Source organism: Fundulus heteroclitus, chromosome 6 (assembly GCF_011125445.2).
Source record: "Fundulus heteroclitus isolate FHET01 chromosome 6, MU-UCD_Fhet_4.1, whole genome shotgun sequence".
Lineage (NCBI taxonomy): Eukaryota > Metazoa > Chordata > Actinopteri > Cyprinodontiformes > Fundulidae > Fundulus > Fundulus heteroclitus.
Window position 1 is genome coordinate 29684498 of NC_046366.1, and position 70759 is coordinate 29755256.

The 70759-nt window shown below is 40.0% G+C and overlaps 5 protein-coding genes and 3 non-coding genes across 14 annotated transcripts in view; all 8 read right to left on the bottom strand.

Annotated features, from left to right (window-relative positions):
• Positions 1–1735: 1735 nt before the first annotated feature.
• On the bottom strand, positions 1736–10493 carry acadm (acyl-CoA dehydrogenase medium chain). The gene is made up of 12 exons (XM_036138534.1): positions 10354–10493; positions 9116–9221; positions 8085–8182; positions 7661–7730; positions 6029–6129; positions 5433–5513; positions 4786–4916; positions 4588–4696; positions 4342–4482; positions 2973–3068; positions 2600–2848; positions 1736–2524 (listed from the first exon to the last, which is right to left on the bottom strand). The coding sequence occupies exons 1-12, from the start codon at positions 10366–10368 to the stop codon at positions 2453–2455; spliced, it is 1269 nt and encodes a 422-aa protein (XP_035994427.1). The 5' UTR covers positions 10369–10493; the 3' UTR covers positions 1736–2452.
• Positions 10494–15369: 4876 nt separating this feature from the next.
• rps8a (ribosomal protein S8a) lies at positions 15370–18552 on the bottom strand. Its single transcript, XM_012851869.3, has 6 exons — positions 18451–18552; positions 17562–17668; positions 17241–17340; positions 16875–17050; positions 15775–15904; positions 15370–15524 (listed from the first exon to the last, which is right to left on the bottom strand). The coding sequence occupies exons 1-6, from the start codon at positions 18452–18454 to the stop codon at positions 15415–15417; spliced, it is 627 nt and encodes a 208-aa protein (XP_012707323.1). The 5' UTR covers positions 18455–18552; the 3' UTR covers positions 15370–15414.
• Positions 15988–16056, bottom strand: LOC118563500. Its single transcript, XR_004931258.1, has one exon. It is a non-coding gene; the product is annotated as a small nucleolar RNA SNORD38 (small nucleolar RNA).
• LOC118563501 lies at positions 17135–17203 on the bottom strand. The gene has a single exon (XR_004931259.1). It is a non-coding gene; the product is annotated as a small nucleolar RNA SNORD38 (small nucleolar RNA).
• LOC118563502 lies at positions 17413–17521 on the bottom strand. Its single transcript, XR_004931260.1, has one exon. It is a non-coding gene; the product is annotated as a small nucleolar RNA SNORD46 (small nucleolar RNA).
• Positions 18553–25552: 7000 nt separating the features above from the next.
• On the bottom strand, positions 25553–42795 carry hectd3 (HECT domain containing 3). Of its 4 annotated transcripts, none has more exons than XM_036138538.1 (20): positions 42703–42795; positions 41922–42373; positions 40013–40266; positions 39792–39927; positions 39541–39662; positions 37844–37957; positions 37578–37660; positions 35900–36065; positions 35725–35806; positions 33763–33945; positions 33627–33679; positions 33377–33545; positions 33182–33295; positions 29893–29982; positions 28768–28974; positions 28546–28675; positions 27050–27124; positions 26834–26915; positions 26674–26745; positions 25775–25859 (listed from the first exon to the last, which is right to left on the bottom strand). In XM_036138538.1, exons 2-20 carry the CDS (start codon positions 42273–42275, stop codon positions 25775–25777), a joined length of 2571 nt encoding a protein of 856 aa, XP_035994431.1. In that variant the 5' UTR covers positions 42276–42373; positions 42703–42795. The 4 variants fall into 4 exon arrangements, with proteins under 4 accessions (XP_035994428.1, XP_035994431.1, XP_035994429.1 ...); XM_036138536.1 differs by having other exon boundaries at positions 41922–42376; XM_036138537.1 differs by lacking the exon at positions 42703–42795 and adding an exon at positions 42461–42681 and having other exon boundaries at positions 41922–42376.
• A 2788-nt stretch (positions 42796–45583) lies between these two features.
• best4 (bestrophin 4) lies at positions 45584–57251 on the bottom strand. Its single transcript, XM_012851870.3, has 9 exons — positions 57093–57251; positions 56923–57023; positions 56590–56823; positions 54751–54905; positions 54411–54488; positions 53293–53445; positions 52435–52515; positions 52205–52359; positions 45584–45871 (listed from the first exon to the last, which is right to left on the bottom strand). The coding sequence occupies exons 1-9, from the start codon at positions 57242–57244 to the stop codon at positions 45619–45621; spliced, it is 1362 nt and encodes a 453-aa protein (XP_012707324.2). The 5' UTR covers positions 57245–57251; the 3' UTR covers positions 45584–45618.
• Positions 57252–66683: 9432 nt separating this feature from the next.
• The window catches only part of si:ch211-106k21.5, a 10703-nt gene continuing 6627 nt past the window's right edge, over positions 66684–70759 (bottom strand). For all 4 annotated transcript variants that reach the window (XM_021310228.2, XM_021310230.2, XM_021310229.2 and 1 more), the window contains exons 2-3: positions 70710–70759; positions 66684–70618 (exon numbers count right to left, since the gene is read on the bottom strand). The exon at positions 70710–70759 is cut by the window's right edge. In XM_021310228.2, coding sequence (XP_021165903.2) covers positions 69393–70616 — 1224 coding nt within the window. In that variant the 5' untranslated portion in view covers positions 70617–70618; positions 70710–70759 and the 3' untranslated portion in view covers positions 66684–69392. The remainder of the gene's footprint in view (positions 70619–70709) is intronic.

The following is a 70759-nucleotide window of genomic DNA, read 5'->3' on the forward strand; positions in this document are numbered from 1 at the left end:
ATATGAAAGAGAAATCTGGTGATCATTGATCGTTGATTAGGTGCATTAAACCACATTAAGCCTTTTTCTCGCCATAGGCGCCAATGAAGAAGAAAACGTTAATGTGAGATATCTTCTATAATCGTTGGATTTTGGTTTATTTTTTTTTTGACAGGCTTAAGTCTTCATGACAAGATATGGCCATGCGAAATTTGGTGATGATTCCTCGTTGTTTTCCTACCTTAAGCCACGTTAAGCTTTTTCACGTTAAGCGTTTTAGAACGTCCCCTTATCCAATCCGTCAGCTATACCAGCTTCTCCGTGGAGGTTTGCCGGGATTTCCAGAGATCATCAAAGCGCAGTTATTTTGTATTAAATTATTTTGGGGTTACCTTGGCGTATATTATTTTGTCTAAAGCAGCAGCTGTGAGCAGTTTGTGGAGGTAAATCCAGCTGTTTGGAGATGAATGACGCTCCCAGACTCAGAGGGGGGTCGGAGAGGAGCTGGCAGGGTCAGTTTTTCCAGGATTTATGTTTGATATGTAAATTTTTTCATTGCGGTAGCTGAGCAGTTACTATATGACAGACAGAAACTTCTCTGTGTTCAAACTCGTCGTTGTCCTACAAGTTTACCGCTTTACCGATTCACGTTATCCTCCCTTACATGATATCGTGAGATTTGTCCAAAGTCAAAAAACATAAGGAGTTAATTAATGACTGTGTTGAGCAATCTTTATATTTGAAATTAAAATGAACCCATTAATAAATTTCTACGGTGTATTTTCGGTTTCCATAACAAACATCTTGGGTTGCTTAGCAGTTGCTGGTCCAAAGCTACCCCTGGCAAATTTTCTTAAAATGAATGTACTTGCCCTTGATTTGAGCAGGTAAATAAGATTATTTGCCAATGGAATGAGTATTTTTACCCCTAAAGTAAGATTATTAGATATAATGCATTTGAAATAAGATGATGGAAATGAACTGTTCCTATTTTAAGTGCAAAAATCTTATTCCATTGGCAAATAGTCCTATTTACCTGCTCAAATAGAGGAAAAATACTTTCATTTCAAGAAGAATTTTCTTATTTTTAGATTTATTTTTGCAGTGAGGGTTTTCAGTCCACAGCGGCTGAAAGCTGTTGCTTTTGGCATGGCCTAGAATAATGATAAACGGTGGCATATCTGAACTGACAACCGTAATATTTCGTTATTAAACTCAGACATAAAGATTTTTTTCTTTTTTGCAGGAATTCTGCTGACAAAACAACTTTTTCCTTCTCTATTGATAAAAAAAAAAAAAGGGCTTTGTGCGTCCTGGGTGTCTGGAGAGTGTATGTGAAGGATTAGATCCTCGTCTTTCTTTTACAGCAGATCCCAAACAGCCAGTAGTGGACGTAATTTACTCATTTAAAATCTGCTTTGCTCGTCTTATCCACCTGATACGCAGTCTTTAAAGATTAGGCGCACCACGCCCACCGCACAATTTGGAGCTCCTTATTTGAAATCTTTGAAGATCGGGACCTATGTGTCCATTTTAATACTAATTATGTGCAATGAAACAAAGTGAGCTAAATAAGTCATGTGAAGAAGGAAAACAATCCAAGATACAATATTAAAAAGCAGAAAAACTTTCCTTGACCTACCAAAAAATCATATTAACCCACTAAATAATTTAGTTTTAGTTAGAATAAAAAATGGATTTAAGTTTAAACATGTATTGGTCTAAATATGGAAAGCATCAGCGCAGACAAAAGAACCTCTGAGCAGAAGTGAAATAATTTAATGAAATGACGGCATTCAGGCTGTGAATAAACCCTTAAATTACAGTATTACATCCAACATTACTGAAGTCTTACTGTAAAACAGTTTTAATCTCATTTCAAATGTAAAAACAGGCAGAATGTTACTGATCAGATAGAAAAACCGCATTATCAGACATTCTTAACATCTTTCTACACATTCTGTTCAAGTTTAAAGTTATTTTTACACGTTTGATCTTTTTGAGACGTGAACAGTCAGACGGATGCAGGCAAAATAAGGCAAGAAGATGAGCAAGACTGTTATTAAAAGGCTGAAAGTGTGACACAATAAAACCTTACAGAAAAGATGGACAAGATTAACAGAAGAGCTACTTTAGTTCAATTTTACAACCAACGGCTGATTAATGCTTAAAGATGTATTTCTGATGCTATAAGAACAGACAATAAGCAGTCTGTGTGATATTCCTCACAGCAAAGCTCTGAAACATTGCGCAATGCTGTCGATATTTTCAAAGTGAGCTTCCTTTTCATGATCTGAACCGGACTATTAGAATCAGGACCCCGTGGTTCAGATTGATGATCTGAATCGTTTAAGGCAGGAAGGATCGGCGCTGCATCCTGAACAAGAATCCATCTTACAGAAACACGTTATGAACAGAGCTGCAGAGGCTAACAGGAAGTTGCTCTAAATGAGGACGGCGGCAGGCAAACGCTTCATTTCTTGAATTTTCCCAGGTGTTCCCTGGCGATAATGAGCCTTTGGATTTGAGCCGTGCCTTCGTAGATCTACAAGAAAGAAATCAGATTTAGGGAAGTCTGCGTGTCTGGATGTTGACGAGGGATGTAGAGATTGCTCCTCACCTGGTAGATCTTTGCGTCCCTCATCAGCTTCTCCACCGGGTAGTCGCTGTTGAAGCCGTTGCCTCCGAAGACCTGAACGGCGTCGGTGGCCACCTGATTGGCGATGTCCCCGGCGAAGGCCTTGGCGATGGAGGCGTAGTAGGTGTTCCTGCGGCCTTGGTCCACTTCCCAAGCGGACCGCTGGTACGCCATGCGGGCCAGCTCCACCTTCATGGCCATCTCAGCCAGGAGGAACGACACGGCCTGATGCTGCCAAACAACAAACAGAGAGAACAGACTCTGTGATCACCTTCAGCCAGTCATAGACGGACAGCAGCGTAGCTGAAAAAGGATGTAAAATAAATCAACTCTGTCCTGAATGTTCAAAACAAACCTCAGCGATGACTTTGCCGAAGGTCTTCCTCTCCAGGGCGTAGTTGGTGGCTTCATCAAGAGCCCGCTGGGCCAGGCCTGTTGCTCCCGCTGCCACCTGGAATAAATTCACCACATTAGTTATTGCAAAAGTTAAATCCACTAAAAGCTGGAACCTGATTTAAAAATGAAAACAGTGAATTGCTTTTCTTCCATCTCTCCATTTACTGACATTATTGTGTTGGTTTAGCAGCTAAAATCCAAATACGACCCATTTACCGTATTTTTCGGAGCATATGGCGCACTAAATATTCTTCCCAAGAGTGTAATATTACACCTTCACGTCCACAGCTCTCTATCCGTCTCTGTCAGGAGGACAGAGTAGTTGGACCACACTGCCCTGTTTCTAACATAAAGCCAAAATAAACAAAACTTTTATATTGAATTAACTTACTAGGTTTACTGTTGCTAACACTTACTCCGGACGTGGGCTGCCAAAAGGATTCCACATAATCTTGCATCCTGTGAGCTTGGCCGACTCTCCACGGACATTTACCTTCATAGTCCAGCATACTGTTGCCTACATTTCCTGTGTCAAATTCCTACTATTCCCACACTTTCTGTCAGTGGGACGAAGCGACAGAACGGATGGTAAAACGTGTGATTAGCTAGCTGAGCACCTAGAGCCGTTTCTTTTCCAGCAGACTCCCACCTGTCAGTGAGAACAGAGAGGGATGTGATGCTGTGTCCTGGAGACTGCCTGCTTGGAGCAGTTCAGTGTCACATATAAAACAGTTTAATGTGAAGACTTCCTGCCTCTGAGTAGTTTATAGTGTGACATGTACCTGTATGCGAGGACCTCTGTGGAGTGAACTACATCCGAGTTTGTGGGGGCCTTTACATGAATGCACTTCTAGTTTAGACATTACAGTCAGGCAGTCTTATAGACAGCTCAGGGGTCCTATCAGGTAGTGACCCAGTATACCGTAATGCTCTGAATATCCATTGAGCGGAGCGGCTTCTCTGCTAACCAGAGTCCTACTTACACATTTTAACACACTTTTTAGCGCAATGTACCACAGAAAATCAGTCAGTAATCTTAACTTTAATCATATATAAGGCGCACCATCAATTTGTGAGAACATTTAAGGATTTTACGTGCTCTTAATAGTCTGAAAAATACGGTAAGTTCTATCTCTTTCTAACCTTCTAAGTCTTACCGCCCGTGAACGCTTAAAACAAGCTTGGATTTTTTCGCCTAACTTTCAAAAAACCCTTCTGAAAATAACAACTAAAGCCCATTTCTGCCTCCTGCTCATTTCAAACATGGTGAGAAACATTTAAATCATTTATTCCTGACTGGTTCCTCCAGGTCAAGCTGGAGCACTCACTGGTGGCCGGGTGTTGTCAAAGGCACCCATGGCGATTTTGAACCCGGCTCCCTCTGCGATCAGGACGTTCTCCTTCGGTATCCTGACGTCTTCGAATGTGATGCCTCTGGTGTCGGAGCACCTCTGGCCCATATTCATCTCCTGAAAGCACAGAGCAGATCAGAACGTGCCACACACACAACAACACGGTCCACTCCTTAGCGGACGGATGACATTGTCTGTTTATTGTGGTAAAGTTCACTTCACCTTCCTTCCGATCTGAATCCCTGGAGTGTCGGCATCCACAATGAAGCCAGTGAACGCTTTGCTAGTTGGACATTTGGGATCAGGATTGGTGCGAGCGAGGAGGAAGTACCTAAGGAAATACACAAAAAACAGACATCTATGAATGACGCAGCCTCAGAACCACCCCCCCCCCACCGGCAGCCAGCCGTAAACACACACCAGTTAGCTTTCCCTCCGTTGGTGATCCACATCTTCTGTCCGTTGACGACGTACTCGTCTCCCATCTTCACGGCCCGGGTCCTCAGGCCGGCCACGTCGGAGCCCGCCCCGGGTTCAGTGACGCAGTACGCCTGTGGGGAACAAAGAAATCAGGGCTTCTTGTCATTTCTGACTTAGACTTAAGACTTAGACAACTTTATTTGTCATTTTGTATGCACAGAGTGCGTACAGAACGAAATTTCGTTGCATCCAGCTTGTAAATTGCAGTTAAAATTACAGTATAAGGTGCAGCAGTGATTTAAAAGTAAACAATTTAAATGTAGACAATGCAGGATAGGTCACAGTGTACAGGTGAGTATTTTTTAAAACCATTTGTATGTGCAGAATTGATTGTGCAAAGGGCATTTGTGCAAGAATATTGCATGAGATTGAGATTGCATGACCAAGAAAAAAATGTCAATGAGGAATAAACTATATAAAATTACATCCCAATCTAAATTCTTTAATGTTGCCTGTGTTTAAAAATGGTTTGATTTAATGAGATATTAATAAACAATAACCCCAACGTCAATGCGTTTGTAGTTTCAGGAAATAAAAACATAAAGACATAAATTAAAAACTAGCAGCTTGTCCGACTCCAAACTTACACACATCAGCGGCTCCTCCGTCATCCTTCCCAGGTATTTCTTCTTCTGCGCTTCATTCCCAGCAATGATAACCGGCATTTGCTGCGAGACGGAAACAATATGTTCAGTGATGCGGAGCTACAGTACGGATCGCAATGATTGATGAGGCGTAAAATCTGTCTGGGAGGAGGACGTCAAGAGCCGTAACATCGGTCTGGAAGCAATAAGGGAGTCTCTTAGGACGCATTTCAAACTTGGAAGATGAAATTATTTTGGGCAGACGAGATTTGTTTTGAGCCAAATCGATGCTGCAACATTTTAAGGCACAGGAGGGGGAAGGCTGGGGAAACTAAACTAGAGAAAAATTAAACAGAACAGGGACGTAATATTCACCTGTGGCTCCTGGTTTCATTTTATAATCCTACGACTGTTTGATCAAACTAGAAAGCCTTAAAACCTGAAATAAATCTCAAAACAGCCTTTTCTGGAAGTTTAGACGGAACATTTTAATAAAACGTAATAAAAAAAAGCCTGCTCCATCAGTATCTCCTCTCCTGCCCTGATGATGTCCTTCCACGTTGGTTCCAGGCCGGCCGCCTGGTTCCCGTTGCACTTACCCCCAGAGAGTTCGCCTCAATGGCGGTCTGCATTCCTGTGCAGGCGTAGGCCAGCTCCTCTGTGATGAGGCAGGCGTCAAAGATGGACAGACCCATCCCACCTAGGAGGAAAGACGGCAGCACAACATGAGGAGCAGGAAGAGCGTCCTGTTCAGGTTAGTCTGAGTATCACCATGTGGTAAATGTGGCCGTTGTTCAGCTTGTTGTATCTTCTGACTGATTTGATACGGAATTTAAAAAGATGCATTTAATACCATTACTGAATTAATTAAACAAAATGCAGGATCCCCCAACGAAGTCTCACGTGATTATTAATTACTAAAAGACAACCTCTTATTCATCTAATTTCAGAACAATTATCTGAAACAAGGAGATTTAACTACAGGTCTTTCATTCAGGACATCAACTATTTTTTTCATTTACAAACTAAATGAGCTTTTCCACAGACAAACTTTTGCATTTTTTATATCAAGATTGAGAACATTTACCTTGTTGCATTTTCTAACCAATTTTTTTGACAAATCATGAGTCAAACATAATAAAATTGGCTCCTAACTAGGGCTGGATGATAATTCAATAACAAAATATATATTAATCGATAGACGTATATTTATAGATAGATAGAAAAAAAAGGGTCAACAAAAAAATTTCAACAGAACAACTGTTTTCCTTCCTTTTACATTCTAGCCTATCATGTACGTTAATATTACAGTCACTACATCCTCTCAACCAATCAGAAACACAGACACACGAACGCTCCGTCACCAAGCTCCGCCCCCTTCAGGAATTTCAGAGAGCATGTGTTCTTTTTATTTTTTATTTTTTAGAAACTTTTGGTAAAAACTTGGTTGAATAAAGGGTTTAGTTTGAAATCAGCGTTTGTGTGTTCTGTATCTAAAAATAAGTTACTAAGCAAAAGCATAAAATGTCCAGGGCTGCACTTAAAATATATGCTTTGAATTTGTTAATAATTATCGATATCGATCATTATGATTTCTATTTTATCAATATGCTTTTTTTTCTATATCATCCAGCCCTACTCCTAACTGGGATTTCCCATAGGGGGTTTTCTGGCACATGGACTAGTTTAAAATCAACTCAGATTTAATATCTACAAAGATCAGACTTTGGAAAAGTCCAACTCAAAATTCAGATTCTTTAAAGTAGAGTTTTGTCTTCGATATCAATAAATTATTTTGTAAAACAAAAATGCCAACACTTTGTTTGGCACCTACACCAAACTCAGTTTTGGAAGTGGCCCAGTTTAAAGCCACGATCTAAAAGGGTCTCGAGGCCACAAGATGCCTTAGATTTGACTTGTTTTATAAAAACGTTTACATTTATCTGCTGGTGTTCTACTAGTAACTCCAAAAACCCAAACAATAAACAAGTAGGCCAATAAAAAATATATATATAAAAAAAAAGTTGGACAAAAATCTAAGTTGTGCTTTGGCAAACCAAAGACTGTCTCCATCTGTTAGCTAATTTTCCTAACTTTTTATAAACCCCATTGAACTGTTACTGAACATCTAGTTAGAATTTGGGTAGTAAAATATAAATGTGAGCAAAGTCAGCAGAAAGAGGAGAAATGCTGAATTTTCTTGGTGTAAAATGAATGAGAGAGCAGCGTACCGTACTCCTGAGGGATGTGACCGTTCACCAGACCCAGCTCCCATGCCTTCTTGATGATGGGGAACGGATACTGGGAGAGGAAGGGTTAAAGGTCGACAGCTCACGTTAACGCAGCAACGTGATTAGAAACATTAAATAAACACGCAGTGAGACAAAACAGCAGCTGGGCTGAATCCTTTACGTTTCTAAATACATATCATCACATTATTCTGATATATTATCCTGCATCTCTCTTTAATCCGTTTCCAAATAACAGAACAACATTTAATAAATACCAAACCAACAGCATTGCTGCTACAGCGTTGGTATTTAAACTTTAGACCTTTAAAGAAAACAATACAAAACTGAACAGTGTAAGGATTAAAGTTTTGTTCATTTTTAGCTTAAAAACAAATAAATTCAGCCTCTCTTTCTGCAAACGTACTTCAGCACTCCTGTCGTAAGCGGCAGCCTCAGGGAGCATCTCTTCACGAGCGAACCTCCTCGCCAGCTGCTGGAACTCCTTCTGCTGATCCGTCAGTTCTGTGCATCCAAACAACAGCAGTAGAAATAAATCATTTATTCTTGATAAACATATATACTTTCATTTTGAGTTTTCCAAAGACACGAGTGCAGACCCAACTCATCAAACAAAACTCTTCTTTTATAAATAGTTAGTTCAAGCAGGGACCATCTTGACCCAAACATGTGGAGCCTGGGAGGCTCAGGCCTTAACGCCGAGATAATGTCAGCAGCTTTTAAACATTTTAAAGTTGTATGCAGCTTTTACACAAACCTACCCTCTGCAAGTGTGTTTATGGAATCATTAAAATAAATAATGGCAGATCCTTCCTCCCAGCACCGGTTAGACTTCAAAACCATCACAACTCCCAACAAACTCCATAAGTTTTTGACATCTCTGCTGTTTTTGCAGGGTTTTTTTATACAATTATTGTAAATAGTTTGTTTTTGTGCATGTTTTGACATTTTTGAATGACTTTCACATTTCTTTTACTCAGAATGTGCCATTTTTAATAATTGTATTATTTCCCGATGTTGTAAGGTTAGTCTCTTATTCTTTTTCATTTGTTTTCACTTCACTGCTGGTACACCTACAATTTCCCACTGAGGGACAATTAAGGATATTTTCTATATTTCTATTCTGAATGCATGTTGCTGCATGGCTATGTGAAATGGTTTGGGAGGAAATAAATTCTGGTAAAAAAAAGTAAATAAAACCTGCTGACTGGACAAAACTATAAAAGAGAAAGGCGGCAGTTTGTTTAGGAAGAAAATTAGTTTTTATCAACAAAGAAACAATCAGTTAGCGAAGTTATGTTTTTAGCATTGGGGTGTGTGTGGTTATCTGAATGCGTTGGAAAGGCGGGGGAGCATCGGAAGAGGTCAGAAACAACGGGTCTGGAGGACCAACAGCCCTTCAGACGCCGTTTAGTGTTACGTTTTCCTCCCACTCACCGAAGGAGAAGCCAGAGGATCCTGCATGACCGCTGGAAGCTGCTTTAGCTGCAGTGGCACTGGAGCTCTGCAGGCGAATCCCAGACCGAAGGCTGGCTCTGAACACCTGCGTGAAGGACAAAAAAGCAGCATTAAAGTAAATGTTACGCTGCAGTTATGCTACATATAATAAACAGGGTCCCTGGGGCCATGGCTGGATTTGCTCCGGCGTAGCTGGCTGACGGCAGAGCAGCGTTGTGGCTGTTGGTAACTGATTGTTTCTTTGGCAACTTTGCTCTGGGGATCCCTTCGGGCATCTGGGGTCCTGGTTCTTTTGGCGTCTGCCTCGGTGCTCTGGGATGCGGGTCTTTGGTTCCTCACAACCATTATTGAGCATTCTTCTCATGGATAAACCTTTCATACACAATCACTGCTTGGATTCTGGAATTTAGATCCACTTCTATAGAGAAAACCTCTATTATTATCTTCAGCTGTCACTCTATACATGTATTAAATAATACTGTATATTCTTCAGTGATCTTATCAAGGCATTGGTTGATTGTTGCTGTAATACTTTATCTGCTTGGTTTGTATATATATATATATATATATATATATATATATATATATATATATATATATATATATATATATATATATATATGCAGGTGTAGAAGCAGACTCAGATGATGTTATATTGCTCTCTCCCTTTCCAATTTTTCACCTTTTCTCCCTTTTAGCATTTTTGTCTCATCTGTTTCTCTCCTTTTTTCCTCTCCTACCTCTCCGTTTCTAACATGAAATAGTCCCAGCATGAAATCTAATAAAGCTTCTTGCATATATAAATCTAGCTGAGTACTATGGCTAAAGCAGTAAGGCCCCACTAGTGAAAGTAAAATCTGGCCCTTTTTGGCATTAAGACAATTCTTATTGACACATTGCCAGACAGGACACAAAAACAGAAATAAACAGGCACAGATACGGAAGAGCCAGGAGATGCGGAAGATAATTCAAACTGTGTCTAAATAATTGAGCAGAATATACTTGCTGATAACTCGTAGACATTTGTTTTTATTTTTCAATGTTGTAGCCGTTTTAGAGCAATCTGATAGCTAACGTTAGCCTGTGACGTAACAGTTAAAACTCACCTTGCTTCGGATGAAAATAAAATAAATTTAAGGCGTAGACATACACGTTAACGGGCTAAATACACATCACTGCGTCTGTTAATAGTATTTAAGCCGTGGAGGAAACCGTACCTTGTTGAGAAGCATTGTTGAACCTTTAGCATAAACACAACCGACTGGTCGTCAGCTCGCTCTGTTCCAGCTCTACGTTGACACCCGCTCAACCAATCACAGCAGCGGACAGCGGTCACGTGTCGCTGCTTCGGCATCTTCGCTGTGACTTTTGTCCCAGTTTTTATCTAACGAGGTTCACCTCTGCTGTTTATAGCAGACTTCATTTAACGCAATGGAAAATTAAAACTGTCCCACAATGAGGGTCTCAACGCCAGGTTATTCTGCAGATTAGAGTTATAAAAATAGTGATTAGTGTTATAAAATAACGCAAATAAAATTCACCTGTAGCTCAGTATGGATAATGTGTGAATTAGTTTGTGATCAACACGGTATTACAGGATGGACAACATTTAGAACAATCACACACACACACACATATATATATATATATATATATATATATATATATATATATATATATATATATATATATATATATATATATATATATATATACCCTGCTGGGGATAATAAATTGGCCAATGGAGGAAATTCAGACCATTGATGTTTAGACTCAAAAGCTAGATTTGGCCAAAGATTTTGCCAAAAGATTTGGGGTGGATTCCACCCCAAATCTACTATCCACAGGCTATACACTAAGTACAAAGGATGCAGAGGCCTAATGAGCATCAGAGCCACCATTGAAGACAAGACATCCAAGCTCCATAAATATATTCAATTCAATTCAATTCAATTTTATTTATATAGCGCCAAATCATGAAACATGTCATCTCAAGGCACTTTACAAAGTCAATATATATCAGGAAGATGGCCCCAAAGGAGCAAGCGCTCAGTGAATGTCTCAGACAATGGAAGCTGGATGACAAGGAACTATCGTGGGAGGAAAATCCCTGCATGAGAGGTACCATGGACAGAAAGCTGAAGTGGCTGATATGACCAAATCCTACCAACGTTTAGAGGACTGGACTAAAGGACAGCACTGAAGCACTAATCATGGCAGCACAGGAACAGGCCTTGAGCATCAGAGCAATAGAGGCCCAGATCTACCGTACCAGGTAAGATCCCAGGTGCAGGCTGTGCAAAGAGGCCCCAGAAACCACCCAGCATCTCACAGCAGGATGTAGGATTCTAGCAGGGAAGGAATACATGGAACGCCATAACCAAGTGGCTGGTATAGTGCACAGAAACCTCTGATCAGAATACCAACTGGAGAGACCCAGGTCAAAATGGGAGTCACCTCCCAAGGTGTGGAGAACGACAGAGCTAAGATCTGGGACCTCCAAATACAAACAGATTTCTGCAAAAACCTGGAGAAACATCAGACATCTCAGTCCAGAAGATCTTAGGAACAGCTAAGATCTTAAGAACTCCCAAGTTCCCAGGCCTCTGGCAGAGGACCTGAGGTTGAGAGATGGAGAGCCTCCCACCTGCTCAGGAGTACGAGGGATGGGTGAGAGTATATATATATATAGATATATATATATCTATATATATATAGATATATATATACACACAAACAAAATAGGGGGAGAAATGAGCTCTTATATTATTCCATAGAGGGATGACTGACTAACCTAGAGTGCAAAAAAAATATATGATCCAACTACTCAGGATATAAATTAAATATACAAGACACAAATTTTGACTATTAACTATAAACCCACAAATCATCTTAGAGACAAATACCATTTTAATTGGGATCAAAAATCATTGAAATATCTCGGAATAAACTTGCCAAAAATAATTCGAACATCAGCAGAGATAAATTATGGCCCGCTCTTGGCGAAAATTAAAGACGACATGCACAGATGGAACTCAATTTCTTTTCTTAGTCTTAGTCACAGAATTGATTCCGTAAGAATGAATATTCTCCCACGATATCTCTACCTATTTCAGGCACTCCCTGTGGAAATTCCCTCAAAACAATTCTCTGAACTAAATAAGCTTATTTCTAGATTTATCTGGCAGGGTAAAAAACCAAGGATTAGATTTAAGACTTTACAACTTCCAAAAGAGCAAGGGGGAATGTCACTACCTAATTTTAGAGATTATTTTTATGCAGCCCAGATTAGACCTTTAGTTAATCTGTGTAATCCATCATTCAAAGCTAGATGGAAAATATAGAACTCTTAAGCCAAACTGACCCCCCAATACAAGCAGTATTAGCTCACAAACACCTGGGAGGACTAATAGATAAGGTACAGAATCCATGGATCAAAGCGCAGTTAAAAATCTGGAACATGATAAAGGATGAGTATAAACTAAATGACAGGTTACAAATGATTCAATGGTGTGCTTATGATCCGGAACTTAGGGCTAATGCAACAGATAAAGGCAAGGCAAGGCAAGGCAAGGCAAATTTATTTATATAGCACAATTCAGTACAAAGACAATGCAAAGTGCTTTACATGATTAAAATATAGCAAAATAAAACAGAATAAAAGCAAGTAGGAATAAAATATAGATAGAAAATAGAACAAAAAAGTGGTGATTCAGTTAACTAGGACAGTTGAAGGCAATTTTAAACAAATGTGTTTTTAATCTTGATTTAAAGGAACTAAGGTTTTCCACATCTTTACAGTTTTCTGGAAGTTTGTTCCAGATAATTGGAGCATAGGAACTGAATGCTGCTTCTCTGTGTTTAGTTCTGGTTCTAGGTATGCAGAGTAGGCTGGAGCCAGAAGACCTTAGTGGTCTGGAGGGTTTATACGCTGATAACAAGTCTGTGATGTATTTAGGTGCTAAGCCATTTAGGGATTTATAGACTAACAGAAGTATTTTAAAGTCTATTCTCTGAGATACAGGGAGCCAGTGTAAGGACTTTAGAACTGGGGTTATGTGCTCTACTTTCTTAGTCTTAGTGAGGACGCGGGCAGCAGCGTTCTGGATCAGCTGCAGCTGTCTGATCCACTTTTTAGGCAGACCTGTGAAGACACCGTTGCAGTAATCAATTCGACTAAAAATAAACGCATGGATTAGTTTTTCTAGATCCTGCTGAGACATCAGTCCTTTAATCCTGGAAATGTTCCTCAGGTGATAGAAAGCCGACCTTGTAACTGTCTTTAGATGCTTTTGAAGGTTCAGGTCTGAGTCCATCACTACACCCAGATTTCAGGCCTGATTAGTGGTTTTTAGCTGAAGCGACTGAAGCTGTGTGTTAACTTTTGATCTCTCCTCTATTGGTCCAAATATTATTACTTCTGTTTTGTTTTTATTCAATTGAAGAAAATTTTGGCAAAATAAAGGATTTAAATCGTGGATTTCAAAAGGGATAACAACATACTGTTCACTTACAGAAAAGGGACAATTTAAAAGCTTTGATAGATTAAAGAAAGACCATAATCTGGACCAAACTGAATTTTTTAGGTTCCTCCAGGTGCGTAGTCGCTTTGCACATATCAGCAAGGAAACCGACCTTAGTGGCCCTATATCAAAAATCTTTATTGATGCTTACCAAGGAAAATCAAACAAGGGTGTCATCTCCAGAATTCATAAAGGTCTATTGTCTAAAAAGCCCCACAATGCAGATTGTTAGGAAAAATTGGGAGAGGGAGGGTAACCTGTCAATATCTAAGGAGGATTGGCTTGACATCTGCCAATCCCAGTGGAAATGCACCAGCTCCCATTCATGGCGAGAGTTTGGATGGAAGTGTGTGATCCGTTTTTTTCTTACACCAAAACAAAAGAAACATATTACCAGAGTGGAAGCTGTGTGCGGACACCTGGAAGCCAATCATTGGCATTTCTTTTGGGAATGCCCAGTGATCAAACCTTTTTGGGCAGAGCTTCATAAAGTACTAAGTGGTCTATTTAACACCAATCTACCAATGCAGTTTCCTACATTATTTTTAGGAAATTTTGATTTACAGGTCAGGATGGCTGATGAATACTCGTTTGATATTTTGATAACGGCTGATAAAAAAAGCAATCACAAGACGTTGGTCCACCCCCGACCCACCCACAATACTGGAGTGGATAAGCATTGTAAATGACATTTACCTTATGGAAAGAATTACCTCCTCCCTTCGACTTCAAAGAACCATATTCACTAAGAGGTGAACCAAGTGGGTTAAGTATGCTGGTCTTAAACAGAAGTACGGAATGGGTGATCACGTAATGCTGTTATTTTACTTGAATGCTTTGTATGTAAGGATTAATGTATCTTTCACACATTACTTCAAAACTGCTTGGTAGACATTTTACTTCAATTTTTTTTTTCTCAGCTTTTTTATGTAGGCCTATCCTTCCCAGTTTGCTCAAATTTCCCAGTTTTGTCAAAAAAAAAAAAAAAAAAAAGATCCACAACGCAAAGCAGGATAATAGTGAATGCTTTATAAACCTCGACCTAAAAGGGATACTTTTTAATTAAATATGTAGTAATTTTTATTAGCACAGGGACACAAGACCACTTTATTAGGTAAACATTGCTAGAACTGTTTGGAGCCTCTTTTTTCTTCAGGCATAGATCAAACAAGGTGCAGAGCAGGTCCTTGGCATTAGCGGATTAAGCTGCAGCTTGGGGTCCCATAGCTGCGTGAATTTGAACACACTATAGATCTAAAATTGTCTTATTGAGAATGACAATATGGTTAAATTTGAGTTGAAAGGTTTCAGCTGATTAAACTATTTTGTTTAGTAATCAAATAGACTTTAATATATACCATATTTTTCAGACCACAAGGTACACCAGATTATAAGTCGCACTGAGAATCAACATGTCTGTATTTGTCCACAAAGTGCACTGGATTACTAGAAGCATCTGATTGTAGCTTCCTTTGCTGAAAAACTTTGGCCAAACTTAAAATCAAACTTTTAGTCACCAATTCATCCTTTCCTTTAACCAGCAGCAATGTTATAGTGCCAAGCTCTGGCTGCTTAATCAGAAAACTCTTACTGTGTGTAAAACACTGACACCAATAGTACAGAATTAGCCAATAATAAAAAAATGCCGTCCAGATCTAACAGAAACCACTCCTCTCTGAAAAGAGCAATGATCTCAGAACAAACAACTCTGTGTGGGACACATGAATTTTATTGGCGTATCAAACAGCTGTACATCTATTTGCCCTTCTTGGCCTTGATCTTCCTCAGGTAGAACTCCAGCTCCTTTCCCTCCAGGAGATAGCCGTCTGCCCTGCCACACTGGCCGGGTCTGGAGGCGATGCAAGCTGCAGGGGGAAAAAAAAAAAGAGCAAAAACCAAACTTAGAGGAGCTTAGAAACAAAAGCATTAATCAGGTTCCAAAAATATGCTTTAATACAATTATTAAAATGTGTTTTTTGGGGTCTATAAAAGAGTAAATTCCACATTGGAACTTTATTTGCTAACCCCTACTAATGCCTTGCTGCAGGAATCAATTTACTAGTTTGAAGCCCGACAGTGAATTACTTCCTGGTTCAGACCAACAGTTTGACTCACCGAGCAGTTTTCCCTGCAGGAACTGCTCCTCCAGGAGACTGCTGATCTTGGCCGTCTTTTTACGCTCGTCGTACTTCTTCTGGGTCTTCTTGGACCTCTTCTTGTTCAGGATCTCCTCCTCTTCAGGAGTCTGCAGCAGGAGGGGAAACAACTCATTAGGCTAAGAACATCAAAAAGAGATTTCCTCAGGTATTTGGGTGCTGCGAGCTCGTCTTTCTCAGAGACACTAATGTCATCACTTTCATTCAGTAGCAGAACTGGTCAAAGTTATCATCACGGAAAGACGTGTTCAGAATTTACTTGTATCAAAATGAGGGTCGTGTGATCGATCTTCACCAGGTAAGACCTGAAGCTTCAACAGGTAAGTTTGCACAACCTTTAATATTCACTTCTAAACATCTCAAATTAGATCTTAGACCAGAGGTCATCAACTACTGTAGGCCACTAGGGGGCAAAGGTGTTAGGTACTGCTGCTACCTTTAGCTATTCCTGAAATCAGAAATAGTTTGAACATTTTATGTCCTGTTGGTCTAAGTTTAAAAATCCCTTTCCAGACATAAAGTTCACAAATCTAGCAGTTTTTAAGCTATATCACGAAAGGGCACAGGCTAAAGTTGGCTTTTTGATCCAGCCATGTGGTAAAAGATCATTTCACAAAAAAAATCTGGACTGTTATTAAAATAAAAGCCAATTCTTTTATTATACACATTCTGTCGGTGGTTATCTGCATTTTGTTTGCCATATGAAAAATAAGGAGCATTAATGCTGTGCTTGGCCTCTAAACCACCTGATATAAGAACTACAGATCCTGATTTAAAACTCTAGAGGCAAAAGAACTGTTTATAACTAAAGCTAATGACCTAAAAACTAAAAATATACAAAGAATCTCAATATCAGTTTTTTGTTTCAGGTAAATGAATAAGGTCTGGAATCCCAAATTTTATATTTTCTTTAAAATACCTGTTCAAACTAAGTAAAATTGCCTAAAAAGCTTAATTCCAGGATTTTTTTAAACCTGAAAGGAAGCCCATCACACAACCCAATGTTGATAAAGATCATATAAAAATAAATAAAGGATAAAAGTTTTAATTCAAACCCACCAGCTTGGCTCCCTTCTTGCGTCCCAGCGGAGTGGCGTAGTGCGCCTCATACCACTGCCTGAAGGGAAGGCTGTCAACGAGGACGATGCAGTTCTTCACCAGGGTCTTGGTTCGGACCAGCTCGTTGTTGGAGGCGTTGTAGACCACGTCGATGATCCTGGTCTTACGTGTGCAGGCTGAGGACACACGGCGAAGGACGGTCAGAGCAAGAAAATGGGACACTTGGGAATAAACAAAACCTTTAGCTCTACAGAGATGTTCTTCCTCAGAGTCTTTGAAGTCACCACTTGCACTCAGTAGCAGAACTGACAAAGTTCTCATCATGGAAAGTGACGTCGCACCAGGCTTAAAAGACAGGAGACTCACCCTCAGAGCCCCACGAGAAGTTGCCAACGTCCAACCTCAGAGCACGATACTTCTTGTTCCCGCCGCGGACCCTCACTGTGTGGATGCGACGGGGTCCAAGCTACGAGAAATAAGCCCTCCGTTAAAGAGACCAAATGATGCAGCCGCAGTAAAAGCAGCCGACTGGCACTGCTGCGTGTCAGTGTAACTATGACAAGTCCTACCATCGGTAGGCCCTACGCTTTGAACCAAAACGGAACAAAAAGGAGCCTACCTAAGGGCAAGTTTTCATCACCCACGCCGCTCCACGCGTTACCTGCACCAACCAGACCTTTCGCTCACCTTTGTGTTTGCAGGTGGACGCCCGAGCTCATACTTCCTCTTCTTGTGGTAGGGCTTGCGTTTGCCGCCGGTCTTGCGGCGTTTGTGCCAGTTGTCCCTTGAGATACCTGGAAATGGGGAAACAAAACATGGTCACATCACAGCAGCTTCCACACACGGGGTTCACTGCAGTGGCTCCTGGGCTTGAGTGATCAGTTCTCCAAGGTAAGGTTTGTCCGCATTTTGGACTTGGATTCCGCTTAATAGAGCTTCATCACATCACTCAAGCTTTCTCTTTTAACGTGGACAGAAATGGACTTTTTGGCACACAAAAACCACTTAAGTCCTAATCCAAGTACTTCAAGGCCTCTGCTGTTTTCAGTAAGACAACATACCGCTTAAGCTATCACAACAGATGTCGGCTACAATTTAAAATCACGTCCACACACAAATAAACACATCATAACCGAGGATAATAAGCATTAGTTTGCCTTTAAGTGCATCAAAAGCAGCATGACATGAGCCCTGTTAGCATGCTAGCAGGCTAACAGGGCTCACTACGCTCCGGCTTCCTAGTGTTAAACCTTTTCAGACTGACTCCCACAAACGCAACACATTGTATCTCCTACATTAGTTCACAATAAACTAAATTAAAACCAAAAAAAAGGTAGTACCAATGTAAACCGTCTACGGCCACACTTCAGCTGCAACGGCGAGGCCATCTTGGGATAACTCCCACAACATTTACGTCAAAAAACCCAAATCTGTTAACTTTGGAAATCAAAGTTCGAGATAAATAGACTTTGAAATCAATAAGCTGTAACTTGGCAAACCAGCGATGAAATATCCATCTGTTAAAACGCGGGATGGACAACGATTCAACCTCCGAACGCAGCAGAAAAGCACGTACCCATTCTCAGGCGCTGGCTAGAAAGAGGACTCGCAAAGGCTCATGGGGAGGTTTGAGACATCGAACTATCGCGATGATTTGCGTTGCTGTCAAAATTGTCATTGCCTGCAAGCTGAATTCTCGTGGTATTTGCGAGTTCAATTTACATTGAGAATTTCATTGAATAGAAACCGCGATTGGCTAAAAACAAGCAGGGAGGATATCCAAATACCGAGGAATAGTTTAAGAGAGATTTAGAAATCGCTGATTCTCAATATTCAAATAATCCGAAAGAGGGAGGTGACTAGTTTAAAGTCATATTTAAATTCAATAAAGGTAATAATTCCGCCCAATACGTCTTTGACTTCAGCTTTGAGAAATGTCAAAGGGGGAGAAATTACCAAAGTTTTGTGGGACTGGTGTCTCCTTGTAAAGTGTAGGAATATTAAAGCGGCGCGATAAAGGAAGATAGCAAGGAAGAAAGTGGTGGCTGAGCAGAAAGTAGTTTCCAGGATACCCAATGGAGGATTTGATCTATTTATTTGAAAGGAGACAGTGCAATTTAATAAAACACATGACAATTCTTGAGTTTAAAAAAGCCAGGATTAATCAAAGGCTATTTTTCATCTGGTGCTCCCTGGCCGTGACGTTAAAAAAGTAATAAAATACAGGAATATAAGTACAACATCGACACACAGTTAGTAAGGACATGAGACTGAACTAGACGGATCCTGGCCTGATCCTCGATGAACGCAAGCTGCAGTTGAAAGGTGGCAACATTGTAGAGATTAGACGACTTCAAGCCCTGCGTGACGGAGTAAGAGTTGATAGTAAATCTGTTCTGTTGACATTTAATGAAGAGCCCGTGATGGTAATATATTTGAGCTTTAATGTACGTGGGTTTGTTCCTCCACCTATCACGGGTTTCAAGTGTCAACGCTATGGACAGACTGCCAGAGGCAAACAGAGATGTGGGGAGCAATGCTTATGGTCAGTGTGAGATTGTTCATATTCTAAGATGTTTTAGAGGTAAAGATTGGGGTGCAGATAGGTGTGCAATGAAGATACAGCTCAACTAGATCCTCTAGCTATCAGGCTCCTCTCCTGTGGAACCAACACTCCCAGTTTTGGTCCGTGAGGCAGACACCCCGTCTACTTTTAAGACCAGTGTAAAGGGCTTTAGGGTTGTCAGACTTGGTAAAGCACTATACAAGTATCAACCATTTATATTCATATATATATATATATATATATATATATATAAGGCACACATGCACAGAACTGAACTTTATGGCCATTTTGCATCATTATTTTGCACTGCCAACATTGCTGAACTTTTATAATCCAGTTAAATTTAAAAGTACACAACTGGACGTTTCCTGCATTTTTGCACCATTATCATTTTGCGCTGCCAACATTGAACAACATCCTTTAGCGCACTTTTTTCCAAAAAAACATTTTTTTTTATCCTGCACTGTTACATTCTTATCACCGCTGCACTTTATATTGTAATGTTATTTTATTGCAATTAGATTAGATTAGATTAGATTCAACTTTATTGTCATTACACAGGCACAGGTACAAGGCAACGAAATGCAGTTTAGGTCTAACCAGAAGTGCAAAAGCAGCAAGTGCAGGATAAACAATGGTTCCATAAGTACAGGACATGGGTTATTACTGAATAAATATAGAGATGAATACTATTATAAACAGAATTTTACTGATAGATTTGTCCTATGAATATAATATATAGGTAACTAGTATTGTGAACTAAATTTACAGCTGGATATGTACCGAATATAATATACAGGTGGATACTACTATAAATAGAGTTTTTACAATCTCACTACACTGTTGTAAGCCGTATGCAACAAAATTTCATTTTGTATACACTCTGTACATACAAATGACAATAAAGTTAGTCTAAGTCTAAGCTTTTCAAAAAACGGAGTTAGAACAAGAAAGCTGGTCAGAAAGCAGCAGAAGGCTTGTACTGCAAAGGACTCTGAATGCAGCTGATAAAATAAAAGTGCTAAAATAAAGTCGCGAGAAAGAAAAATGCCAGCTTAGGAGTTTTGGATGGACCATTACAAAATTAGTAAGCAAGGTTAAAATTGGTCACTTATAAGTCCCACAGTTCCCTTTCCTGTAGGATCCACTGATACTCATCTATTACAGATAAAGCAGGAAATATTGTGGTAAACTTGATGTTAAAAGTCATTTACAATCTAAATACTCAGAGTTTCTTAAGATTTTTCACTGTTGCTTTAGAACTTTGTCATAAAGTAGGAGCTGCTTTTAATGAATTGGATTTGGGTTACATGTCAAATCATAGAATTAGTGATGAGGCTTCTGTTTATACTGGGGAAATCAGTCGCCATCACGTTGACAATAATGTGGATTAAATCAAGTAAACCTCAATGTGTAGTTATAGGCACAGATTCCCGGAGTGCGATTTTCAGCATAAGGTTTGGTCAGTCACAGTCGAAGTAGGGTATTATAATAGAAATTTTACAGCTAGTATACAGAATTGAAAAATCAGGAATTGTAGTTAGTTTTGTTTTGGTATCTTCTCATATAGGAGTTGGTGGTAATGAACTTGTGGCTAGGTATGCTAAAGATGCTACAAAGAAATCAGAAATCACTCTGCCAGTCTCGTACAGTTAAACAGAAATAAAATCTTTTGTGAAGGAAGAAATTAAAAAGAAATGTCAGGAATAAAGAGCATAAAGGTAGACATTTTTCATGCTATTGAAAAAAACAGTAGGAAAGAGGATGGAAACATCAAAAAGGAGGAGGAAAGAGGATATTCTAGACTTAGATCTGGTCATACACAGTTGAATAGAATAGGAAAGCATCCTACAGAACTATGTGTGTGTGTGGTCAGTCACAAGAGACAGCTGAACAGGCATTTATTGACTGTATAAGGTATCACAGAGAAAGAAATATTCTTCAATGTAAGTTAAGTGAGCAAAAAGTACAGTTTAACTTGGCTGAATTACTGTGGTTGAATTCTGATCATATTTTATGTAGGAGGTAATTTTTTTCAGTGTCTTTTAAAAACAGAACTGTTTAATCGGATACAGGGTTTCCATTCTCGCTCTGATTCAGAGGATGGCTCTAATGCCTCTCAAAGTTGTTTGCCGACCGCCATGAAATCCGAAGATGGAAGCCGTCCTAGGTAGATAATGAGCAGAATGGAGAGTACTACACATTATCAATCTGGCTTGCCAGGTCACCGCTTTAAGCGAGGTTTAAATGATCTTAACGACTTTCACGGTTGGCACACACTGTGTCATTTTTGGCCATCGCAGACAAAAGACGAGGACTGTGGGGAAAATCACGGATAAATCTTTGGTTGTGGCACTAAATCTGCGTTCTTACGTCGCTGAGCGAGAAAAGTTCAGGGACGGCTGTTGATAGCCTCTTACCAAAGATAACCTGAGATCTCTATCTCACAGTGTGACAGCTGCTACGACCCGTGTCTATCAGAACTGTAACGACATGAGAGGCTCCAGGGGTTATGAACCATGCTGCCCCGCTAAGAAAGAAAAAAACAATGAATGAGTTTTGGATTTGAGAGTCTGTTCTTGTCAGAGATAACCTTGTCCTGTTTGCTCCGACCAGACGAGTTTGTTTAACCGGAGCAAACACGGCGCCACACGGAGCGTTTTCAGCTGTGCGTATGTCGGATTGCACAGCTTTCATTATCGTTATTATGGTAGCCTAGACCTACACATACTATCTATTGCTATTATTACATACCATAAAGTTATTCCCTATATTATAGCTATTTAGCACCACTTTATGATTGGTGACAATAGTAGGGTGATGCTGTGGGCCTTTACAGGGAGCACTGTTAGAGTGCCTATTGTAAATAAAAATATGTTGGCTTCTGCCTTAACACTTAACAGAAATGCAACGTCCTACAAGATAATAATCCAAGACACGTGGTCAGGTCAGAAATGGTTCACCAGACACAAAGTCATCCTTCCTCCATGGCCATCTCAGTCCCAAAAACTTAAATAACATAGAAAAACCTGTAGGGATGAGATGAAGAGAGGAAAACATGAGAGAGAACAAATAAAAAAGGATTTTTAACATAGATTTATTTTTGTTTAGATTGAATAAATGCAGTCAGATTCATTGCTGTCAATTTTAATTTTGTTTATTTACTTATTTTTATTCTATTTATTTATTTATTTTACTTTATTTTATTTCTTTTCCCCCTCTTTTATTTCTTTATTAAGTTTTGTACACATTGTATCCTGTTCAGTTTTGTAACGAAAAAAAACGAAAAAAAACCACAGGAGCTAAATTGTATGCCTTTTACTATTTTACTATTCATATATACGTATGTTCGATATGGCATTCCTTGTCATTTACAGTTTAAATTATGTTTGTAATGTCTCTCTTCCTCCTAATAAAAATATTAACACACAAAAAAAAAAGACTCATTGCTGTCATCATCTGCTTCTAGTGAACGTCAGCCGATAGCTGCCTGATAAAAACCTCCTGCTCCAACCCACAATGCTACAGCTGATGTTCTGGTGGCCAGTAAAGAAGTACCAGCTCCTTTATAATGTACTCATTAACAAACCCCACCACTGGTCCAAATGAAACCACTTCTTCTGGGTGCTCACCTGTTTTTGTCAGTGTCTGTTAGGGTTCAAATGGACTCAATGTAATCCAAGATACGGATTATGTGTTGTAAATAAAGCCCCTTCTTAAAAATATAACCTCGAAAAGACTGTCTCCAAAAATATGGAAAAACAGTCTCCTATTTCAGTTTTCAATCTAACCAGCAGAAGGTTCTAGAAACACAGTCACAGCTGACTATTACCGATAATAATCAGTCCCAGGCTCCATATGAATATGTCTAATTACGGCTCCTAGTTCCTGTTCATCATGGGGAGGAAAGGAGCTTCGGACCGCTTTGCCCATTTTCAGACGGCTTTTAACTCCGACGTCATTTACGTGACGGAAACGCACATCGATGATGCGAGTCAAATCCGAGAACAACCTTCTCAAAATGAACTACAAAGTCCACGCTCTGCTCTCCAGACATTTTTGTTGATCACTGTGAGTGGGGTTTGCCGATACCTCATGTCACGCAAAGGATTGTGGGATACCTTAAAGGCCCGTTTACACTACACCTAAAAACCGAGCCATGCCGAGACCGGTCCGAGCTTGGTCCAGTTAACTGAGATAAATGCAGCCGTTTACACACACAGGAGTTATCTCGGTTATGGTGCCTTGGTTGCTCATCGCCTCCTAGTGGCGATCTGCGTTACTACCGCTCTCTGGGATTGAAGGCGGGACCGAGCAAATCAAAATGGCGGCACCCGTCACATTCAGGATGTTATTGTTATGGGCCTTTCAGACAGGCTGCGACGACCGCACTGCTGCGCTGTGAAACCCATTCTTTTCAATGGCTTGCGCCGCGCCAGGGCGGTTTATCGCTGCGTCGAGCAAAGCGCAAGCACAGCGCAGCGCACCGCTTCGCGCGCCGCGCCGTGACGAATGTACGCGTTGCCATAGAAACCGCAAATGTGCTGCGCTGGACCCCGCGGCCAGCGCAGCGCAAATCGCTTCCTGTCTGAAAGGCCCTTAGACAGAGTCGGCTTTTGGGACGTGGATAAGACAAATGAACGTCTAATAAGGATTTACAGACGCGGGAAACAACAACAGACGCTGAGGTTCATAAGCAGAGTCATCACTGGAAACCGTGTGGCACGGTAAGGAAGCTAGTATTATTATGAATGTCTGAAATTTGTCTGAATGGAGTGTGAATCGGGACGTGCAGCCAGACACGCCGGGAAACCCGCTGACAGTCAGCTGACTGTAAGGGCATGACGCGGTCTGCTCATGCGCTCCTCGTTATCAGGGAACCGGGATAAAAAAAAACCAGTCCGAGACCTGGTGATGAACTGGTCTGCAGTTAGCGCGGTCCGGTTATCGTTAGCGCGGTCTGGTTCAGTCTGCTGACCATTTACACACAAGAGTTATCTCGGTTACCGAGCTCGGACTGGTCTCGGCTCGGTTAAAAAAAGTGTAGTGTAAACGGGCCTAAAGGGTTCTTAACACTAGTAAGGGATGTCACAAGTTTCCTAGGCAAAGCTGCAAGAGGAAGCACACAGGCTCCTTTTCCTACCTCCTTCCTTACTGGCTGCAGTATTCAGACAGCACTGATCATGGAGACCACTGACACACTTCTGCTTTAGCTAAAGAGTCCTTCCTCTATAAAGGTATTCAGATGGAGCTCCAGTTCACGCGGCTTGGTTTGGCCACATGTCGCTTGGCTCTGCCTGCTTGTGAGTGTTTCAGACGCAGTTTTTGTCATGAACATAGTGGGTCAAACTGAAATATAATTTTAATATTTACACACCATGAACCAAATCTGCAGGCAAAAGGAACAAAGAAATAACACTTAAGCTCTCTATACGCAGACGTGCTTTACCGAGTCTTACTTTCATTGTACACACACTAATCAGAATCAGACATATTTTAATAATCCCAGAGGGAAATTACTTAAATCCAGAGGGAAATTAAATTAAAATTAAAGGCTGATAAGATCTGAAACAGCTACGAGGAGCAGCCGTCTGCTTTCACAGAGGCGTCCGCTGAAAGCAGCTTGTACTCTGGGAACGCCTGAAAACTCTCCCCGCAGCCAAGGAGTCAGCACCAAATCAAGCCTATAAAAATAATTTCACTGCGGTTAAAAATTTTTTTGCGCAATAACGTGTTCTCATTGGTTCCACCATGGCTGCACAAAAAAAAATCTCATAAAAAGCTGTAAATTTTAACTCCTGGACGCAATGTCCAAGCCAGTAGAACTGTGCCTTAAGATTTAGATACTTTCCATTCCTAAGACTCCGTAACACCATTGCTAAAGGGCTAACTTTATCAAATTAGCATAAAGGGCAAACTTTATCAAATTAGCATAAAGTGCAAACTTTATTAACGGTGAAGTTTATTTGGAAATTCAAGCTTTTCCTTACAAAACTTAAGTTTCATAAACGAAAGACCTTTAGCACGACATGCATGATATCAACATCTTTAATATCCAAAATTCTGGCTCCTTGGATGTAACGTATAAATGAAGATGTGAGATAAGACTTGACACTGTGAAAGGACTGTATTTATTTAAATTATTATTTTTGTTTGAACATATGAGCCGTCTACACAAATCCCAACGAGTCAGGTCCACGTTTCCTCATAGGTTCTTTATTATATACAGCTATTGTTAACTGGCGGTTGTACAGATGTGATTATGAACATCATGATTCAAATGTTTTTGTTCAGGAGGGACTGTAGTGAGCAGCATGCAGTGAGGCGGCACAGATCACTCCTCCCAGGGGCTCATGTCGGTGTCGATGGCCACGCAGTTGTAGGCGGCGTAACGCAGCTTTTCCTCACAAACCTTGGCACTGAAGAGGAGAGCAGAGAGGGTTTCAGTGTTATGCTGCTCTATTTAAACAGATCAAACCGTCATCATAGGGGAAAAAAATCTACATGCGGAGTCATTTATATACACACAACCCCCGATAACCATCCTCTAAAAATACCGCTCGTCTTTGTGAGATGTCGAGCCAAAATTACGTCAGTAGTTTGCTGATGGCTACAAAAGGCGAGTGATTGAGGCACATATTGCTAAGAATGATTTATCTAAATGTTAGTAGGGGTGTATGTATATATCTGAGCCTGTGTTCATAATTTTGACCCTCTGTGAAATAAAGAAAATCCAAGATAAATTCCAACTTGTGTGCTCAAGTCTTGTTCTGAATATCACGGCTCAGATTCATTTTTTAGTCAATACGACATTCATCACTGCAAAAAGAGAACTAAAAATACGTAACATTTTCTTAATATGAATGTATTTGCCCTTGATTTAATCAGGTAAATAAGATTATTTGCCAACGGAATGAGTATTCTTACCCCTGAAATAAGATAATTAGATATACTGCACTTGAAATAAGATGATGGAGATGAATTGTTCTTATTTAAGGTGCAAAAATCTTATTCCATTGGCAAAAAGTCTTATTTACCTACTCAAATCAAGGGCAAATATATTCATTTTAAGAAAATGTTACTTATTTTTAGTTCTATTTTTGCAGTGAGTAAACTTTTTAAAGTAATGATAATTGTTTTAAGGAGGTTATATGGATATATATAAAAGCATGGAAAACGTTAAAGGTGTAAAAACAAAAACGTGGACATACAAGACGCTGAAGTTGGTCATACCTTGGATAGTTGGGTAGATAGAGGGTGCTGGAACACGTGGACGACTGTGGAAGTGCGTCAGTTGTGTCAGACCTGAACCAGTAAACAAAACCAGGTTGTAATTATTCTGTTATTCATCCATCACTAGAAAATAACGGCTAAACTAACGACTTGTGCTCACCCTTGTTTGTCAGGGAAGACGTAAATTGGTGCAGGGAGACGACTTCTGCCCGTTACAAACCTCAGAAACCTGCTGCGATCCTCTGGAAAATCAAAAATCACCGTGTTTAATACATTTTTTAGAAATGTTAAATCGTTAAATTTAAATGAATTGGCTTCAGACTTTTGATATATTTTGTAAAAGTTACAGTGTTATAAAATATGAGGGAGAACTAACCGTTGGTGAAGTTTGTCAGCGCCTCCCATAGGTACTGCACTCTGACGTCACTTTGTTCCAGGTCATCGTAGCGAGCTGGTTGATAATAAAAACATTATTATCTTTATGTTAATCACCTAAATGAGTATGTTGTTGGGGTAGATTTTAATTTTTTAACTTCAGTATGAGCTGCTCAGGACATCGACTGATCAGATAAAAATGGCAATGAAATGTTTTGTTGCTAAAACACCTTTGATACATGCAAGTTTTTACACTTTTTACATGCAAAAAAGTTTCCTCGCTTCTGAGATATTGATCCTACTCCTAAGTGCCAATACAGGAAGGTTGATCTATGCTTTTCTTTTCACCTTTCAGGGGTTATAATGTTATGGCTGGTCAGTGTAAAGGTAGCATGGCCAAAACTGAGGCCAAGTCAGTTTGGTAACCAGGCTTCAAAACAAGTAACTGTCTAATAGATAATTAGGTTGCAGTTATTTTTTTGTTTTAAAGAAAACTTTATTTTATTTTTATTTATCGGCAAATTACGTCCAAATATAACCTTTTATTTTAATAAGTGACTGATTATGTCACTTAGCCATTTTAAATCTGAGAGAAGAAGGATCACATGCAAAATTCCTCAAGGCTTTGTTTTTGGGACACTTTTATTCAAGACCAATGCTGCCTCTAAATGAGATAATTAAACGCTACATCATCATCTACGCTGATGACACTGCACTTATGTCTGTAACTATATAATCACAGTAAGAGTGTTCCAGAATGTCTTTCTACCCGGTGCAAAAACAAAACAAAACACAAGCCTGAAATAATTGCTTTTGATTTAAAAATTCAAGGTTAGAGATCAACTAGACTCAGTAAAAAAGGAAAAAAATGGTTTCCTCTAAAGTGTAGTTATGGACCCTGATCTAAATTCTACCATTCATATGGACAAATCCACAATTAAAATCAGCCTAGGACAATTTTGTGAGAATTACAAGTTTCATCTCGAAGCAGGATGCAGAAAAAGTAGAGCTGGATTGTATTTTCAGTAGGTTAGATTAAACAAAAACATCAGGCACAACCTTTAAACCACAGCATTGTCTCCTGTTTGTAAAATAAAACATTTTAAAATCCTGTCTTCGGTCATAAAGCACTGAATGGTCTGAATATATTTCAGAGTTGCTTGTCAGGAATGGACCATCTAGGATTCCTGTTTACACAGAGTTAACAGGACCAGAAGTAAAAAAGGGGCTCCAGCATTCGGGTTTTCATGAAAACCTGAGGTGTTCCTGAAGTCGTTGGCTAAAGGAAAAAGGGTTTTAATCTATTTAAAAGGATTGCTTTTTCTTTGTACTAAAGTATTTTACGGATTTCATTTTATGCAGGGTCAAGATTTTAGTGCAATTGTTGTACTATATTTTTTAAAATGGACCTGAAATTGCCTTGTGAACTTGGCTTAATGGCTAAATAATGACAGAAAATAAACAATCGTTATCCCCTTTTCTAGGAATTAAACTTACTAAGTCGTTTCAGGGCTTCCACAGTGATCTCCGGGTCTCCACACACTTTCTTTTCCACCTCCTGCCACGTAAGGAGGTCTAGTACGGCCTGAGGAACCACCTTCAGCAGCCCTGCCTGCATGGCTGCGATCTGCAGCAAGCATACAGAAATAAAAAAAATAAAAATAAAAATCAGACAACAATAACGCAGAAGAAAGCGTGACCGGTCGACTCATCTCTAACCTGCTGCTTGCTCTCCTCCAGACGAACTTTCTGCACCAGGCGGATGAACTCCTTGTGGTCCTCGTATCGAACCGGGACGTTGCTGCCACCTGGGATGAGGTCCATCATCTGACCGTCAGTCAGCGGCGTGGCGTAGAAAAGCTCCTCCCCGAACCGGAACTCAAACGTCTCCTTGTCCATGTTCTCCATGGCCTCCAGCAAGTTGACCTGATCGCAGGTCGGAGCCACATTTACAGACAGCCACGAAAGAACAGAACGGACTTTTTAAAAATGTGTTTACATACAGATATGAGGAAAATAACAATTATATCACACAAAATATTAGGGCTGAACGATTTTGTAAAATAATCTAATTGCAATTTTTTTTTCTTAATATTGTGATTTAATAGGATTTTTTTCCAGTTTAATTTATCATGTGTTTCAAAACATATACAAACAACAAATCAATTTGTTTCCTCGCCATGTGCAAATTAGTTGCTAAAAGACCCATAGCATCTAAACTCAGAGCAGTAATGATTGCGTTCTGCCTATAATATATTTCAATCCAAATTGCAATTTTGACTTTTCTCTGCATTAACCACAAGCAACAAAAATGGCCTCTAAATAAAGATGTTTGTAAACAAGGACTATTTTAAATATGAACTTTTGATGTTTCTATTGATCAGAATATTATTCAAGAGAACAGCTTTTAATTAAATTGGACTTCAATCCTTGTTGAACATAAAGTGCAACAAACAAGCAAGTCTATGTTTTAAACTGATTGACCAGAACCTAATGCTATGTATGATTATATAAACTCTAAAACAAGTAATAAAATTAGATTATCTCACTGCTGCAGCTGTCTTCCCTTCCATGTGGAGGCAAACCCACTTTAAACATTTTACCAACACCTAATGGACGTGTCTAATTCCCTAATTGTTACACAGCCAAAAATTGCTGACTGCGATTTGGAAATTGCGTTATTTTAAATCACGATTATATTGAAAATGCGATTAATTGTTCAGCCCTACAAAATATACACTTCTTTACAGTTATTTAACTTGGTACCATGAAAAAAAGGACAAAATTGAGATTTTAAAGTTTTATGGCTGTCAGAAAGCCTGGAAGAAATTTAAATGTGCTCACCAGCACCGAGTCCACAGCTGGGAAGTCTTTGCTCCAGCTGACGGCCTCCCCTGTTAGCTGCTTCCAGACCAGGCCAGGCAGAGCCAACACCTGCAGGACGAGTAAAGAAAACTAATCACACAGAATTTTTCCCCCTTTCATTTTCGTTACATTACAACCATAAATGTTGTTGGATTTTATTGAGATCTTACTAAAAATAACGCCACACAGTCCATAATTCTGAAGTACGCACATGGTAACATTATGTAAGGTTTTCAAAATGTTTTCGAAATAAATATTTGAGATGTGTGGGGTGCATTTTGAGACAATACTTTGTTAATTGTTAATTTCTACCTCAGGTCTAAGCTCCAGTCTTTTATCTTTTACAAATGTGTTTTAGATTGATCTCCTTTAACTTTTATAAGTCGCTTCTTATCCTTCCGTTGTGTCTATTGTCTGTATTGTTTGTGTGATTATGTGATGGTTGCTACTACTAATACTAATAAAGTAAAGTCTTAATTAAAACCCGGCTTTCACTGAAATTCTCTAATTGATTTAGGTATAAACTTTGACTGGATCACTTCAACACACATACAGGTACGTGGCTTTGAGGCATGTCTCTTAATATCTTTGCACATCCAGAGACAGAGAAACTTTAGCTCATTTTTCTTTGAGAAACAACTCAACCTCCGTCATATTCGGTGGAGAGGCCTTGACTTTTCCAACACATCGAAACACTTTAAACCAAAACCAAGCCTTCTGGACGTTTAATGTTGTCTTCCTGCTGGAAAATGGGCGTCTGCCAAAGCTTTTGCAGCCTCTGACAAGCTTTCTTCCAGTATTGCCCTCTTTTTAAACTTACTCCATCCCATAAAAACGTGGACTAGATTCACCATAAAAGCATCGATGTTGCTGCCACCATCTCGTTACGTGGTGTAGAACATTAGACCACATAGATCAGGGATGGGCAACTGGCGGCCCGGGGGCCGCACACGGCCCTCGTCATCACTCAGTGCGGCCCGCGAATAGATCAATAATAATTTAATAATGATTAAATAAATAAAAAAAACAACAACTTGTAATTATACTTTTGACCGATAGGGGGCCGTACCCAAACAATAGCGGGCACGGGCTGCTTTGCAACAGCGAGAAAGAAAGTCAAGAGCCCTGGCCACTAGCAGTGGAATAAAGGGAAACTTGACGAGAAAGTCACATTTTTCAGACAAAATGGGAAGAAGTATGGACATGGGGAATTTTTTTTTTGGTCTCTTGTCATTCACACACAACATAAACCGTGAGAGCCGACGTGAGTTTTGAAACTGCAAAGCTTTGTCTTAAGCAGAAGATCAAACGTGCATCTACACAGCACCGCGTTCATAGACCAGTGTGGTGCATTCACCAGCGTCAGAAAGCTATGGTGCATTCACGAGCATGGGACATTACATTTTTCAGAATAAAAAGCTAACAGATGTGCATAATCAAAAAGTAACAGAAATACAATTATAGAGCATTCAGTATTGTAAGAAAGCCCACACAGTTTCTGGATAGACACAATATTGTTTGTGTTAAGTTCTGTTCCGTTTTATGCCTCTTTCCTTGTAAATTTGAAATGACCCATGCTCCTGAATGCATTGATATGTAGGAGTTTAAATTCCTTTTTTGCTATTTTATTTTAAACCAAACGGTTTGTCTTTTGCTTAAGAACATATTAAAATGCATTTATATGCAGAAAATAGTTATATGTTGGTGCAGTAAACATACAGATATAAATTCATCTAAAATTTGTTCTTATTGAGAATAATTTGTAGCGTCTTTCATATCCAATTATTTGAAGTGCGTGATCATGTGGACCTCCAATGGTCGTGCTGAAAAAAATGTGGCCCTCTTTATCATGGAAGTTGCCCATCCCTGACATAGATCATTGCAAGTAGGCAGAAAAGATCACAGCTTATGGCAAACACGACTTCTTATGTCTTCCTTTTAACAACGGCTTTTTTTTTAAATGGCACTCTTCAATAGGCAGCATAAAAACTTACTGTATGTTTTTGCTTTTTACACCACTCACTGCAAAAATGGATCTAAAAATAAGTAAAATGTTCTTAAAGTTAGTGTATTTATCCTTGATTTGAGTAGGTAAAATGGATTATCTGCCAATGGAATGAGTATTTTGATCCCTAAAATAAGATAATTAGACATCCTGCACTTGAAATAAGATGATGGAGATGAGTTGTTCCTATTTTAAGTGCAAAAATCTTATTCCATTGGCAAATAGTCTTATTTACCTGCTCAAATCAAGGACAAATACACTAATTTTAAGAACATTTTACCTATTTCTAGTTCTGTTTTTGCAGTGCTTTGTTTTATATAGGCTGGTCACTCTAAGGCTACGTTCACACTACAGGTCTTAATGCTCAATTCAGATTTTTTTGTGAAATCGGATTTTTTTGCGTGGTCGTTCACATTTCCAAATATATGCGACTTGTATGTGATCTCCTGTGTGAACTGAATGCGTTCAACCCAAGTGTCCCGCATGCACACTGGAGGACGCGATGACGTCACACGTAGCAAGCGTCCTCAGTGTTTGCGGAAGTAAACATGGATTATAATGCTGGCGCGCATTTTGCGGTCATTAATTTATTTTCTAACCAGAGCTTTCCCTCCATTGACTGCTCTCCTCATTGTAGTCCGCTATGGGTGTCGTCTTTCTTCCCGCTTCTGCATAGCAGGACGCAGATTAGTGACGTTTGTCGAGTATCGTGACGTACAGGTCGGATAAATGCGACCCGGCCGTACAGACGCAGGTCGCATTTAAAAAGATCAGATACGTATCGGATTCAGGACCACATATCCAAGTGACTTGGGGCGCATTTGAAAAAATTCGATCTGTGTTGTTCAGACTGTCATAAAAACATCAGGTCCAGGTCGCATATGGGCAAAAAAATTGGAATTGGGTCACTTCAGGCTGCAGTGTGAACGTAGCCTAAACGAAACTGCTTTACTTTCCATTCTAATGCGTGTTTGTCACAGGACGATTATTGGTGGTGCACCGCCTCCTGTGTGAGTGATCAGATTTCTGTGTAAATACATAATACTGCATAATACGTTCATATAATTGCATTCCCATACACCACTACAATTTGTTTTGAGCTTGGAGTCATTTTAATGCGTTGATTTTAATCAGCTTTGGTCTTGACCTCCCTCACACCATCACTTAGCTTCGGCCTCTGGGACAAACATCTGAATTCACGTAACTGCAGTTTCCATCACGAAGCCCCGCCCCCACAGCTGGATGCGTGAAGGCGTGACTCACCAGGAAGTCTTTCCCCCGGAGAGCGGCGCCCATCAGCTGACCGATCCACTCGTATTTATGGAAGTCTTTACAGGACGGGTTGGGCACGTAGTAGTCACGGGCCTCAAAGTCTCCCTGACAGACGGAGACAAAAGCTTCAGAAAAGCGAGGCCTCGCTGAAGTCTTTAAAAGAGGGGATAAGTTTGGAGCTGGTACCTCGTTGGACGTCCGCGTGAAGAACGGCAAAGGCATGGGACACTCTGCTGAGCTGGGGCAAAGCTCCTCCGACATGTCCGCCAGGCTGTCCCTGAATCCTCCCCCTTGGTCGATGATTCCCTCGGCGATGAACTTGCACTCCCACCACTGGTCGTAGCGGGCCGGCCATCTGATGAGAGACGAGCCAGGGTTGTTATCCTGGCTGCTAATTAAAACTTTACCGGGATATCACGAGGCCAAGGGGCGGTACCTATAATCTAAAGTCTTTTCGTGTTTGTCAGATGGCTTCAGACCCTCATACACCTACAGGAGCAGAGAAAAAAAAATCAAGATGAGAGCACAGCAGCCGCGTCTGATGGGCTGAGCCGCTGAGGTTAGAGACGGACCTGACTGAAGACGGCGTTCTTGCAGCTGGGGTCCAGAGACGGGTTGTCCCGATGCTCCATGGCCAGACGTCTGTTGATGTAGAGGCGAGGCATGAAGTTAGGCTTGCTGGTCTCCGAGTCCTTCAGGCACTGAATGATGAGGGCGGAGCGCCGCTTGGACAGCAGCAGGAACTGCTTTATGCTCTAGAGGGCGCCAGAGAACACACAACGACTTAAAAAAAAAAAACACAAACAGGGGAGTACATTATTTTGGAGTGAAACAAAATGTGAAATGTTTTTTTTTTTGGTGGTTTATTGCCTTCAACGGCACAAATAAAGGTAAAGCTAAACCTTTTTTGTTTTCTAATAATAATAATAATAATAATAATAATAATAATAATAATAATTTGACTTTATTGATCTCACAATGGAGAAATTCACTTCTGCATCCTAACCCATCCCCTTGGGGAGCAGTGGGCTGCCACTGTGCGGTGCCTGGAGAGCAATTGGGGGTTAAGGGTCTTGCTTAGGGACCCAGAATGGCAGCTTGTGGGAGTTGAACTCAGAACCTCTGGGACCGAAGCTCTGTGCTCTAACCACTAGGCCACCACTCCCCAATTTCTGTAGCAATTACATACACCAACACGCTCCTTCCTCCACAAAACAGCCAAACGTGTAATTTGCCAGTAAGAAAAATGTAGTTTTCGTTGAAATGTAAAACTGTTTTTAAAGACAGAATTAGAACAATCCTGTTTATGTTACGTTTTTATGTTACATTTAAATACCCAGCAGATCCGCTCCTTAATCACATTGAATCAAGAATCTTTTATTGTCACCATCTTAGGGCATAAACAAATATCTTAGTATTTACAGTTTTTTCCCAAACATTAATAATGCAATAGTGCATTATTAAGTTAAGATTTTAATTATCTCAGTGCTTAAAATATTATATGGAAGGACGGATAGATTGAACATTTAGACAGTAAAACAGGAAATAATGCCTGGAAATACTTATACCTTTAATACTGGATAACATTTTTCCATACCTACTCAGACTGGGAAAATACCCGAATTAAACATTATAGTTTTCCAGTCTGTATAGGAGCTGTGTTAAAGAAAAAGGCTTCCATAAATATTAATAAAACGTTTTTAAACCAGTAATGAAGTATTTTTCGGGTAAGAAAAATTGGAAGTCAGAGGAAGGTCTAAAGGGAATTACTGGAATCAGTAATCTGAGCGAGGTTTCTGCAATATGTGCAGAACAGCTATTAGGATAAACTGATAAAAAACAGAAACAACGTCCAAAACCAAACAGAGATAAAAACAGACAACTATTACAAAAACAACAATAATCACCATCATAATAAGATAAAACAAAAAGAGTAGGACTTTAACGGCCATTTTGTTGTCATTCCTTCGTTTCTTTTTTATGTTTTTTCTTCATTGCTATGTTAAGATAATGTCAGCTGGTTATTGAACCACAGCTGTATCCCTGGAAATCAGCCAGCTAAAGCTAAAAGTTTTAGTTTTGTTTCTGTCAGGTGAAGATTTTTAGTCATGAGGTTAAGAAAGCAGCAGCACAACAATTTGATCCTGTTGCTTTTAATGAAAAATAATTTCCATTAGCATTTAGAAAGCTGAGCCTTGATTCTGTAATTAGTTCTGATCTCTTATTTTTGTTTTCTGATACAAACCCATTAACTTGTGCAAATAAACAAACTTTGCCTGACTTAACCTGTTTAACTCTGTTGTTTTAATTGTACGTTTAATTTATTGCACCAAACTGTGGGAGCTGAATCTGTTTTGCTGTACAGTTACGCATAATGACAATAAAAGCATTTTATTCTATCCTGTTTGTTTCGTGCAGTGCGGTCTAGGAGCCGATCCCCGCATTAGCGACGCCTCGACTTTTCTCCTCGTAGCGCCGCCTCGCTGGTTGTTGTTCACAATCTGGACCACTTAAGGAGCTGTGAGCCGACTCACTTTGAGCTGGTTAAACGTCCCCAGGCTGTAATCCCAGGCTGGCACCAGGTGGGGCAGTACGCTGTCCAGGAGGCTGATGAACCTGCAGCAGAACAAATATAAACAGAACAAGTAAAGGTAAGGGCATCATGGCCACTTCAGAAGCTTTACTGTCTTAATTAAAGCTCTGGCCTACCTCTGGATTACCAACGCTCTGCGGTACAGGACGTCCGGCGGCGTGCCCTGCAGACGGGGGTAACGCACCAGATTGGAGGAATGAAAAACATCCGCGTTCAGACCCAGATCCCTCTCACACGACGACTTGATCTTTAAGCCCCGTATTCGGACGTCTATCCCCTCATCTGTGAAGGCCAAACAAGCGGAAAGCTTTATTTAGGTTCCACCAGAACTGACATTTTCTTATCTGTTGTGACATTAAACATAAATAAATAAGATATCAATGGGTTTCAAATTTTGTTTGGTTTCTGGAAAACAATCTTCATTGACTCCAAACCTTCATATTGCAGCATTATTGCACAAATGTTAAACCCAGATGTAAAAGTTTCCTTTTAAACACCAGGTGTTCAGCAGAAGGCTCCAAGTCCAGATCGGATCATAAAAGGAGTCCCCCACACTGCAAAAAAAGAGAGACTAAAAATAAGTAAAATTTTCTTGAAATTAATGTATTTGCCCTTGATTCGAGCAGGTAAATAAGATTATTTGCCAATGGAATGAGTATTTTTACCCCTAAAATAAGATAATTAGATATACTGCACTTGAAATAAGATTATGTAGATGAATTGCTCCTATTTTAAGTGCAAAAATCTTATTCCATTGGCAAATAGTCCTATTTATCTGCTCAAATCAAGGAAAAATACTTTAATTTCAAGAAAAAAAAAATCATATTTTTAGGTCTATTTCTGCAGTGCAAGGTTCCTTTTTAAGCCCAGTTTTATTTTCAGGTATTTGTAATAAGATCAGGACAAAGAATCTTACAGCAAACAAAACTAAATAGCTATTTTCCAGGAATCACCTCCTATGTCTTAAACAATGCTGATATTTCTACCTGTGACAGAGTCTCATTTTACAAATATTCTGGATATCTGGCTGAATTACAGCCTCTCTTTCACACTGACCATTTAGTAAAAAAAAAAGCTAAAGGGTTAAACTTAGTTTTCATCATCACAATAAGCTTTAATTTATCAGTGAGTAAAAAAAAACTTGATAAAGCTACATTTCTGTACAATATTGATTATGGTGACACTTTTTATACGGATCCTTCTTCCTCTGAACTTCCCTGTTTAGAGTCTGTATTACTGATGTTTCACATTTTATGACAGATTATTCACATAGTGCATCACAGTGTGCTTTATAATCTGGTTTCCTGGTCCTTGTTAAGCCTAAAGAGACATCTGATGTATATTTTTATGTAGAAAGCTTTACTTGTAAACTGTTCTTTGACTTGAGTACATTTCTAATACCTCCAAGCTCTTGCTGTGATTTTTAATCCTTGAATTAGTACCGTATTGCTAGATTTTTTTTTTATATTTTCTAAATGTAGTAGAACAGTATTGCTCTATTATGCACCTTGATCATGAAATAAAACTCATATTCACTAAATATGTAGATTAAAGAAAGGTTAAATGTTCTGTAACTATCAGGTACAGCTGCTATTATAAAGCGACGTGGTCTCTGTGCCATGATGACTCTGACTTCTTTGAGTTTATTTCTGCATTTCTTCATCCATGTCAGCCCTTTAGCTTGTATTATGTAACTATGTGCCTTCTTGGACTCGTCTCCATTTGAAAACAAATAGTAATCGCAAGGAAGCTCCTGGATAAATAAATATTAAAGATAGAAAAACAAGAACTTGCCTCGACATTCCTCGATTCGAACTTCAATAACAGGGAGATGAGAAGTCATATCCTCCAGAACACACACCTCTCCAATCAGATTGCTACAAGAAAAATGAGAACAGCAAACTATAAAAAACAAAAGATTTTCTTGTTTTATTCTGCTTTTAAAGGCAATGATGGTGGGGAAGTTGTTGATGGATCTTCACAAACCACCAAAACCTCAGCAGATGTAACATTAATCAAAGTCAGGTTAATCTAAGGACAACGTGTTGCCTGAAGCTCACTCGTCTATGGTGACGTCGCTCAGCTTCTTCAGATTGTCTCCTTCTCCTCCGTAAACCGTCACTCTCTTGGGCATGTAGTTGTCGTCCGTTGAGTCCACGGTCAATATCAGCTTACTATTGGATGAAAAAGAAAACAATAAAACCTTGTACAGAGGGGGAAAAAAAGGATTCAGTGCTTGTGTTGCTGCTAAGGTTTAGGCTGTAGGAACCTGTTCAGAAATAAATCCTCACATTCACCTCTCAGCATGCTGCAGATCTCTCCTCACATGTTTAGCAAATTCTTGCATGTCTAGCACATAGCCTTTGAGTAAAACCTGCTTTGTTTTTTTTTTTTTTATTTGAGAGGAAGAACAAACAATGCAAGACTCCTGGCAAGAAACCAGACTGCGAAGCCTCCAGATACAAAAAGGCTGCAGGAGATCCTGGAGGTTTTAGAGAACTTTAAGTTTTAGAGAAAGATGTGAGACACACAGGATAGTCAGTGGCTCTTCCTTCTATTTTTGTGGCACTAGCGACCTTTATTAAATGTAACCTGACAGGAAGTGGGGCTGAGAGAGCGGGGAAGACACGCGGCAAAGATCCAGGGAGTGGAACCCAGGACGGCCGCTCTGAGGACTGATGCCTCTGTGTGTGGGTCACATGTCCTTCCCCGGCTCACCCAGTCAGTGACTGATATAAAAAAATAAATTATGCATATAGATGTGCAAAACATGCAGTTAAAGGAACAATAAGCGGAATGTCATTATTTTAGGTAGAAAGAACTAAAATGTATCTTTTTAGATGGACTATGGTATGACATCACACACCATTCCCTGTGTTCTTCTGCAGTCTCTTGTTTACAAAGCCGGGCCGGCTGTATGTGCACGTGAACAGCTGCTGCTCAGGGTTTAGCCCCTCCCTGCCCTAAAATAAAACATTCAGAGCAGCAAAGCGTAGAAGCCACATGGCGGAGAGCAACCCCAGCAGCTCAAACTGTTCTGTTGCTAACAGCATCATACAGTTATCAGTTACCAGTTATCAGTTACTTCTTCACTAGACATGTTCCTCCAAAGGTGAGGCTGTTTTGCTGTGTTTTTATCCTTTACAAATATGCACATAAGAGGCGACAGGTGAGAAGGGGAGGGGAAAAGGAGGGGCCTGTTACAGCTGGAGTGGAGGTAGAGAGTGTCACGGCTTGTCACACATCTTGTTTTGGTCTACAGACAGCGGTCAAGCCCCACCTAGTTGTGAGAAATCGCTTATTGCTCCTTTAAGCAAAAAGCTTAGGGTTAAACTAGACAAATACTAAAAAACTAACCAAAAGGAAGCTGTTAGCAGATACTTTGCTGCAAAGGGCGACGCTGCACAATATTTGTAAATAGATCACCTTCCTAACATAAGTCTATGCTAAATTAATAATGCATAGGACTCTTTAAAATGCAGTATTTTAAAGCTGATCCTGTCCAATTGTCAGAAATCCACTTTGCATCGCCTGTTGTCCAGACGCTCACTGTTGCAGATGCTCACATCGGACATAAATGACCAAGAAGGCAAAGGTAATAAAGAGTGATAGATCAGCGTCATCATGACAGAGGAGGAAGATGATTTATCACTGTTGCGATATTTAACTATAACGTCAGCGTGGGAGGATTTGCTACTATTAAGGTTTACAAGCTGAGTTTAAGACATGTGTAACAGCTCAGACAGCAGATTCTTACTTGACCACGGTGCCTCTCTTCATGTGCAGGCGGATCCAGTGCTGCCCCTGCATGCCGTCGCTCTCCCAGTAGGTTTCAGTGTCACCATCAGTCAGACAGTTCACCCCCCCGCTGGGATCCTCCTGTCAATAAAGGGAGCGGGTCAGTTTTAATACATGTTACCCTGTGGAAGCTAAGATGTCTAGTTGGATTTCTTGGACATCAGAGCTGTATGAATAAGCGTAAAAGCAGAATATGAGAAAGTCTCGCACCGAACTGGAAGACACGTCGATGCTGGTGACGCACTGCTTCACGCTCCCCAGGTTCTCGTCCTCCTTCCCTATGTGGTCGTAGAAGTAGTGCACCAGGTCCTCGTCGCATTCGTACGTCCAGGTGGGAGGAACGTACCTGGAGTGTGCACGGTCAGCTTTTAGCTTTCCCAACATCACCACTGCATAAACGGCAAGCAGTCACTTCACACCAGCCAGCTCACCTCAGCTTCTGGACGGCCACGGAGTCGCGCTCGGCCATTTTGGGTTTAGAGCCGATGTAGAGCGCGTTCTCCATGTCCACCACCTGCTCCCACCGGCAGCAGGCTTTGTGGTCGTAGCCGAAGAGCTGCTGCTGCCTGCTCATGGTCTCCGGTGACTCCACGGGGACCAGCCTGTCGCCTCCCTCCGTGTGCTTACACACCAGGATCCAGCCCTCCTCCAGCTCCTGGCCGGGCCGCAGCTCCTCCAGCTGCTCCTGGGGACAAGAAGTGGGACCGCTGGGTCATCAGAACCGCTCTCTGAATAACAAACCTGCTCAGATCACGCAGAGTCACGCTGCAAACCTTTCTTTCTAAAACACTCTCTGTTTATGACAAGAAAATATGGTGTGAAAACCAGACGCCGCCACTGGATGATCAGATTATTCTGAAACGCAAAACTAAACTTAAAATACGTCAAATAACCAATATTTTAATCAAACATGAGGCAGCTAAAAAAAAAAAAGTCTACAATGAACATTTTAGGTCAAAGTCTAAAGGCCTGTTACTAAAATAGGCCAGGTGAGTCGAAGTAAAATGAATGTGACAAAGAGAAAATGTGCATTGAGAGGAAATTGCAGTGGTTGCTAATCTTGCTTAAATATGTCTTAAAATTAAGGAAAAAAATCTCTAGATAAACATTATGATTATGTTTTTGGGCCATTTGACTCCTTAGCTGATGTATAAGATCAGGAGTGGAAAACTAAAAGGCTGATTGCCGATATACGATATTTATCTCGGTACGTTTTTCTTTTCAAAAATTATAAAAAGGCGTCTCTGAATCAAAGCTTTATAGCAAATGTCTCACAGGCACATTTTTTAACAAACAGCTGTAGATAAATATGAGAAACAGTTGAAAAATAACCTACTGGAACAAAGAAAAGTATAATTATAGCAACATAGACCATCCAATGCAAAAGGAAGGAAAATTGTTCTTCTATTGAACTTTTTATTGACCTTTTTTTTATTATTCTATTGAACCATATGCCTACCGATCAATATATGTTGTTATAGAATTATCATCCAGTGGTGAAGGTAGACGTTTGCCCTCCACACGGCGCTCTGAGTCCAACATGGCTGCCACGCATTTTAAACACGGTGATAATTGCAGCAGTGACGCACAAAGACCAACACCTGCTTGGACAAATCATGTTTTTGGCCGTTTTTAGGCGTACCATATTTACGATACACCTCCGTTTACAGTCGTCTTGTTCTGCGTTTTAAATAGCTGAAAATAAAACATTTTCCTGACATTTTGCAATGCGAGAAAAAAATAAAAAATAGACCAAAAGCACTAATCACATGGAAAAATAACTCTTTGTAGGAACGTGATTAGGTTTAGCATCCATTCTATTTTGTTCATTACCATTATTATTATTTATCTGTCATTCTGAATAAAATAAAAGGGGCCAGAAAAATGAGTGTTGCCTCTGGCTTTAAGTTAAATTAGATAAGTGGATGAGGAATGTCGAGATGGAGGGGGTCCTTTAAAGAAGTAGGTTTTATTGGATCTTTTATTGTCATCGTGAAAAATTATCATGATATCATAAGAAGAGTTTGGATTTATCTTGGCAAAGACAAATTCTAATTAAAGATGTTTGAAAACCCGAAAAAACTGTCAGTTTTCTTGTTTTTTTTCTCCACTGTTAGTTCCTTGAGAGCATCGATAAATGTCTAAATATTCAAAAATATGAATTTACTGTGTCCAGTTTAGTGATATTAATCACACTTTATGTAACAAGTGTCCTGATTAAGCCTATTTTGAATGTATATGTGTTTTTAAAGAACAGCATGTGTGTTTATGGGCCTATGATTGCAGTCACAGCCATACAGTTACCTAAAAAACAAACTATTTTAAGTGGCCCACCCGTACCTTGTTCATTTTGACCCAGAGACCCTGGCTATTGCAGTATTCCTCCCCCGTGGTCCTGATGCAGGTCCCTTTCTTCGGCTCCACGCTGTACTTGCATGCCTTCTTGTTGTGAGGAACCTGATGAGGACTTTCAAAGATGGACAGGAGGGTTTTCCCCACCGTGGATCCTCCTGCAGAGGCTCCGGCGGAGGCAGACGAGCTGGAGGAGGAATCCTTGCAGATTTTGTAGCACACCTCCTTGGGCACATAACACAGACTCTCAGGGACCGGCTGACTCTTCCTGAAACTCTCGATGCACCTGTTCAAGAAGCGGATCCGGCCCAGGAGGAGGTGAGGGTTGTCTCCCAGGGCCATGGCGGGGAGGATCAACAGATGAGCAGCAGCAGCAGGGGGGGCTCAGCTGACATTACACCTCTTGTCCTGCTTTGTTTTCCAGCCTGGAGGCAGGGATGCTGCTGTCAGACCAAACAACACAGAACATTCTGAGCAACAGAGGCCTCACGGTTCAGCTTTAAAAGCTCAATGTGCAAACAACGAACCAGGTCTCAAAGGTCAAACACCATCTCAGCAGGGCGTAAAGTTCGCTCTGTGCTTAAAGAGTCGCCTCGTCTCAAAAACGTTGAAGTCACTCGGCTAATGTTAGCATGCTAGGTGTTCTGCACTGACCCAGAGTCTCACTCTTCAGCGACAAAAACTAAGAAACAACCCGCTAAGCAGAAGCGCTACTCGGTTTCCTAACAAGCCGAGAAGATGTCTTCAGGAGCGGCAACTGTTAACCAACCTGCTGAGGAGGCTCCAGGTGGAGAAACTCGCCTGCTCGTGACTTGTGCTCGAGCAACGCGGAAGTGCAACAAGACTAAACTGAGCCTCCTGGACATCCGTCGTTTTTCAGAATAAAATAAATAAATAAATCCATGTATATATATATATATATATATATATATATATATATATATATATATATATATATATATATATATATATATATATATATATATATAATTTTTTTTCAATAAACATTTCAATAAAATATAATTCATAATGTATAATGTATAAAATATATATTTTAAGTGCAACCCTGGCCAAAAATTTTATGCTGTTACTTAGCAACCTATTTTTGGACACAGAACACACAAACACTGAATTCAAACTCAATACTTTATTTAACCAACTTTTTAACAAAACAGCAATTTTTAAAAAAAGAAAAGAGAACGCGTTTTCTTTGAACTCTTTGAAGGGGCGGAGCTTGGTGACGAAGCGTTCCTGGGTCTGTGTTTGTGATTGGTTGGGAGGATGTAACGACTGTAATATTCATAGACATATATAAAGACATTATATTATGTCTATGGTAATATTAAGCTACAAGGTGAAAATGCATAAGGAAGAAATACTTTCATTCTATTGAACTTTTTTCTTATATATATATATATATATATATATATATATATATATATATATATATATATATAGAAAGAGAGAGAGAGAGAGAGAGAGAGAGAGAGAGAGAGAGAGAGAGAGAGAGAGAGAGAGAGAGAAGTAAAAATAGACAGTATTAAGTATAGATATAAACAAAAGACTATCTTGGCATCATAGTCATAAATGGAATGAAAGTACCAACAGACCAGGAAGGCTGCAAGTACCTGGTTCGATCCTTGCAGAGTGCCACAATGGGTCCCTGAGCAAGACCCTTAACCCCAGATTGAGCTACTACAACTCTGAGAAGTGGGTTAAATGGAGAAGACCAATTTCGTTAGAATGTATGATTGCAATGACCAATAAAGATTTTTTTCTTTTCTTAGAAGATAGTGGAGAACGTCATCATCCACAGTAAAGTGACCGCCTAGCAAGGAAAAAGACATGATGGTCTAATCAAACTAGAATTTTATTGTTTGTGATCTGATCAAACTACAATTTTAATGTTTCACCTTGATGATCATTGTTTAATGTTTCACCTTGATGATCACAGCATAAAGCCTGCAATGCGAGAACTTCGTTAGGGAACTCCACCGTAAACAAGCTCACTAAAAAAAAAAAAAACAAAGCTACCCACATAACATCCCTGGTAAAAACATGCCTTGTATAAACAGATTTGTTTCATTTTTTACAGCACAATAACTAACCTGGTCGCGCAGCAATTTAGAAATTGAAAGAGTTTTGTAATTTTCAACACGGCTAAATTGAAATTGACATCATTATATATATATATAAATATATATATATATATATATATATATATATATATATATATATATATATATATATATGTCAATTAAATGTTGTAACTCATAGTATACAAGTTTCTTTAGAGTTGTTGTGCATGCTGCTGACTGTAGGCAGAAAGGATCTCCTATAGAGGCGTGTATTACAGCGGACCTGGAGAAGCCTCTGTTGTTGTTTGACAGTCTGATAAAGAGTGTCCATGTTGTTCTTTATTTTATAATGAACCAATCTTTGCACAACCATCTCAGAGTACCCAGAACAGAACCGGCCTTCTTTATAAGCTTGTTGAGCTTCTTTAACTCAGTTGCTCTGGAGTTGCTACCCCAACAGATGATGACAGAGGAGATCACGCTCTCCACGGATCAGAACAGATTTAAAGAAGATCTGCAGCATCTAGCTCCAAACAGTGAAGGACCTGAGCTTCCTCAGGAATCTTCTCCTCCCACGGTGGTAATAGTGTTTGAACTATTCTGATTCCTCCTGAACTAAAACTTCCTTGCTTTATTCACACTAAAGAGGAGATGATTACTTCCACACCGTACCACAAAGCGATCCACCAGCTCCTTGTATTCAGCTTCCTGTCCATCTCTGATGCATCCAATGACTGCAGAGCCATCTGAGTATTTCTGCGGATGACCAGAGTCTGTCTTGTACTGGAGGTCTGAGTTGTAAAGAACGAAAAGGAATGGTGGGACCATAATCCATAAAAGATTTTCATTTTATTTTATAAATCAGCTCAACCTGGTTCCCATCATCCCTGAATCTTCTTATGTTGAATGACCAGCTAATGACATCAGGACAGGAAAATTCATTAAGATTTATTTTGATATTTAAATATGTATACTACAAAGGCTTATGGGGGTACACACTTCTATCTAGAAGGTCATGGGCTAAAACCCTCCATGGGGTTTGGATGTTCTCCCTGTGCATGTGTCGGTTCTCTGCCTTCCTCCCACAGTTCAAAAACATGACTGTTAGGTTAACTGAAGCCTCTCAATTGCCATTAGGTGTGTGTGTGTGTGTGTGTGTGTGTGTGCGTGTGTGTGTGTGTGCATGCATGGTTGATGGTCCTGTGACAGACTGTACCCTGCCTCTTGCCCAATGATCACTGCAGATCCCCCGAAACTCTATAGATGGATGCAAACTTTTATGAATTATTTTATGGATTATATAGGAACAAGCTTTTTAGTTTATGGGATTTTTAAATTAAAGCCTCTCAGTGTTCTCAGTATCTGTCATATACAGAATACAACTACACATCCCAGTGACAGGGCAATCATGTGAAAACAGGTGAGGTACACATACCTGAGGGTGTTTACATAAAGACCTCAAACTAACACGCTGCATATATATATATATATATATATATATATATATATATATATATATATATATATATATATATATATATATATATATATATGTATGTAAAGACACCATAATAACCATCAATGCAGGACTTTATTTTCATAACAGGTTAAGCCATGGCCTTCCCAGGGTCCTCATGATTGGGTGTGTCTGTGCCGACTTCTTCTGCTTCATCTGCCTCATTTTCCACATGGTGAGTCAACACATCCACCAGAAAAGGGAGGCTACCGCTGCGCAGGATCACATTACTTTTCTGCTGGAAACCACGAAGCCCATCGCCCAGAGAGTTCGGTAGAGGTAAATACTGTTTGGTCACAGGTACATCTGTTGGCTGATGGATCTCAAGATCTTCTGTGCTCATCCTGGGAAGATGGGAGATTTTTGAAGGACAAACATAAATCTGTGTTATTATTCAAAATTAAATTTAAAGGAAAATGGTTTGCTCTATTTTTGCCCTGGATTGTGTCTGATTCAAACACGTTACATTTGATGTGGCTCCAAAGAAATTCTTTTGATTCAGTGTTAACTCTGCTGGCACACAGCCATCTTTCAGGCAAAGACTTGCACTTCCCAACTATAGTACTCAGATGTTCCCCCAATAATAATGATAATAATAATAATGATAATAATAATAATAATAATAATAATAATAATAATAATAATAATAATAATAATAATAATAATAATAATAATAATAATACGTATGTATTAATATTTGTAAAGCACTTTAGATTTCCAACAAATCTCAAAGTGCTACACAACTAAAATGTTTTAAGCTAATTATCTGCAAGAGAACTAAAAGCAAAACAAACCATTTAAATGAGACCATTATTTTATAGAGGTAGTGGTCTCAGAAATACGTGTATCAAAAAGATTTTAATTTGTTTGTTTTATTTGCTGTTTTTTTTATATCGTTTGACTGCTAATGGCTCACCTGTCCTGTTTAACCGTTTTTTTTTATATAGCATCAGCGACTTCTAACGCAAACAACGAGGAACCATAGGGACAGAGAGATGGCAGAAAACTAGAAGAGAATATCAAAGATTTTAAGTTCAACAGTTTAATTCCAGTTCTAAATGGCATCTTATGTGTTGATGTCTAAAATTTGTACTGTCTTCGAAAGACAACGGCAGCTATGACGTTTCTCTCTCCGTCTGTGACCGTCAGACATCAGAGCTTCCCATATGCTTTGTCTTCTCTCGCATCCAATCATGATTGAGGTTCAACTGCTCTCATCGACACGAAAGCGAAAATCATGTTGGTTGGACAAAAGTCTCACCTGATGCCATGTTATGCAACGCACTTGCAAATTTAAGCCAGTGACGACTGTGTGCCACTTCCTTTTGCCTTCTGGACTGGACCCGAAAAGGTATGCAGCCTTCTACTTCTCTTACTGTTGTTGTGATTGTAGATATTATTACAAAAAACACCTGTACAATTGGTGTAATAGCAACGCTGAGTTGCAGAGTGGCTGTTTTACTCAACTTCAAACTGAAATTAGATAAATGGGGAAAGGGTTAAGGCCTTCAGTAATATGGTACCATAGATGTGTGTGTCTATAGATAATTAATATTTTATAAATATTTGATATGTAAACGTTGTTTGGTCACCCTTTTGCCTTGACATTTGAAGATGATTTACCACAAAACAATTTCCATCCTACTTTGGAATACTAACGAGTGTCGGCATTAGCAGAAAGCAGTGGCAGCTACATAACAAGTTGGTGCCACGTAAGCAAATTTTCTAGAGGCTGGGAACTGCCTCACAGTTGAGTTGTGTGTTGGCACACCCCCAACTAACCTGGCAAACCAGATTGATAATGTCAAGCATTTTCTATTTAGTTCCAGGTGTGTTTGTGAACGCAATAATTCAGCTTGGTGGCAATGATACAACCCAACAATGAGGACAGAAAATTAATATAATGAAAATAGTGTGGAAATGGATATAAAAGATTTTTTTTACCTTTTGTTTTCACACAGTGGAGATCAGATAGTAGATTTGGTTTTAGAAATTTGACAAACAAAGAATAGAACTTCAGAGAAACTTCTTCAAGCTGTATAATTTTCTCTTAACATTTAGGTTTCTCTGCATTTTACTAATTCTTTACTCTCTCTTTAATCAAGATTTGCTGCTGTTTGTTGTCTGTACATTGGTTTATTTCTTTTTAAGATGTTTTAGTACCTTTCTATGTTTCAAGGTGACAAGAGGCAACATTCTAAAACGTTGTGACTTATATACATAAAAAGAATCTGAGGAAAATGTAAAAGGGAGATTCCAATATCACTTAGAGCCACAAATGATGTTCACCAAATGTAAATATGCTTAATTAGCGTATTACACATCATTTAAATATTAGTGGCATATGTACATATTTGAGCTTGTTTATGTAATTTTGACTTTCAAGGAAAATCCTTCTTAATTCAAACCTGTATACCCATAACCTGACAACAGCCAGCTGCATGTATCGCTCCGCCTAGCTTCACTCACATACATCTGGGACACGGCTCATTGAAAGTGATTTCCCCAACCAAATTTATGGTCTGGCCAATCAGGACGCAGGGCGGGTGTTTCATGGATGTGACGTAGTGGAGAAGCCACCGTGAGATTCCAACAACAATGGCGGCTCGCATCGAGGAAGCAAGCGTTAGCATTGATGCTGCTATTTCTTCCGTGTTGTCCAATCTATCTGATATTGTTTCATTAAAAGAACATCAGAGAACGGCTCTGAAGGCTTTTGTTGGTGGAAACCATGTTTTCGCCCTTCTCCCGACCGGATTTGGCAAGTTTTGTTTTCCGGGGCGCGTACGCGGACGCGCCCCGCGGCGCTTTGCCGCCTGTCTTCCCCCCTCTTCTTAGCTTCGGTGTGACCACTACAGTGTTTATGCGAGGCGGACCGACTCGCGGAGCGGGGGGGAGGGGGGGGGGGGGGGGGCGGTGGACGACACGTTTTCCTCGGCCGCCTCGCCAAGATAGCGCTGCGGGAAACCCTGCACTACAGCCGCAAACACATAAAAAATAAAAAAAAAAGGTTGTTTTTTTTACGGCGTCGGTCTCATCAGCGTCACGGGTTAGCTTCGGTGTGACTGGTTGAAATAGCACGTCGATAAAGATGACAGACAAGTGGCTTATCCAATCATATGCAAGGAGTTTTGATAAGGCCCAGCCTTCAGTAAAGGCAATTCCTATGGAGAGGTCCCAGATGTATGTGAGTGGAGCTAGGCGGAGCGATACATGCAGCTGGCTGTTGTCAGGTTAGTATACCCAGACCTTGTTTTTAAATCCCTAAAGGTTGTACTTTATAGAATCATTATTCAGAATCAGAATCAGAATCAAGTTCAATCGCCAAGTAGGTTTGCACTTACAAGGAATTTGACTTGGTGTTGATGGTGCAGACAAAAAATAAGAATACAGTAAAATAAGAAGTAAAAAGGATATATACACTGAAGCTGTATACACTCAGCAAACTGTGCGTTAATGTAACGCAGAAGCTTGTAAGTCCTGAGCGGGGGAGAGAGAGAGACATTGTCCAAGGTCACAAGCGGCTCTTGGCCTTGTTGATAAGGTCGGTAGCAGATGGGAAAAAACTGGTCTTGTGGTGTGAGGTTGTGGTCCTGATGGACCGCAGCTTCCTGCCAGAGGGAAGTGACTGAAATAGTCTGTGACTGGGGTGCGAGGGATCAGCCACCATCTTCCCTGCACGCCTCAGAGTCCTGGAGGCGTACAGGTCCTGGAGAGATGGAAGATTGCAGCCAATCACCTTCTCTGCAGACCGGATGACACGCTGCAGTCTGCTCTAGTCCATAGCGGTGGCACCAGCGTACCAGATGGTGATGGAGGAGGTGAGGATGGACTCAATGATGGAGGAGTAGAACTGCACCATCATTGTCCTTGGCAGGTTGAATTTCTTCAGCTGCCGCAGGAAGTACATCCTGTAGTAGTTTTAGAGCACCTACAGGAATGTGTTTTCTGGTTCAGATTCTTGATTTACAAGAACACCAAAAAAATAAACTTAATACAATCATAAAAGTAATTTGTCCATTACTCACAGTTTCCATTACTGTCAGTTTCCTGACAGAAAAGTGTTATTTAAAAATATCCGGTGTTATTCAATGTCATCTTCCCAGTTTGAGAGAAAATGTACTGTGATACTGACAACAGTTTCATGTTACAGGACAGCGACACCTAGAGGGAAGTGAGGGAACTTCACCAGGAAAAAGTCTTCGACATTCCGGCTTTTTCCAGCTAACGTGTGCTAACCTCACTTCTCTGACTCTGCCCAACAAGAATTTACTTACATTTGATATTCTTTAAGTCTCTTTGTTGCCCCTTGCCAATTGAAAGGTTTTAGTTTTAGATTATTCTCTTGTCACTGTAAGAAGAATGATGAATTCATCCGACAGAAGTACTTACAGGTTTTTTAATCAAGACGCTTTTATGTTTGATCTTTTCTTTTATACTTATCCAACTTTGAAAATTTCAGATGTTGAGCAAGCTTTATTTTATTTTAGGGAATCATTCAATGCAGTATTTGAAAAACATGCACCTTTGGGAAATTACAAAAATCAGAATAGATCTGGGGGCCGCTCAGCAAATCAGTCTTCTCGCTTCTTTCCTCAGATGGTCATTGCAGATGAATGTCAAATATCAGATCCTAACCAAATCTGTGAAGCTTTTAATAAGCATTTTGTAGAAACAGGTAAGCTGTTTGAAAAAACTTACACTGGACCACCTGTACCAATACATGAGCCTAGTACTCAGGAAACAACAACGCATTGTTTCAAGTTACAGGAGTTTACTTGTAAAGAAGTTTACACAGAATTGCTACATATGGATGTTAAAAGTCCCGTTGGTGCAGATGGTCTGGAACCTTTATTTTTGCGTTATACTGCACCATTAGTAGCTACCTACATTACACACATTTTTAACCTCACAGTTGTGACTGGAACCATTCCTGATGTCTGGAAGGCAGCTTATGTAACTCCCAAACGTAAAGATGGTGAAACATCCGATCTTAATAATTATAGGCCAATCTCTGAATTTTCATGCTTAGCAAAAATTCTTGAAAAACTGGTAAAAAATCAGCTACAATCGTTCCTCACAGAACAATCAATTCTACATGAGCACCAGTCTGCATATAAAGAAAAGCACAGCCCTACTGGAGCTGCAACCATTGTTTTAAATGATATTATTACTGCTTTGGACAATAGGCAACATTGTGCAGCTCTTTTTATCGACCTCTCGAAAGCTTTTGATACAGTAGATCATGCTGTGCTTCTGAACAAACTTAAAAGTATTGGATTTGATGACAAAAGCCATAACTGGTTCAACAATTATCTCCAAAACAGGGAACAGTGTGTCTCCAATGGGAATGTTAAGTCAGGAAACCTGAAAGTTGTAAATGGAGTTCCTCAAGGCTCAGTCCTGGGGCCAGTTTTGTTCAACATCTACATGAAAGACATCGCTTTCTCCGTAACAGACTGCAAAATGCACATGTTTGCTGATGATACTGTTCTGTACTGCAGTGCAGATAATGTTAAAACTGCTGTCACAACCATTCAGCGCTGCTTTAGTGATTTACAAAATGAATTCAATAGACATAAACTAGTTGTCAATGCAAAGAAGACAAAATACATGATTTTTACATCAGATGGAAATGTTGATGCTGCCGAACTTGTCCTCTCTAGTTTGGATGGCACAAATATTGAAAGAGTCACAAAGTACAAGTACCTGGGACTGTGGATTGATGAGCAACTTAGCTTTAGAGATCATGTGACAACAGTGGTAAGTGATATGCAAAAAAAAATAAAGAATTTTAATAGATATAAGTCTCACCTTCCCCAGGAGATTAAAAAAGACCTTGTTAAAGATCGGTTACTGTCAAAATTGGATAAGCATGATATTTTATACATGCATGCCTCACCTGAAACCACTGAACAGCTGAATACTGTTTATCATGCAGCATTAAGATTTATAAAAAGTGACAGAAGGGATGCTAATCACCATAGGCTGTATCGTAGAATGAGATTGCTTTGCCCCCCTCTGATGCGTGAGAGCCACTTGTTACTATTCATTTATAAAGCTCTGACAGGCTCTTCAGCCCCTTACATTAGATCAATGCTTGTCTGTGATGAAGCACGCCGCCGTGACAGTGACAGAGACACCATATGGTTACAGGAGCCTGAGGTCTTTACTGAAGTTGGAAAAACCAGATTTAGCTACTTTGGACCCATAACCTGGAATAGAATGCAGGAGACACTGCAGCAAGAACAAAGACTTCATTCTTCTGTGTCTTTAAAGAAAGCCAAGTCTATAATTTTGTCTTATTTGACTTCCAAATGTTCTTGTCCTTGTCAGGACCTGAGATATCCTAAGTGGCAACTCTAGGTCACTCTGTTTCTTTATCCCTTATTTCCTTTTTCATGTCACATTGTTTTTGACATTTATAAGAAGTTCACTCCAATTCATATCTTTCAGAAATGTATCCAGTTGTTGCATTGTACTTTTTTTTTTCTTATTATTGAAGTTTTCTTTTCTTTTTTTTCTTTTTTAAATACACCCTTAAAAACTGTAAAATGAAACTGAAGTTTGTTCAACTCAAATAAATCTGATTTGTTTTACTCCAATACGTTTAATGTGTTCTTTTACTAAGTCACTGAATGATGAATTGTAGCTACTAGTCAGCTGTGTTTGCTCACCTCATGTCATAAGTGGAGCCTTTGAACGCTGGTCTGAGTGTCTCTGCTGCCGTCGACTGGGTGTAAGGGACTGAGAAGAGGCTGTTCTTCCAGTGTTTGTCCTTCACAATCGGAGCCAGGTTCTGGTACATGTCGTCCACAGCCAGCATGGACACCTGCAGGAGATGAGAATAAAATTAAAATCCACATTTTGGTCTGGTTGTATCAGAGCGAAACTTTGAAAAACAAACCTGAATGTTTCGGTCAATCAGCTTGTTGGTTTCAAAGTCATCATCGTCTTCGCCAAAAGGGTTGATTATGAGCTCTCCTACCTACAAAACAGAGATGCACTGAAGCACCTTAAACACCTTAATGCCCCCCAACACATTCTTTAAACTGATTTACAGACCACTAATCTAGTTTGTTGCTTCTGCATTGAGTGCCAATACAGAAGCATTAAGTTACTCTTATTACTATTTCATCTCCTTCTTCTCTTCCCGTGTTGGAAAAAGCTTATTATTACATCACAATGAAGCCAGCTCGGCAATACTGTGCTTTTACTTTTGGTAGCAATTAAATTCTGTGTGTTAACAACATGTGCAACAAAAAAGCAACCTGCTGAAATGAATGAGAAGATCTAGCCTTTCTTGTGACACCATAGCTCAGCCATTCTTTACAGCATAAATGCCATTTAACAGTAAAACGGTTAATGGATAGTTAGGTGTTACATGACATGTAGCCCTGTAGAATCTCCAGCATCAACCATTGTACACTTTAAAGCTGTGAATAAAAGCTGCTTCCACCCTCAGGATACATTTTCTTCTTCATTATAATTCAGTTTTTGCACTTTGACTATTCATATAAGGCTTAAATTCTTGTTTGTTTATTTCTTTGCCTGGCAATGGGCTTCCCCATCCCGGGTCTCCACAGCTCAGAATGGGTTGCTAGTAAACAATGGAGTCATAGCAACCACGGAATGCAATGCGATCGCCATGGCAGCCAGTGACTGAGCAGTTTCTTAGCAAATAAAGCTCAGAAAGCTTAGAAAATAAAAGGTAAAAACGTGGAATAGTGTAAAGAGGTTAGGCAGTGTGGAGGTGTCCGGTCACCTTTAGCCAGCCGGTGTAGAAGAAGAACTGCAGCAGGGTGAAAACGGGGACGTACATGTCAAATCTGTGACTGCTGTATCCCTTCTGGGGGTTCAAAAACTGTCGGCCGATCACGCAGAAGGCGAAAAATGAGTAAACGGCAATGGTTACCACCTGTGTTAGAATGAAACAAATCATTACAGGAGAAATACATCATATATCTCAGCTCTGAGGTTACCCTAAGCGAAACGTAAGTGTTTATTCAAAGCCATCCATTTGGCCAAGTACCTAAATAGAAGGACTTTTTCCTCTTGTTTCTTAAATATGTTTTCCTCTCTCATCCTAAAGCCTATATCAGTTCAGTGATTGTAAGCTCAAGGCATATGAATAATAGTCAAAACAATCACACTAATGGGACCTTTAAAGCTACATAGGGCAGTGAAGATCAATGAGACTCTGGCCCTACCCTCTGTTTGGGTCTGTGTTTGGGCCGTTGTCACAAACATGGGCCAAATGATACCAATATATTAGTTATCGAGTGTGAATTATTTTAAGACCACCTGAGGAAACACATCAAAGGTGCGCTGTAGGTGCTAAGACCCTAACGGCCTTATTGATGGGATTCTTCTGACTACAATTTATATATCTGAGGTTCAGAACTGAAGAAGCCTGTTGGATGAAAGGTGGAACATTTTAGAAACCAGTTGTGTTCCCTTTTAAGCATAGGGGATCAAAACAAAACTGAGGAATTAAAAAAACATAAACATAAATCAGCAATTAATACTTTTATTATTACTTAAACATTTCCTGATATTTTTTCCTTGATTTTATTTCCCTCAATTACTATATAAAATAATGTTATTTACACCCTAAAAACATTTCTATCTTATGCAGTAGATTAATCGACTGCTTGAGTCTCAAAAATAATGCTTACAATATTTAATTTTCATGTAAAACATTTTTGCTCTGTCCGATATTTAAATGAAAAACATTTCTAATGTTGAGTTTCATGTCATTCATTTTATGCCAGCCTGCCGACTAATCAGTATAATAGTTCAAGGTGTTTAGAAAGATATCGTCAGATCCAAAGCTTGAAAATCACAGATTTTAATTGAAGTATTTCTAGGACTTCAGTGTACCTGAGTGTAAACCAGAGGGATGCTGATCCAGTCATAGTGAAACAGCAGACTGCACTTTGCTCGGTAGTTATTCAGCTCCTATTGACACAGTAGGAAAAAGTAAAAAATAAAATATGCATTTTATATGTTTTTTATGTCACTGTTATGGTACTTTACCTCAAATGTTATTCATTAAGTTTATATTAACCAATCTTTGTTTTACGGAATCGTAGACCTTTTAAGGGTTTTGTGTAAAATAAAACAAACAGCCAAACACCAGAGGAAAACTCTTAGTCAGCTACAGTCTGTAGAGTAGTCAGCGTTTTAATTGTCGTCTTTACTTGTACAGAGTAGTACTCACGTCCATCAGCAGCCTGAGAGCGATGTCGTCCCTGACTCGGCCCTCTTGTCTGGCTTGGGCCGCCAGGTTGGAGAACCACGTCAGGGGCATCCAGTACTTGTTGAAGTCAGAGTGGAGAGACTCGAAATTCTTCAGCTCATGTGTTGTCATGAATCCTGCACAGATGTAGCACAGGAAATGTATGAAGCAAAAACATTATATCATCTATTTAAATTTTAAACTAAATCTGTGTTAGGAGTTAATGGTTGGTGTTAAATAATTCAAGTATTCAGATAGTAAAAGTGCAAAATGTCAAACTCGTGCTCTTTTTCAAATATGTGCAGTAACAATTGGATGGCTTGTTTATTGCTTTCAGAGAAATGTTGCTCCTTCAAAACTCAATCAATGATACCATCTCCAAAGAAAACAAACATAACTAATTAAAGCAACCAAATCATTAATTAATTGTAACAGTTTATAATGGCGATTAATAGCTAACTAATGGAAAGGCCCCTGTACCATTGAGCTAAAGAACCTTAAGCATCAAATTAATCAGCTCAGCTGGCTTCAGCAATTAGACCTGATAAAAATGCCCATTATATATTTCATGGCACTTTGGATTTAAATTCTGTTTTGAATGTTTCTGTCTCACAGGTTATGGAACCTTTGTTGATTTATATTATACTGCCCTCTTGTGGACGCTAATGTAAAATGTGTGCAAGTAACCATTCTGGTCATTGCAACCATGAATTATAAGAAGCTTGTAAATATAAACCTTAAGTTTATCTAAAAGGTATTTGCACCAAACTATTTCAATGGTACGTTTCTGCTGCATTAAATTACAGCATCCTGAAGATAAAGAAACACAGCAGAGGTCAGGTTTCGGTTATAAAACAATATACCAAGCCTGAAACATCTCACAGAGCTCTGGCCGATCCATCATCTGAAAATCAGAAGTATGGCAAACCTGTCAGCACATGTCCACCCACCTACGCTGACAGCCTGGGGACGGAGAGCCTCGATCAGAGACACAGCTAAGAAGTCCATGTTAACTCTGAGGGAGCTGGAGAAATCCACAGCTCGGGTGGACGAGCAAGAACAAATCTTTGACATGCAATCTACAAGCCTGGCCGATATGGAAGAGGAGGAAGAATGTATCGCTGAAAGAAAGACTGCAGTTCTCACTTAAAGTTTACCCAAAGCTAGGAGGCCACAGCAAACATGTACCAGAAAATGCTCTGATCAGATGAGAGCAAAACAAAACTTTTTGCTCTAGATGCCAGACTAACTCTACACATCACCGTGGACCCACCATCACCACGGTAAAATATGCAGCTGATATCATCCTCCTGTAAGGACACTTTCTATCCAACACTGACTGGCAAGCTGGTTAGAGTTAAGAGGGTAAATGGATTCAAATCCTGAAGATCAACCTTAATGGAGGCTGCAGAAGACCTGTAGAGGTTCACCTTCCAGAAGGACAACGATCATAAACATAAAGCCAGACACTACAAGAAATAATGGCTTAGATCAAAGAATCTCTTCCTTAGAACAGTCCAGTAAAAGTAGAAACATGAATCCAATTGAGTGTCTGTGGGAGAACCTAAAAAGTTTGTTTACAAGTACTCCAGAGATGCACAATTACTTGGAAATGTGGTTTCTCCACATCGTTGGAGAGATATGACAGCAAATTAACAAGTGACCAAAGGAACGGAAAAATTGTTTCGTGAAAAAAAAAAAAAATTACGTGACGGCTTTATGTCTAAAGTGCTCCGCCTCAAGTTTCGCAAACGACGGGCTGTGGATTCTGTCTTTTTATCCCAGCAAAAGGCTTTTTTTTTTATCTGGCTTCCTTCTTACCTGCCTCCACGACGTGCTCCAGGGTTGGGAAGCGTTTGCGGACTCTGGTGCTGATGGAGCGCAGGATCAGCACTGAGGACAAGTTGGCATATCTCATGAGGGTCCGTCGCAGCAGGCGACCCCTCTCGTCCGCTCCGTGCACGTTTCCTGACACCACCATCATCAGGTTGTCCGGCAGGGGGAAGCTGGTGTACTGACCCCACCAACGGGTGAAGGCCTGGTTCACATAGAAACCTAGATAAAAAAAACAACAGAAACAAACAAACAAACAAAAAGACACATAGGAAGGATTTCCCGTTCAAGTCAAAGGGGATGCTGACGATTGAGTTTTACCGAGAACAAACAGAACAGGGATGAAGCTTGTGTTGGTGAACTGATCGCAGTAAAGGGCGACGCGCTCAAACAGATCCTGCTGCTTCGGCGTGAGGAAGACCCTGGACACAGAAAGAGCCTCCAGTGTTGCTGCGGCATTAAAAAAACAAGATAAAAATGAGCCAATTTACCTGTAGAAGACGCTGAAAAACAGATACACCGCACAGAAAACCAGGAACTCCTTATACATCAGCTTGTAGATGCTTCCCTTCCACCTGAACAGCAGCCTGGAGAAGCCGTGGAACCTGGCGTTGGCCACCTCAAGAGAGTACGACACCGTCATGGTTGGGCTGCGACAATGCAGAAAGCAATGGTTAGGACCAGGAGAAGGTTGGATGTAAACATGCGGCAGAACGGTGCGAAGACGTGTCTCACCTGGGAGCACCGGGGTGGTGTCGGATCTGCAGAGAGAACGCCTCCACCTGTAAATCTCAATTTAAAGCTCTCTGCGGAGCCGCCATGAATTACGGCCTTGGCTTTTTATTACCTGAGAACCTGCAGCCAGAGACAATCACACCTGCTGAGATTGGAAACCATCGCTCTTATCAAACGAAATGCTTCAGATCCTTTATCAGCTGCATGATCACTGCTGATGTCTGCGTTTCAGTGGCAGCTCCTGCGGCCATGGACGTTTAAAAGGCTGAATTAACCTTTACTATGTTTTCATTTAAGAAATTACGGGAATAAAACCTTTCTGCGTCACAGGAAATCCCACGAGTATTATTTGTAATCTGCCAAACGGCTAAAAACAGAAATCCCCATGAAATTGCCATGATTGAAACTCTTTCCTTTTGTTTTGTCCGCTCCCATCAGGGATCACCGTTGCAGATCACCTGTCTGCCACCTCCATCGTCTACTTTTACAGTAACCATCTCCATGTCCTCCTCCATTATGTCCATCAATCTTCTTTTGTGGTTTTTCTGTTTTCTCACAGTCTGGCAGCTTCATCTCCAACAACCTCAGCTCAACCTGTCACCTGATCGTTTCTAGCCCTTTTCACCCTGATCACTTTTATAAGAACCTCAACATCTTTAACTCTGGCACCTCCAGTGGAGCCTTCTTGTCTCCAGACCACCCAATCATAGCAGGTCTGACTTCTGTCATCCAGATGCTCCCTTCATGCTGCTGCCTCGCTTCTGACTCTCATTGCTCCTCATTATTTTACTGTCAACTCCAGTTACTCGACGCTCCAGCCTTTCATATAAATATCCAACCTTTCCAAATTCTCCCCCACCTGCTCCCTGATCTCACCACAGACTAAGAGGCTGTGAAGCAATAACTTTTATCAATAACAATAACTAGAAATGTATTGTATGTATTCAATTAAATTTTCAATTCAATTAAATTTTATTTATATAGCGCCAATTCATGATACGTGTCATCTCAAGGCACTTTACAAAGTCAAATTTAATCAGATCATACAGATTGGGTCAGATTATACAGATTGGTTAAAAAAAATCATATATAAGGGAACTCAGTTGATTGCATCAAGTCTCTCCAAGCAGCATTCACTCCTCCTGAAGAAGCGTAGAGCCACAGGGAGAGTCGTCTGCATTGTTGATGGCTTTGCAGCAATCCCTCATACCGAGCATGCATGAAGCGACAGTCGTCAATGTGTTATTAAGGCTCGTGCAACTAAGCATTTATATACAGAGTGCATAAATAAAGTTGAAAGAGAAGCCTGATTTAAAAAAACTACTTCCAGAAAGCAGTTTGAGATAAATTTTAAAATACAATTTAATTAACGCTCTTCGTCTCTGCTTTTTAAATAGGAAAGTCAATATCAAGAAACTTTGTGATTGCACACACGAGACAGAAAGTTCGAGATTTGTAAGCACTTTTCAGAGATATTTCGAGAGAGGGTCAGAAATGCAAATAGGAAATTTCATTCAGCACAAACGTAACATTGACATTAACAACATTTATAAAAACCCATTTTGATTGTGTTGTGGATTTGGAAAATATCTAAACTGCTTGGCTTTCTGGCACAGACCCTCCTTAAAGTAAAGCTTAATACTGTTGAGTTCAAAGACCAGTTTTGATTGCGCTGTCGGAGCCCCCAGCAGATTTCTTCCATCTAGCTGCTGATTTGAGGTGAAGTAGGAACATTTAAATCGAGTTTTTCTGCAGTCAACATTTTGAAAACAGATATCGGTCCTGAATTAAGCTGTCAGCTTAATAACTACACACTTGTGCCATACGTTCTTGTTTTTGAAATTATTTTAAGTTGGTTGTTTTATAATCATTCCCTCTGTAAAAAGAACTGTTAAAATCCATCATTTATAGCCAATAAATGTTAGAACCTGATTAGAATATGTAAACTTTTGACCAGTTCTGCACTTTGTTGTGTGCTTCTTGCTATTAGTGGATCTTTTAAATCCTTGTTTTGTTTTCTTACTTTTGTTTGTTTGTATCGGTGACTGTAAATCCTTATTTCAGGTCTTTAAAAATCTACATCATGTCTTTACTGAATAAAATTTTTGTTTGCAGTGAGAGGGCTCAACAGTATATATTGATGAATGAAAGGAATATAACCTAAACTCCAGACCTGTCAACTGAAAAAAAAGAAAAAAAAATGAACTGGGGACTTTGAGCCCTCTATCTAAAGCGAACAAACACCTCAGGATAGAAAAATCAAACAAGACACGCAGCCTGATTGCACAGCAGAGGTTTCTGGGGTTATTTACAAGTAGACGCAGCGATAAGAGAGGTCCAAATGTCAGACCGGTCAAATGTTTTCATCCTCCTGACGCTTCGGCTGTGATGGCTGAGTTCATTTGTTTGCTTTTCACATCGTTAAGGCAGGCCACTGTAAATCAGCCCCCTATGTTCAAGTCGTATTTTACGCTCCGGGTTGAATTGCTTTACACGTGCAGGACATTTATAAGGCCATCCTGTGTCCTGCGTCAGCATCCGGGCCGGTGCACTTCCCTTTTCCCTGCCTGGATCTGCAGACCCTGACCCATCCTCAACAACAGGTTTATGCACGGTGCAATAAATCACTCTGCTGTCCGCCACTAGATGGCAGCGTTGCCCGTAATCTGACATATTTAATTTGACCATAAGGCCTGTGTTTATCTAATAAACTCTCAAGAGTCGTTTCGAGGCAGAAAACATTCACTAGTACATCTGACACATTTCCTGGGTCATTAGCGTGGTTATTTATGACCACGATGGGATCTTTTCTATGGGGCTACACATCCTCTCTCATATTTTGCCAGAATGTTCCTGTTTTCTTGTCTTTCAGATATATGATAACTTAATTACCCACCCTAAGAGTCATGTTGGATTGCTTCTATAAGTAATAAAATGTCCTTTTTTCGGTCCTCCTTCTGTCCCATCACACACTGCCCTGCCTTTGAGCCCAATAGGACGCATTCACCGTGCTCGGATAGCCCGACAAGTCATTTCCTGGCCTCAGCCTCAGGATCCACTGTCAGAGCTGAGACTTCTGAGAAAGTCGCAGGCCGAGCAGCTCCATGCAGATCGCTCCTGTAACCTGATGCTGTAATTACAACCTCCCACGGTGAATGAAATTGGAGCTTGACCAAAAAGTGGGATTTCAGGTAGACGGGGTTGGTCTGAGCCGTTGTTGGCGCTAAAAAGCCGAGAGGCCACAGAGAATGAAATGGTCCGCAGAGTGTTCTCCATGATGCAGCGAAAAATGACAGACATACTTTGAGTTATATAACATGATGCAGGCTTTAATAATGAAATATTTTCACAGCTTTTTTTTTTTTTTTGCATTCAGTGAATTATGGGGAAAAGTGTGACAAAAACGCAAGCATTTTTTGCAAAAGATCCCACGTTTAGCCTTGACAGTTTATGCATGTAGGTTCTCTTTTTTATTTTACACATATCAAAACAGACAAATAAATGTCCCACCTGATGCATCTTAATCTGTATGTTTAAAGTAACTGCAATTGTTTAACTTTTAATGAGCTAAAATGCGGATACAAGCATTAAAAAAAAGTTTTGAGTTTTGAGTGACTGTAGGAAAACTTATGTAGCGCTTAAAAACCTTTTAGCCTGTCTGAGACTAAATATACAACAGTAGGTTTGTTATTGTTATGCATATCTTGCAGCATTCAACTGATATCCCTTACTTTTTGCATGCAAAGCAGTCATACTGGATTCTAGGTTGGAGTTGGTGAGAAATCCTGTCGTCAAAGTGAATTTTTTACCTTAGACGGAATCAATTTAGCATCCAGCTTGAACTTTGCACATCATGTTTTCCAAATACAATGCGAATGCAATATTTTTCATTACATTTTCTTTCTCGACTGCATGGTAGATAAAAGAAACAGTGTGCCAACTCGCCTTGTCAACATGGTAATCTTGAGGCCAAAATTAGCTGAAAGGGTTAAAATTAGATTCAATGAATGATGATGCTTTGCATTTTGGTTTTATTTATTTATTTTGGTTTTAAATTTTATTTTTGCACTCTTATTCATTCTGACCCTTCAGTAGTTTCATTATATTTGGGGTGTGTTGACTGTATTTTCCTGTGTTTTGGTGGTAATTCTCTGTGTATTTATTCTGTCTATCAGTCAATTGTCCAACAGCTCCTCTGGTCATCCCCAGGCAACTGTGGCGCATACAGGTAAATTATACCCCACAGTGCCTTACCCCAGTAATGACTCTCTGGATTCTTCTGTCGTTACCCTTTGCGTTTCTAAGTTGTCACTTAAATCCTGTCAACGTGATTGCAAATGAACTGTTTTATGCAGGTACTTTCATTTCTCACATTAAGCAGCTATATTAGATTTTCAGGTTGAACCTGATGAGAAACTTCAAAAGCAAAAATCAGGGTGTAAATCATTTAATAATCCAATATGAAACAACCAAATTCCCACTACCTAGTAAAGAAAGATGCTGCATTTACTCGGAAAAATCAAGTGCAACGGCGCCTTAGTCGGACTTTCCCGTTGTTTTCCCGAAAGCTGGAGAATATTTTTTAAGGCCGATTGTTTGATCCAATATGGCTGCTTCTCGCATCAACAACAATAAGCCGTGATAAACATGTTTATTTTACAAGACACAGTTGCAGAAGTGCATCTAAAATCAATGTTTCACGTAGCGGCTGCAACTCTGAACCAAACACACTAATACTGATGTTTAAAGTACAGCTTTAAAGGACGTTTATGAGGGTAGTTAAAGCAAAACAACAGCTTTCCTGGCCGTCACCATACTGGAATCCTAACCTGTTGTTTTAATTTTGGAATCCCAACTTCTGCGACTCTATTAACTGGAACACTTTTTACTCAGGTTTACCCCATTCCCAGCTCCTATTTCCGTTTTCTGAGGCAAATGGAATGCAACATCAGCACCACATTGGTCTTTCTGGCCAAAACTTGGAAATGGTGTACCTGTCATGTTTGGTTAGCAGTTGGACCCAGGTGCAGACAAAAACCAGAAGCAGAGAGGTGAAGTGAATGATATTTTAGCAACAAAATGGCAAACTCGCAGCCTTGCGTGAGAGAAACAGAACAGGTAATGTAACGAGGAAGTGATGGGCGGGGCAGCAGAGGAGTGCAATGAGAAGTCAGGATTCCAAAATAAAGACAAAATGTTAGGATTCCAATGTGGCGACGGCCAGGAAAGCTGGAGTTTTGTTTGTAGCACCTCTTACTTTTCAGCTTTAGACGACGTAAAAGCTGAAAGAGGGAGACTAATTAACCGGAGCAGCACAGTGGCACAGTTTGTGGCATTGTTGCCTTGCTGCAAGAAGGTCCTGGGTCCCAATCCTGGCCTGGCAAGGAGTTTGCTTGTTCTCAATGTGCATTTACGGGTTCTCTCCAGGTACTCCAGCTTCCTCACACAGTCCAAAAACATCCTTGTTAGGTTACTTTGTCTCTCTAAATTTCCCTTAGGTGTGAAAGTCTCTGTGCATGGTGGTCCTGTGAAGGACTGTCACCCTGTCCAGGGTGGACACAGCCAAGCCTTAATATTTTGTTGTTCGTATCATATTTTTTGGATGTGTGTTTATTAACAGTGGAAGGGAAAGATTTGTGTAATTCATGAAGAGGTTTAGCTTTTCTATCTGTGACTATAAAAAGGAAAACTCTTTCCCCATATGCTAACCCCTCCGCTGCGTGTTCCTGAAGCCACTCAGATACGCAGCAACTTCCTTTTCTGATCGCCGAAAGACAAAAGTCTTTTTCAGCTGTCTGTCTTTCACGAAGAAGCAATCCTTGAATAAAGCTTCAATGGAAAATATGTGTAAACCGCTCTGGAAAAATCCTCCTCGGTTCTTTCAATTCCAGGAAGCTCCACACCCTCGGTGCTCCATCCGTCTCCCTCGCTGAAGCCAATTCGTTTTCAGGGCTGTGAAGTGTGAGAGTGAGCCGTTGGTCTGCTTTCCACATCACGGATAACAATCGAGTGTCTGTGTCGTGCACTTTAGCAGTGACCCCGATGTTCGGCCTTGTCTATTGTGTGGCAGGTGTGCTCTTCAGCGCGCCGCAGCAGCTCTTAGAGAGATTTAGATCTCAAACCAGCATTCACGGACCATTAAGCCCCAACATCTCTGGCCTTTTTTCAGCACAGTTGTGAGTCGTTCTAAAGCATTACTCAATGCTAAGCAATGACATTTCTAATGGAAATGTAGCATTTATTGTACATTTGAATGTGGAATGCATGTGAAATGCATCCAGAGCAGCTTCTTCCCTAAAGAGAAGAAGCTGCTCTGGATTTTTATTTGATGTATCAGATGGAAGGTGGCTGATTATATGTGCAAATAAAATTTTGTCAGATTTTTATTGTTCAGAAATGCTGAAAACTATGCACGACTTTCTTTATATTTCACAATAAAGCCCTACTTTCTTAGTTCATAACTAAACATTAATTAGCATCAAAGTTTTTAGTTGTAATGTGACAAAATGTGAAAAAGTCTAATGAATAAAAATACTTTTTCAAAGCATTTTAAATGCGAAAGCATCCATTTGTGACCTTTTTTTTTTCAGTCTTCTGCCGCAGTGACTGCGTTCTTTATGCCCCACAGGGAAAATGCCCAGATTAAATCACTTCCTCTCACATTGTGATACTTCAGAGGGTGGACTACACTCAGCTTTTGTGTAACGCCCTCAAACAGCGTCTCTCTTTGCAATTAGGAGAACATTTTGAACCACTGCACACAGAGGGTGACAGCTGAAGCTCTCGTCCAAGTAAGAATGGAAACTATGAAATGAAAGCCAGGGCAGAATTTATCAGTCATTTTCTGTTTCATTGGCCCAAACATTGTAACTAACAGAGCTGTCTACAAAACAGTATTCTGGATTGAATTTTTAATATATGGAATTAATGAAGAGCAATGACCCCCAGATGGATTTCTTTAACCCAAAACACAATTTTATGATGTTTTTTCTTAAATTAGTCATGACTGGACCTTAGACCTGCATCTAGTAGAGAATTATACAAATTAATGCATACATGCATTGACAGTAAGGAGATCATATCTGCCTATGGGCATCTGCTCTTCCTTCCCAAGCTAATTACAGAACTAGTGCTTGGTGCACTGGAGGCATGTGCAGCTAAGTCTAATCTTCTACCACCATAAGAGCCCCGACTCTACAGCAACTTCTCACCCAGATCTTCTGACCAAATTCCACAGTTAGTGCCGGCCCCTTCTAGGAAATAAAAAGTTGTTTATCTCTAAAACAAACATATCTAATGTTCCCTTATCCGTCTACAGATCCTTGCCAATGGACTTTTCCTGGACTCTGTTACAGGAGGACCTTTCTGGACCTTCTTGCCACGCCCAGGACTCTGAATCTCAGAGACTTCAGGAGCCACAGATCCCCAGTTTCTCTCCTTCCCAAAAACATCTCAGTAAACAGTAACTGTTCAGTCTGCTTTAATTGGACTCTGGTTCGGTTGCTCAGAGAGTTTGGTTCGTTTGGGGAGGTGTGGATGCTCAATCGACCTCTGATGCGGACCGAAAAAGCGAACCTAGGTCTCGGCTTGGTTGAACTGAACTCTGGAGCGGTTCCAATACATATGGGAATGCCAAGCGGACCGGAGGCCGCTCCGAAAGCAGGAAGTGGACTACGGCACAGGGCAATCTGGGTAAATCCAATAGCAATAATACCAATAAAGTAACTCATATATTGTAAATACCTGTGTAAGCGTGACACAGCTTGTCTGGCACACTAACTTAAAGACCGCATTTCAGTAACACGCTGCAAAAATTGTCCATCTAACCAAGTCTGCACTGGCAGATTATTGGACTTTTTTGAGCCGTATCTTCTCAAAAGAAGATTAGTAATCGAACAGATAGTATATCAATCTAAAAACAAGATCAAAAAGACTTTTTAGTTAAATCTAAGCTTTTAAGACTCGGTTAGACAGTTTTGTCTTGGACAGTTTTTTCAGTGCGTTCCATTTTGTTGCGCTGTGTTGCTGACCGACCTTTTTCCTTCTGTGTTTCTTAGTACAGCGTCTTCACAGGCGAAGCGTTGAACAGATTGGTCAAAAGGTTTGGTTCATTTGACAAAATGTAGTGTGAAAGCAAACAGTACCAGATGAAAATTTGCAATTTGGTCCCCAACTGAACTGACCGCCTACCGGACTATTGGATGTGAAAACAACCCGATAGTCGGCTTCTGGGTCCAAACGTCTAGTTCGTGATATATCTGGTAAATATAAAAGAAACACATCACAAATGGGTTACATTTGTTGCCGTTGTTTTACATCGTATTTGGGTGCAAAATATATACAATCATGTCCAATAAATTTCAATATGTGCTTTGATGAGATTAATTTGTCAGATTAAAAGTACCTGTTGCAAATAACCACCTTTAAGCAGGTATTAAGCTATATTAAAAATGTTTTTAGCGGTCTGATATAATGTTGTAATGGTAAATATGTGTTTTCATAGGTATTAAGTGTATTATATGCAGTCAGTGTGTAATTAATCTATACAATGTGTTTCGCTTAGTGAGCTGAGTTACTGTAATAAATTAGCTTTTGAGTAATATAATTTAAATACAATTAGACTAATAAATCTGCTAGATAATAACATTATTTGTTATTAAATTGTACAGTCTATGTTTTTTTCAGTAATATTACCTCCAGTTATACAATTTATTTTTAGGGATGCATAAAGAGAATTATTTCAGACACTTAATTTAAGTCAAAACACCTAGTGTCTGTTTGGTGATCTAACTGGGAAAAAAATTAAGGAGTGCGTGATGAGTTCAACAAGGATGTTAAAACCTTGGCAGCAAACAAAGTTTTTCAGGTGTTGGTTGGGATCAGATAAGATATATAATAAAAAACTGATATTTACATATACTGTATAAACAGACACAAAAATTTGCTTTTTCGCTGTTTCATCGTGTATAAATATATTAAAAAAAAATTATTGTAAAACAAAACAATCACATTTTTATTTAGATTTTTAGATGCAAGAAAAAGATTTTTTTTTTTAACAAAAGAGGTAAAAATATTATTTCTGGAGAAGACTGGGGCCAGTTGAGTCCTTTGTGGCTAATGGAAATGGGAGAAAAATGCTTAGCCCTCTTTGAAGAAACAAAGCTCATATTTTCCAAATTGTGATATGCAGGATTAAATGGTATAAATAATGGATGGATGAACAAGAAAATACATCTATTTTATCATTGCATTCAGTCTGTTGTATAAGTTCTATGCAGCTACTGCATTAAAACAGATAAAAGAACAGTAGAAAATAACTCCTTCTTGTTGAGTCAAACAAAAGCATAAAAAAAAAAACCTTTTTATTACTATATAACATTTGTTATCAAGAGTCATCCTGAAGGGACAAGGGACCATGTGTGGCCCTTGGGATGCTGGTTACAGTGCCCTACTTTAAACATTTGTAGCCCTTAAAATTAAACATGAAAATCTTGGATTGTCCAGCAGGGAGCTGTTAAATGTCAACAATGTTTGTTTTAGTGTGGCATTGTGACCTGGCATTTCCTTTACCCGTTTTAGCAACCCCCCTCTCATCTATTGAGAGAATATGGTTAGTTCAAACATATTAACAAAATGTTCAGTCAAAAATATTCATTATTGAGCATTAAAATCCTACAAAAACTCAACTGTTGAAATTAGTGTTTTAACTTAAGCACAGTACAACAAGGTGTCCAAGAGTTTAAGGACAGCTTAATTAAAGAAATGTACAGTTTATTTACTTCTAATTCCATTGCATCAATTGTATGAAGAATTACGATTGTGCTTCTATTTTTTTTTTTTTTTTTGTAAAACCAGAAATCAAATAGTCAAAGTTAAAAGAAAGTAAACCTAATTTCAATGATAGGTTCTTAACAGATGCATTATATTGTATTTACAATGTTCTATAATTATTTAAAACCAGACTCAAGTGTACAAAATAGCACACTACGGATTCCACCATAATCACTCATTTGGAAAAGATAAAGCCCCAATTAAAAACGTTTCTGGATACTATGTCCAACGCAAACCTTAAACCAGTGTAAAAACAGTGTAAAAACAGAAAAGACAGAATGGGACTTTAATGTTTTACTTTGCATGCAGCCTACAGTAGCTATAGTTAGTATACTAGCTAGCTTTGCTGAGATGCTAATGCCAGGTGGTAAATAAACAAGAATAAGTAAAACATTTATTTTTGTTTCCCTTAGTTGCAGAGTTCACAAAATTTTATTAGCTTCAATTGTAATAAAAATATCCTCTTTGCTGGAGAGCTTCTGTGAGCTTATATTTATAACCAAATTATGCTAATGCTAATGCTAATGCAGGGTTTCTAGCTAGATTACTCCTAAATTTAAAAAACAGATTTGCACAAAACCTTTACCACAGGGAAGGTTTAAGGGCTGTATGTATTTCCTTTTAACCTAATGGGCACTTGTGATTCGCTCGGTTTGTTACCTGGCTGGAGCCAGACTCAAGTTTGGCTAATTGACTAATAAAAAAAAAAGAAAGAAAAAAAGTTTTGGCTAATTAAAGCAACTTGGACCCAAAATTGTAAATCCCTTTTCTGTATTCTCATAATGTTGAGAGAGTTCTCCTCAAATAAGTATTTTTCAAACACATAAATGTTAAATCAAATCTGCATTGTCGAAGATAATTTTCAGTTAGCGTCAATGCTAACTGTTAGCTTAACGTGAAACTCCAGTAGAAGAGACATTTTAGCTCAAGACATAAATGTCTTATAAACCTGAATGTCTGTTGGTTACCATTCTTTACCATCTTTTAAAAAATTATAGTATTGTCTTCATAGTGATGATTTGTTTTGTTTTTAATCAAATATTTCAAGTAGTGTTTACAATGTGAAGAGTAGAACCTTCTTTTTTGGTTTGTTTCTAGCTTATGATCACGTGATTTGGCTGTAACTTTAATGAAATAATGTGTCTTATATTTATAGTTGCTGTTTGAAGTTGTAATACACTCGTCAAGGCTACTAGTGTCTTGCTAATTTTGCTCTTTAATGATTAATTTCAACATTGGGAATTAATTATACCGTAAACGTTAAGGAATTCTACGATTAAGAACAGGCGGCACAAGTTCGAGCTCATTGCTTTTCTCAAATAAACTCAAAGTCCAAATTATTCACACAGACTTAAATATGTACATCCACCCCAATAAAATTTGGATAAATGCCCCTTAGCAAGCTCCACCTTAACCACGTTCTTTTTGTAGCCAACAGTAGTTTATGACATAATTTTGGCTAAATCAACTCGTCTTTACCAGAATTGGTAGATCACATTTAAATTTGTGTTCTGCTGCAGATCCACCTTTTAATATTTCACAGATTTTCTATATGGTTGAGCTCAGCCCCATTCCAGAAGCTTAACACTAGCCTGCTTTATGTATCCCAAAACCGGTTCTGATATAATTTGGGACCATTTCCTTATTGGTACATCCAATCATGTCCATGTTTCAAACATATATCTGGTGATTTGAAATAAAGCTGAAGACGTTTACTATTTCATCCACTTTATGTCACCATTAGCGAGACACCCCCAAAAGCCGCCACCACCATGCTTGACAGCTGATGGTGTTGTCATATTTGAAACCCTCACCTGGACTCATTCAAACATATTTCTTGTTGCTGTCACCAAATTTAAGAAGTTCAGTCTGACAGGGGGAAAAAAGGTCTATGGTATCATTGCATTGAAAATAATCTTTGTTACGTATTGAAAGCCTTTTAAAATTCAAACTCTAATGTGACAGGGTTGCTACCAAACATTCATGTGCCAAGAAACTAAGCGGCATGTCATAAATGTATAAGATGTGTGTGATAAAGATACACACACTAAGTATCCAAATATTAGTTAGAGGTAAATGAATGCATTTTAGCCCGAAAAAAAACGGGCGAAATTAATCCTTAAGAGTCCAAAGTCAATATGACATTCATGCCTATGAAGGTAAAAAGCCTGTCTGTAAACTTTAACATATCTCTTCAAACTGTTCAAGTCTTTTTTTCAGCGGTGTCATGACAGATTCACGTTCTCATATTCGCCGTGGTCCGAGTCCTCCAGCTCGATCCCCGGCACCAGGCTGTAGTACTCAGTGGACTGAGTCAGGTAGGCCTTCTCCCGGTCCGCCGAGTCTTTCAGCACTTCCGTCACGCTGACCGTGTCCAGCTCCGTCTTGCTGGCCCCGTCGGGCCCCTGGCACCCCTGCCTCCCCTCCACAGGGCCGGAGCAGGAGGCTCTGGGAAGAGACTCCACTGAGCTGAGCTTGATCTCCACCTCTTCGTAGATGTCCCGAGTGCTGCCCAGGAGTGCCGACGCCGGTCGAAGCAGCAGCTGGTTCTTCAGGATGCCCTCTTTCCCACAGTCGGCGGCTTTGCCCTGCTCGCCGTCCGCAGGCTGCTGTTTGTTGTGCTGCTTGTGGTTGTTGTAACCGAAGCCGGAAGTCCTCTTTTTGGAGGAGCTGAAGGCGAGCGTCTCCTTTTTCTTCCTTTTCCTCCCGCAGCACCAGCAGAGCAGCAAGGCGGAGAGGATGAGCAGGGGCAGCACGATGAAGAGCGCCGTGAGGCCGGCCGGGCGGCAAACGTCACTGATCCTCAGCGACCACACGGTCCTCCCGGCCAGGTGGCGAGGGGAGGAGCACGTCAGGTTCCCCACAAGATCCTCCAGCCCGGTGGTCCTGTTAGCCCGCCTGCCCTCCTCCAGCCTTTCCAGGAACAAACAGGAGCATTCCCAGAGGTTCCCATCCAGCTCCAGTCTTTGAAGACTGGGCATCTGAAACAGCTCACCGGGGAGGGAACGCAGCTGGTTGCCCTGCAGATCAAGCCTCTGGAGGCTAACAGAGTCCTGGAGGAAGCCGTTGGGAAGCTCCTGAAGGAGGTTTTCACTCAGGTCCACCTCGGTCAGACTGGGCTGGCGCGCCAGGAACTGCTCCGGCAAGGCCTTCAGTCTGTTTCCATCCAAGTAAACCCTGCGCAGCGCGGAGGCTTGCTCGCCGTTGACGTCGATCACGCTGATGTTACAGTTGGAAAGGTGCAGGGTCTGTACGTCGGTCCCGTTGGTGAACACAGACCAGTGCAGCAGGCCGAGGTCAGAGCCGGAGTAGTTCAAGCAGCAGGCGTCCGCGGGAACCTCGGAGGGAGACTGGGACAAGACGGTCGCTGCCGGACAGAAACATCCGTGAACCAGGCCGGTCTTCAACAGCAAGGTAAACGTCAGGAGAAGATCCCGCCGGAGAACCATCTCTGCAACGAAAAAAAAAATCACAGGGAGAATGACCTCAGCAGCGCATATCCCCACAGTGACCCCCACGCTGCTTCCCCCCGCCGCCCCTACCTGCCGCCCGGTCTCTCCCACAGAGCGAGGTGGAAGTCGGTCTATATGCC

Coding starts and splice junctions, on each gene's coding strand:
- acadm (XM_036138534.1), bottom strand. Junction 4,483..4,587: donor GGATTCAGATCGGAAGGAAG/GTGAAGTGAACT, acceptor CTGTGCTTTCAG/GAGATGAATATGGGCCAGAG. Junction 2,525..2,599: donor GGGACGCAAAGATCTACCAG/GTGAGGAGCAAT, acceptor TCTTTCTTGTAG/ATCTACGAAGGCACGGCTCA.
- rps8a (XM_012851869.3), bottom strand. Junction 17,341..17,561: donor GTCCACCTGCAAACACAAAG/GTGAGCGAAAGG, acceptor TATTTCTCGTAG/CTTGGACCCCGTCGCATCCA. Junction 17,051..17,240: donor CTTCTCGTGGGGCTCTGAGG/GTGAGTCTCCTG, acceptor GTGTGTCCTCAG/CCTGCACACGTAAGACCAGG.
- hectd3 (XM_036138535.1), bottom strand. CDS start 42,275: ATGGCCCTGGGAGACAACCCTCACCTCCTCCTGGGCCGGATCCGCTTC. Junction 40,267..41,921: donor TCTGGGTCAAAATGAACAAG/GTACGGGTGGGC, acceptor TCTTGTCCCCAG/GAGCAGCTGGAGGAGCTGCG. Junction 33,546..33,626: donor GAAAAGACTTTAGATTATAG/GTACCGCCCCTT, acceptor GTCTCTCATCAG/ATGGCCGGCCCGCTACGACC.
- best4 (XM_012851870.3), bottom strand. CDS start 57,244: ATGACGGTGTCGTACTCTCTTGAGGTGGCCAACGCCAGGTTCCACGGC. Junction 57,024..57,092: donor TTTTTCAGCGTCTTCTACAG/GTAAATTGGCTC, acceptor TTCTGTGTCCAG/GGTCTTCCTCACGCCGAAGC. Junction 54,489..54,750: donor CTCTCAGGCTGCTGATGGAC/GTGAGTACTACT, acceptor CTGTGTCAATAG/GAGCTGAATAACTACCGAGC.